Source organism: Neltuma alba, unplaced genomic scaffold (assembly GCF_004799145.2).
Source record: "Neltuma alba isolate B1F8T4 unplaced genomic scaffold, ASM479914v2 tig00012454_pilon, whole genome shotgun sequence".
NCBI classification, from domain to species: Eukaryota; Viridiplantae; Streptophyta; class Magnoliopsida; order Fabales; family Fabaceae; genus Neltuma; species Neltuma alba.
In genome coordinates this window covers 157,493-227,841 of record NW_021636933.1, presented here as the reverse complement: position 1 = coordinate 227,841, position 70,349 = coordinate 157,493, and the positions used below count along the sequence as shown (strand labels likewise).

The following is a 70,349-nucleotide window of genomic DNA, read 5'->3' as shown; positions in this document are numbered from 1 at the left end:
TGCAATAGGAAGTCTTCTCTCAGTCTTCTCCTAAACTTTATCCCTAACATTTGGCGGACCCACACGCTACTTTTGTCACTTTCAGACTCCATAGTTCACGCGCCATTCTTTATTATCTTCTCTTAGAAAAGCCAGACTGAATGGAGGGAATGGCAATGAAAAGGAATGGAGTCTTGACCTCAAGCTTTAATAGTCTTTGAAGCAAAAGTGACTTCAAGATAAAAAGATAATCAATCTTAATAATATTTATTATTTCAGAATTATTAAAAAATTATCTCATAAGAAAATCATTAGTAGGTAAAAGTATGTTGTTAATCCTTCAACTTTATATAAATTTAAGCATGATCTCTTAATTTTGAAAAGTGTGCTTTTAGTCTTTTAATTCTAAATTGTTAACATAAAATAATAACAATTAAAATAATCTTAAATATTGATAAAACATTCTCCAAGACATATTAAGTTTAATTTTTATAAGAGTTATGATTGTTAACAGAATGCATCATTTAAACCTAATAATTTTAAGATTAAAAGACTAAATATATATTTTTGTCAACCCATTTATATTACCACAAACTTGGGTTAGCATCTGTTAATATTATTAATTACGTGGTGGTGGGCCCAATAAATAAAAATCTACAACCAAATGAATTCATATATAATTACTTGGCAACGAGATGACAGTGAAAACAAGGGCCGTGATGATCATCCTGTTCCTTTTTTCAATCAATATTGTAATTTTGGCCCACTTCAATAAGTCTCTTCGGCGAAAATTCAAAGTTGGTCCCCCACACAGCTCATTGGATCAATAAGAATTTTATTATTATATTATGATTGACACGTGCCTCGTTGTGGTCCTTCATACTTAAAAATAGCTGCAATTCGCTCAGGAAGGTCTGAAGTTGCATGGAAACCGGACAACAAAGTAGTGCCTCAAGCTTATTCCTTTTCTTTTTTTTTTTTGAGTTATTTTTTTATTTTAACAGTTTTTTTTTTAATTTTACAAGTTTTCTGATTTTCTATCATTAAATTATGTTTCTGATCTCATAAAGGCATTTTTAGTTTTCTTTAATTTATAGGAACCTGGCCGTTGTATATAATTTTACAAACTAGACGTGCTTATATATCATTATGTTCGAAGTAAGTTAGTTGCTTTTCATTTTTCCCTTGATAAGTACATCAGGAGGTCACCATGGAGAATGGCAATAGTTTATAAAAAAAGTTAATGTTAAAATGGGATTTTTTTTTAAAAAACAAAAAGTACTAAATATGAGGAATTTAAACATGAGGAGTTTGAAAATTTCAGTGGCGATATTAACTTGTTGTAGAAGGTCATAAATTGTCATGCATTATCCCAATAATGGAAACCCCAAAGCATTGACCAAGTTGCATTGACTTGAATCCTATCTAAACTGGATCCTTTACAGCCACTCCTCCCAAATAAGGCTTCAGATATGCTTCTCCTCCTCCTCCTCCATAGTTTCACAGATCTCCTACTTTCTCCCTTCTGCTAATTTCTACTGCTTTCTCAGCTTCTTCTTTCACTTCGTCATCTCTGCAGTTTCCTTTGAGTTATATATTTCGACTTTCTGATTCCCTTTTTCCTTTGTCTTTTCTCGGAAAAAGAAAAAAAATCCTGAATTTACTGGTTTTTGCATTTTTTTTTTTGGCTGGCACTTTAATTCTCTGTTGTTGTGATCATTTTTAACTTTATTTTGCTGGTTTTGTGATCTTTCTTCAAGAAGAAAAAATCCCAAAAATAATTTTTTTAAAAAAAGTGCTCTTTCAATTTGTGATGGCTCATATCTAAAGGAAAAAAAAAAAAGACTTGTTATTCGCGGTGATTTTATTTTTGGTGAGTTCGACGCTTTTCTTGTATTTTTATTGCTTAGTTGATGATGTTGTTTTTCCTGTTTGATTTCACAAGTTCATCATCTTTCTTCGAAAACTTTCAGATTTTATAGTTGTCTTGGATTTTGTGAAGCATCAGTTTCTTAAAGTTGTCCAAAACACCATAAAAAGAAAAAAAAAAGAAAAAAAAGAGCTCTCTCATGCTTGATCTCCATATTGGAACACTGAGGGAAGCTAATTACTGTTGGGAGATCTAAGGATCATACAGCTTGAAATTGCAAAGTTTCACATCGCCCACTATTGTAAGCTTGAAAATATGGATTCATGCCAAACTCCGGCTCTGTTTAATTGATCTGTATTTACAAAGTTCAATTGTGTTGCAACTTTTGCAGCATATTCCTGTGTTTCTGAATACAGGGAGCGGCAGCAAGAAGAAGAAGGAACGTGTTACAGCCATAGTAAAGATACCTAAGGTGTGGCTCGCTCGTTTGAATATTTGAATTTTTTTTTCAAAGTTCTCATTTAAATATAGGTGTGGCTCCCTCAGGTTTACATGATGTCTGTTGGTTTTGAAGATACTCTCTCATATGTTTTTTTAAGTAAAATATAACGGGTTTTCTAACCAAAAAAATATATAAGGCTTTCCTTTTATATATATATATATATATATATTTGGTGATTTAACTTTATATAATGTTTTAGTTTGGTTCCTTAACTTTAAAAAGTATACTTTTAGCTCTTTAATCCTAAAATTGTTAGTTTTAAATGATGATTTTTTTTTAACAACCATTGTTTTGAAAATGAAACTTAATATATTAGCATTTAGTAATCTTTTATCAACATTAAAGAGTTCAATATCATCATTTTTTATTACCAATTTTAGTGTTAGAGACTATAAGTTCACTTTTTGAAGTTAAGAGACCAAAATGAAATATTGTGTAAAGTTAAAGGACTAAAAATATAATTTAGCATATAGATATAGACTAAATAATTATTTTTTTTGTAAAAAGTATCTTTTTACCTCTTGGTTCCATTTTTAACATCATTAAAAATATTTCCAGAAAAATTTGAAAGTTTTCATTAAAGAGAAATATTTTGGTCCAAAATGTGCAATTAATATTATGTTGAGCGAAAATATAATCTTAAAAATATAAAGACGGTTTGTTTTGTGCAAATTTCAATTTTATAAGTTTATACATTTTTTAAAATAAAAAGAATTCTTTCTAATTAAGTACAAAATAAATGGGACGTCATTACATTTTATATTTCCTTTAATACTTTCGTAAGTTTGTTTTGTATTCGCTTAATGAATTGGTCGTAAGAAAACAATGTTAGTTTCAAGTTATAAATACATCATCTCGTACGTAAATCAGGATTTTTTTTTTAACAGTTTCAACAAACTCCTCGAAATGTTATATATGAATTGAGAGCGTAAAATGGATTTCATGAAATTCTGATGAAACCTGTTGATGAAATTATGAAATACTATTTCTGGTCCTACTTATAAGATATAATTTGTATTATCTCAAATTCTAGTTATAAGATTTTATTTGTAATCTATAAATAGGATTTTATAAATAGGGTAAGAGATAGTAAATAAGGATTTTACTAACGATAGCTTATGTTTACAAAAGTATTTCATTGTCTCTTATTTTTGGTTTAAAATGTAAACCTTCTGCATTTTAATGTCCTTAGTAATGCTATTTTCTAACTCCAGTTAAAGCTTAAAATGCACTAATAGTATTTAAATGAGAGTAAATAAAATTGAAAATGAAGAGAGAGGGTGAGATTATGCAAAATTAAAATAGAGAGATAAAACTTAAAAGTCATAAACTTATTAAAGTGGAGGAAGTTTGATTATGAAGAGAGAGAAAATTAAATTACTCCCTCCGTTCCTTATTATAAGAGACATTTGATACTTATGACATGTTCCTATATATAAGAGACACTTAAAAGTTGTCTCTACTTTTTTGTGTTGATTTCCTATTTTACCCATATTTATTGTCTCCAACTCACACTCTCTCTCCCTCCCACTTCTCTTTTTTTCAATAATTTAATTGTTCCCTCTCATGCTCTTTCTCCTTATTAATGAGGGCATTTTTGAAAAAAAAATTATATTTTTTACACATTGATTGTTCTTAACTAATTTTAACTGTCTTTTTTATCAACGTAATTCGGTTATTCGTCTCTTATAATAAGGAACGGAGGGAGTAAAAAGAAAGAGGGTGCAAAAGTAAAGGGAATATTTAAATACCCGCAATAAATATGGGTCTCACCATGTAATTTGGAGGATATTTTCTTTTTAACTTTTTTTGGGCCAACAAAAAGCGGGGGTTTAATGCTTTTATAAGATTTTAATATTTTAAAAAATGTCATATACCTTTCTGCCTTTGTTTTTTTTTTTGGCCAATAATTTCATATGCTTCTAAAATTGCAATGATGTTTTCCAAAATATATAGTACGAGTATTAGCTAAAAAGAGCAGCTAGTGATATTTTTGGATTTCTCATTTTTCTTCCCCGACGCTTTGAGGTGAGAAAATAGATTGGTTCCTCCAACTTTTTAGCCCAATTTTGCCACCTAAAGTACCAAGTAAAAAGTAAGATCACTTAAACATAAGTTGCAATCAGCGTCTAGAGTCTATTGTATCTTAAAATAATTTTTTTATGCAATTATCATACGAGATATAAGCTATGTTGTAATTTTTTTCAATGTAAATAATTGAAATAAATTATATTTTAAGAAAGTTAGCATGCATTTCTTTACATGCAACCAACTCACTAATCTTTTTAATCCATGCGAATTTTCTTGAAAAGATCGTAGCAAAGCAACAACTTGTGATTTTATCCATTCTTTTCTACGTTTCTCTTTGTGGGGGGGAAAAAAAAAACCGAACTAAACAAGGGGAAAAACAACGAAAAACAATAAAATCCTGACCCCTAGTCTTTGAGGCAACCTCGTGGAAGTGGGTTACTGATATGCTTGTATTTAAATCCTCGAGTGGCTGGCCACTGTCTTGTGCTTCAAATCAATCTTTTTAAGAAAACTGTCTTTACTGAACTTATTACTCCTTTTATTGGCACTTTTTATCAATATCTGTTTTATTTTCATGGGAAAATCTCTTAAAATCTTTTTTGAATAACTCATTCTTATTTGAGTTACTGAATTTGTCAAAACACTAATTAGGTTATATGAGTCAAAAAGGAGTTTTAAAATTTCATATAATGACTTCAATACCCTTTTATTAGAAATCCAAAGAGATAAGGATTTTTTATATTATCGTATTGTGCAAGAGTTTCAAACAAGAAAAACTTGGTGTTTATCGTTACAAAGTCAGAAAATCAATTAAGGAGGTAACAGTGAGTTAGTTTTTATGTTAAATCTTCCTCCCTTCATCCTAATAATTTCATTTATATGGTGAATGATTTTAAAGTGTAGTATTTTGATTAATTCTCTCTCTCATATAGAATTGTGGTAATTCATTTTATTGTTCATAGCAATCCGGTAAACATGTCCCGTTTATTTTTCTTGTAGTCGCTCAGCGCTTCCACCATAAGGGGCACCCGAAGCGGAACCCACTTGCTCCAGGAGCGTATGCGATTTCCGTCAAAGCCCGTTTGTTATTTAAGTAGGTTTATCCTTAACACGACATTTAGTTAATTAATTTCAAGAGATTAAGAAAAATAAATAAATTATTTTAAAATATTATATTTATTTTTTTTACAAATTAATTTGTCTAGTTTATAAACTGATATATAATATAATAATACACATAATAATTTTTTTTCTTGGTGAATAATACCGAGGCCCATTTTATTGCTTACTCAGAACGGAATGTCAGTAATTAAATAATTTTTTAAATTTTTTTATTTTCTTAAATTAGCTAATTAAGTCAGTAGTTTAAAAAAGAGTTTCAACACTCTTTAAAAAAATGACACGCAAATAATTCTCCTAAACCGTACAACGTGTTTTTCCCTCCCAGTAGTAGTAGTAATAATAATAATAATACTAGGAACCTCACCGTGCCTGAACCAAACTGCATTGACTTGAATCCAATCTAAACCAGAGACTTTGTTCTCATGGTCTTCCTTCATAATTTCACCGCATTTCTTACTTCCAGTGTTTCTTGATTTCTCAACCTGTTATTAAACATCTTTCTGTAATTCCCTTTTTTAAAAAATATAAAATTTTCGTCTCTTGCATTTTTTTGCCGGCACTTCTCCCTTATTGTGATCATTTTCAGCTTTACTTTTGCTGGTTTTCGATATTTCTTCTAGGAAAAAATCCAAAAAGAAAAAAACTGCACTTTGAATTTGTCACTACCCGTGTCGTAAAAAAAGTGTGTTACTCCGTCTGCTCTATTTTCTCTGAGTTCATCTTCTTTTTTGTTTTCCTTATTTAGGTGATGTTGATTTCCTGTCTGTGTCTGTAAATCAGTCTTTCTGCGAAAACCTCTGATGGGTGTGAAGATCTGCTTCTTAAAGTTGTTCAAAATATCACAAAAAGACAGAGGAAAAAGGTGGTCATGTTGATTTGTGTTGGATCACTAAGGAAAACTGATTACTGCTGGTAGATCGGACTCAGATTGCGACGCTTCACATCGTTATTGTAAGTTTCTATTCAAATTTGACTTTCAACTTTTGCAGCAAAATATTCTCCTCCTTTAGAATATTTATGAGGAAAAATTAGAAGCAATGTTCTCTTTACATTTGGGTAATATGTCCAAAAGCATAAATTTATGCCCTTGTTTTTCAGCTATAAGCTTGCCTGTGCCCATACTCAACCTACATGCTGAAGTGTTCTAGAATTCCAAATGAAAGCCAAAAAAAAAAAAAAGACAAAAAAACCCTATTCTTCCAATGGAATATCTGTTTGCCAAAAAAAGAAAAAAAATATCTTGATCATATTTTGATGTAAAAAATATATATATATATTTTTTAATATTGTCATGGTAGGATCTCACTCTTGCTTTGATTTTCAGGGCCAAAAAAAGAGATCAAAAAACAAGAAGAAATCAAATTTTCGTCGTCATTAAGTCAAGAGGAGAAAAGGTGAGACTTTGTTTTCGACGTTGCCAACATTTCTGCATTAACGAGCCAAGGGTTAATTGAGTTTTGGCTATGTCTTTTTAACAGATCAGCTCTAAACAAATGGATCCTACTTGTGGTTTGGTTGAGAAGGTTCGGGACGTCGTGCTCGGCGTAATTTGTGAGCAGCTTCGTTATCTCATTCACTATCACAGAAACATTGAGGAGCTCAGTGAACAACTTATGGCTCTCGCGCTTAAAAGGAACTCCATACAGCATCAAGTAGATATGGCTAAAAATAATGTAGAAGAAATTGAAGAGGAAGTTCTTCGTTGGTCGCACAAAGTAAATGAGATATCAGAGCAAGTACAACGGCTACATAAAGAGAGTCAAGCAAAAAGAGAGTGCAGTATAACTTCATGTCCCAACCCATGGCTACGCTCCAAGTTGAGCGCAAGAGCAAAGGCAATGACCCAACAAGTTGTTGAAATTTGTGGAAACGGAAACTTCAACACAGTTTCATATCGTGTTCCTCCCCAGTCGATGCCACAATTAACCAACAGAGAAAGCAATGAAGGTATTGGTTCAAGAGTGCCGATTATGAATCAAATTATGGAGGCACTGCGGAATCCAAGTGTTAATATGATCGGATTGTGCGGGCTGGGCGGTGTTGGCAAGACCACTATAGCTAAAGAGGTAGCAAGGAATCAAAAGATGTTTGAAAAGGTGATCATGACAACTGTTTCTAAAGAACTGAATGTTGAGAAGATTCAAGGCAAGATTGCTGAAAAGTTGGGTCTGCAACTCAATGAAAAAGCTGAAGATGTAAGAACTGCTCGTCTATGTGCGAGGTTGAAGCAAGAGAAGAATATGCTCCTAATTTTGGATGATCTTTGGGAGGAACTTGATTTGGGCAAAGTTGGAATTCCCTTTGTTGAAGGTTGCAAAATTTTACTAACTTCAAGGAATGAAATATTGCTGTCAAAAGACATGAAATGTCAAGAAATTATCAAAGTGGGTGTTTTGTTAGAGGATGAACCATGGGAGTTGTTCAAGAGGATTGCTGAGCTTTCTGTTGACTCAAGTAGTCCTGAGTTGTTACCTACAGCCAATGCGATTGTCCGAAAGTGTGGTGGCCTACCGCTAGTGATTGCTACAGCTGCCAAGGCATTGAAGAATAAAGATCTAAATGATTGGAAAGATGCCCTTGCACGATTGAATAATCCTATGAGGAGAAACAACACATTAACTAAAGAGGGGGATACCATTTTGAAGTTGAGCTACAATCATCTAAGCTCATCAGAGTACAAACATATTTTCTTGCTCGCTGCCATGTTGTCCCATGATCCCTCAATCGAAGACCTCCTCATGTACTCTGTGGGGTTAGATGTTCTTAACCAAGTAGAAAACATGGAGGAAGCCCATGCTGGAATCTCTGCTATTGTAAGTAAGCTAAAATCATTGAGCTTATTTCTTGATAGCTTTTCTAGTCATTATTTTACAATGCATGACGTCATCCGAGATGTTGCATTATCTATTGCATCGTCCATGGAATTGTGTGCATTCATTGTGAAGCATGGAAATTTGAAAGAATGGCCGGATGAAAACATGCTAAAACGCTACAAGGGAATTTACTTACAAGAGAGTGACATTAGTGACTTTCCCAATGAGTTACATGGTCCACGATTGGAATTCTTTTTGCTAAATAGCAAAAAACTTGATTTGACCATACCGAGCATGTTTTTCAAATCTTCAAAGGAGCTGAAAGTATTGGCATTTACCAATGTGCATTTTTTGTTACTACCATCTCTCAGTTTCCTACAAAAGCTAAAAACGTTGTGTCTACACTCTTGTTTGCTGGAAGATATAACTGAGGTCAGAAGGTTGAAGAATTTAAAGGTCCTAAGTCTTGCTTACTCTGAAATTCAACAGCTACCAATTGAATTGGCAGAGTTGACTTCTTTACAAATGTTGAATTTGTCCCATTGCTCTAAACTCAAAGTGATTCCACAAAAACTCCTATCTAGCTTGAAAAATTTGGAGGTTTTGCACATGGGAAATAGCTTCAACCTGTGGAAAGTTGAAGGATCTGCTGAAGCTAATGATAATGCAAGTCTTGACGAGTTGAAGGATTTGCCAATCTCTTTTCTAGATATTCATATCCCCAATGCCTCTATGTTGCCAGAGAACTTGTTCTTAGATATGAATTTGAAGAGATACAAGATATTCATTGGTAAGCATTGGGAATGGCTAGGCAATTACGAAGCTTCGAAGATATTGAAACTTGAACTGGAGAGTAGTATCCATTTGAAGCGAGGGCTTCCAAAATTATTGGAAGGAGTTGAAGATATGTATTTATATGGATGTAACGGGCTTGCAAATGTTCTTTACGGTTATGATGGAAGAAGATTTCCGCATTTAAGGCATCTTCATATTCAATACGTTGTTTTCAACTCAGCACATCATGAGGCTGCAACAAATAACATATCCAATCAAATTTGCTCATCACTTTTCAACAAGAAGGTATGCCCAGATTATTTTATTCACATTTTCCCCTTACTTTTTTTTCTCGCATAACTCCAAAGCTATGTGCAAAAATCATTTTCAATAAAATTCGTTACTTTCTATTAGGCTATTATGGAAGTTTGCAGTTTTTTTAATTAATTAAAATGAGCTAATAAAAGAGAAAAGCTAACTTCAAGTATTAAAATAAATAACGAAGCCTCAAATTATTTGTGTTACAACCTGGAAACTTGTGAATTTGATGTTTTTGACTATTTTAATATATGAATTGCCATTCCCGTCATCAGAATATTTATGGGAATGTAGCCTACGGTTTTGATGTTTAATCAGTGTAACAAAATTTTCGAATCACTTTTCAATAATAAAGGTATGTTCATATTATTTTAATTATTCTTGTTTTGACTTCCTGCAAAACTTCAAACTTGACTATGAACTTTAAATTTGAAATTGAACTTTTAGTAATCTCCTGAAAAATATTGTGCAGTAGATGAGAACTTTATCTAGACATTTAAACAATCTTTCATGACAAAGATGCTCATGGACCAAAAGTGATTCTTGTTTAATCATATTTTTCTTTCAACAGGTGTTACTCCCAAAGTTAGAGATATTGGAATTATCCAATTTAAACCCTTTGATTCCAGGGATATGGGATGACCACCTTTCAGATAATTCATTTGGCAACTTGAAAACATTGATTGTGAAAAGTTGTGGCTTTGAGAAATTGGTGCCCCTTCATGTGCTGAAATCTTTAAACAGCTTGGAAGAATTGGAAGTCAAGGACTGTGACTTGTTGGAGATGGTGTTTGACTTTGAAGATTTAAATGATGATAATGAGATGGTGCCATCATCCATGTCTGTGCCATTGAAAAGGTTAATGCTACAAAAATTGCCAAGATTAAAGAATGTGTGGAGGAATCACCGCCAAGGAAATGCCTCCTTCCAAAGCCTTAGGAGCATACATGTTTCCTTTTGTGAAAGCCTCACAAGTGTGTTTCCTTCATCCATAGCCAAAGACATGCTTCGTGATCTTGAAGAGCTTCGAATAGCTAATTGTGGTATAGATGTGATTGTTGCAAAGGATCAAGTTTCAGAATCTGCTACTACTATATTTAAGTTTCCTAAGCTGATTTCCCTTGAGCTTTCTGGTCTTCCAAACTTGAGGAACTTCTATCCACATAGACACATGATAGAATGTTCACACCTTCAACGATTACTTTTCTGCAGTTGTGATAATCTAGAGATATTTGAAAAGCAAGGTTCAAGTTTATCAGAAATACATGAGGAAGGAAGCACACTGGACTCAAAATATCCTCTACTGTCCTATGACAAGGTAAACTTCTAAAGTAACTCTTAATTGGTTATTTATTATTAAAATAAGCTAAGAAAAGAGCAAAACGCATTAAAATAAATAGTGAAACATCAGATTATTTTGTTTTAAAACCTATGTCCTATAAAAAGCACTTGAGTTTGATATTTTTGAGTATTTAAATATGTGAACTTTTCCTATCACTCGAATATTTAGAAAAAGAGTAATTCATTTTAATTTACCATAATTAATATTTGAAGCTAATGGAATATGTACCTCAAAATTTAAATTTGAAGACACTCTCATTAAAAATATAACATATGCCTTTTGATTTATTAAATAGTTGTTACATTTAGTTATAATTTACGTATTGTACAGGTTGATAATTTGGAGGAGTTAAGATTGTGGGGCAAAGAAGCTGAGATGATTGGGAGTGGCCAATTTCCAATGTACCGCTTCCCCAGAGTAAAAATTCTTTATCTTAGGCTCGTGGAACCAACAATAATTTCGTACAAATCATTGTGGGAGAGCTTTCCAAAACTAGATGAGCTGGAGCTGTGGGGTGGCATTAGGAGGGACACTTATGGAGGAGACGATGTTGTTGCATTTGCTGCTCCTTTTTCAAAATTGACTATCGGCGATATTTTTCTGAAAAACTTGGGAGCATTCTTACTTTCTTCACCAAATCTCACACATCTCCACTTGAAATGCAATCAATGGCTGACCGCTTTGATAACATCATCAATAGCTCGAAGCTTGGTGCATCTCATGCATCTCTCAATTAGTCAGTGCAATAGAATAGAGGAAATTATCACGAAGCCAGAAGGAGAGAATGATGAGAACAGGGAAATTGTTTTTGGCAAATTGGAGTTTTTGAAACTTTATCGGCTTCCAAGACTGAAGAGATTTTGCAGCCACAGTTGTACTTTGAGGTTTCCATTATTGGATCAACTAATGATAACAAACTGTCCAAAATTCAAAATATTCTCTCCAGGACTAATCGATACACCATGTCTTAAAAGCGTTCAATTGTTACAAGATAGGGGGAAACGTCAGCAATTTTGGGACACCAATCTTAAGAAAACAATCTACCAACAGGTGCGTCCAGCTAGCATGCTCAGTCCTTTCTATTTCCAGCTTTCACAAAAATACTCATTATATAGCAAGTTCCATTATATTGTTTTGATATTTAATATAACTATCCCTATATATGTTACGGTTTAAATATTCTACTAAACTTTTAATTATAACTTTACAAAACACCACAAACACTTACTGCATAATTAATTAGTGGGATGCATGGCAAAATGTTTTAGTATTATCATTCTTTTAATATAAATGATGTTGTTATAATTCAATACTATCTTTGCCCATAATTGTTTTACAGCAATTTGTCGCATCAGGAGTGCTGGTGTTAGATGAGAGTGACCAATTTCCAGTGGACCAGTGTCCTAGAGTGGATATTCTTCGCATCGAAAGATCTGTCTATAAAATGATGACATTGCTTGAAAGATTTCCACAGCTGAAAGCACTTCATGTGCAACATAGTCCCTTTGAGGAGATATTTCCATCACAAGCACACATTGTTGATCATACGGGAAAATTTCCGCCATTGAAGGAAGTCTACCTTGCCAATATGGATGAGCTCAAGCACATATGGAGGAATGATTCTCAGCTGCCCACAATTCAAAATTTAGAAGTCCCTCATGTTGAAAACTGTTCTAGTTTGATTACATTGGCACCATCCTCTACTTCATTTGATAGTTTGACGGTCCTGGTGTCCAAATGCCATCAGCTTGTCTATTTAGTGACAAATCATATGGCCAAAAGTTTGGTGAATCTCGAAACATTGGAGATGAATGACTGTAAAAAGATAGAAGAAATTGTAACGAAGCAAAAAGGAGAGGATGATGAGGACAAGGAAATCCTTTTCTGCAAATTGAAGTTTTTGAAACTTGATCAGATTCCAGCATTGAAGAGATTTTGCGGCCACAATTATACTTTCAGGTTTCCCTCATTGGATCAAGTAATCATAATAAACTGTCCAACATTAAAAATATTCTCTCCAGGACTCATCGATACACCATCTCTCAAAAGCGTTCAACTATTACAAGATGGAGATAAACCTCAACAATTTTGGGGCGTCAGTCTTAACAAAACAATCTACCAACAGGTGCGTCGATCTATCATGCTCAATTCTTGCTATTTCCAGCTTCACAAAAATACTCATATAAAGAATCTACTAAAATTTTGATTATAATTTTCTTATTATATCACTTTAATTAACAAACACTGCAAACAATTAGATCAATATTAATTAATGGGATAAATGGCAGGGTGTTCTATATCATTGTTCTTTTTTGTTTTAGTTGATATTATTATAATAATTAATGAAATCAAAATGTTTGACACACTTCTTTGACAAGGAAGAAAATGGGCAACAAAATTATTCAAAGTTTTCTTTCTACTAGTGAGTGCATTTGACTTTAATTTGAGACACAGTGAAATAGGACATTATTATTAATAAACTTTTCTTAGTACAAAATATTAAATTATGTTTTGATGATTGAATAATATGTTTGCCCATAGCAATTGGCATCAAGAGAGGGGGTGTTAGACGAGAATGATGCTAGCATCATATGGAATGACCAATTTCCAGTGGACCATTATCCTCAAGTGGAAATTCTTCGCATAGAAAGATTTCTTGATGAATGGATAGCATTTCCGTATGCATTGCTTGAAAGATTTCCACAGATGAATGCGCTTCATGTGAAGGATAGTTCCTTTGAAGAGATATTCCCATCACATGCACACATTGTTCATCAAATTCCACCATTCGGGGAACTCCACCTTGCCAATTTGCATCAGCTCAAGAACATATGGAAGGATGATTCTCATCTGTCCCCAATTCAAAATCTACAAATCCTGAATGTTGAAAATTGTTCTCACTTGATTAAATTGGCACCATCCTCCACCTTATTTAATAATTTGACAGTGCTGAAGGTCTTGAGATGTCATCAGCTCATCTATTTAATGACAAGTTCAACTGCCAAAAGTTTGGTGAATCTTGAAACATTGGAGATATATGATTGCAGAAAGATGGAGAAACTTGTGATGAATGAGACTAATGAAGCTGTGGAAGGGAGAATCACATTCAATGCGTTGAGAATATTAGAACTCACCCTTCTACCAAGATTGAAAACAGAAGAGGATAAAACGGATTTCAACAGTGAAGGCCGAGTAACAAGTAGAAACATTTTCAGATCACTTTTCAGCCGTCATAAGGTATGTTCATATCAATTTATTATTGTTTTGGTGGACAAAAAAATTGATTTATTATTTTTTTTTTTTTCCTGCCACCCTATTCTTATCTTGTATTAACTTCTTAATTTCAAACTTATGTTGCGAAAATTAATTTCACTGGAAATATGTTCTTATTTTTTTCTCGTTTTAACGCATCTACAAAAATTAGTTTCACTTAAATTATTCAATTTGGTTAGGCTAGTTGCCATAGCATTTTAAAGTTCTTTCGCTTTTTTAATTACTTAATTAATTAATTAATTAATTAATTAATTAATTAATTAATTTTTGCGAACTTGAAGTTTCAAATTGAACTTTTAACAATCCCTTGAAGAATATTGTGGTACATGAAAGCTTTAGTTAGAACTTAAACAATCTTTTGTGAAACTTAAGCCTAAAGATCAAAAGTGATTTTTTTTAATTATATTTTTTTTTCCAACAGGTGTTACTTCCAAAGTTAGAGATATTAGAATTATCCAATTTAAACGGTTTGATTCCATTGATATGGGATAACCAACTTTTAGATAACTCATCCAGCAACTTGAAAACATTGATTGTGCAAAGCTGTGGCTTTGTGAAATTGATGCCCCTTCATGTGCTAAAATCTTTAAACAATTTGGAAGAACTGAGAGCCGGGAACTGTGGCATGTTGGAGATCGTGTTTAATTTTGAAGATCTGAATGATTATAAAGAGATGATGCCATCATCGGTTGTTGTGCCACTTGAAGGGCAGAATATTTTACTCATCAATTTATTACTGTTTTTTATGGACAAAAATTAATTTTCTTTTTATCTAGTATATTCTTTCCTTACCAAAATTTTCTTATTTGATTAACTTCTTAATTTCAAACTTACGCTGTGAAAATTAATTTCATTGGAATTATTTACTCTGTTCAATAAAAATATGTTCTTATTTTTTTCTTGCCTCAATATATCTAAAAAAATTATTTCACTTAAATTACTTACTTTGGTATTAGGCTCGCTATTGTAGCATTTTATGGTTCTCTTGTTTTTTAGTTAGTTATTTCTGTTTGGTGAACTTGAAATTTGAAGTTGAACTTTTATCAATCTCTTGAAGAATATTGTGGTACACGAGATCTGTACTTACACATTTAAACAATCTTTCATGAAACTAAGCCTCACAAATCAACAGTAACTTCGTTTTCATTTTTTGCCAAAAGATTTTCGTTTAATTATATTTTCTTTCAACAGGTGTCATTCCCAAAGTTAGAGATATTAGAATTATGCTTATTAAACAGTTTGATTCCACCGATATGGGATGACAAACTTTCACACAACTCATTTGGCAACTTGAAAACATTGACTGTGCGGAGGTGTCGCTTTGTGAAATTGTTACCCCTTCATGTGCTGAAATCTTTAAACAACTTGGAAGAATTGGAAGTCACATCGTGTGACATGCTAGAGACGGTGTTTGATTTTGAAGATTTAAATGATTATCAAGAGATGGTGTCATCATCAGTGATTGTGCCACTGAAAAAGTTAACGCTAGATGATTTGCCAAAATTGAGGAATGTGTTGGGCAATAATGACCGCCAAGGAGAAATAAACTTAGTTTCTTCACGAGATAGTTCATGCCATCAAATAGAAGAACTTATGACGAAACAGAAAAAAGAGGACAATGAGAACAAGAAAATCATTTTCAGCAAACTGGAGTATTTGGAACTTGATGAATTACCAAGGTTGAAGAGATTTTGCAGCCAAAATTATACTTTCAAGTTTCCATTATTACAATTTGCCATCGTAACAGAGTGCCCTCAACTCACAATATTCTGTTCTGGAGCCATCCATGCCCCGCTGCTTCAAAAGGTTCGAGTGATGACTCAATATGGACTTGATCACATAGATATTTGGATGACTGATCTTAATGCCACCATCCAACATGGGTTTACTATTCAAGAGGTTAGTCCAACATACTAATATTCTTGTTTTTCACTTTTTAAATAATTCCTCATCGTCTACAAAATTTAGGTTCAGATAAATATCTGACATAAATATTAAAGTTTGGACATTCCTTTGTCTACCCAAAAATTGTAAACTTTTCATCAAATTTTAAGACCCTAATTGCACACAAAAGCTGACAAGCAAATGGTAATTAATGGATGTGGCAGACTGCAAATAGTGTGATAATGTTTGTAGATCTCTGACTAGAAAGAAATGGGCCTATAAAGTGATTCAAAGAATTTTGTTTCTGTTTAAAGTGATTTTGAGGAGGGGAGGGGGGATTAATGATGAAAAATATAAGTATGAGAAAAAGATGACAGGTCAATTAAGAAAGATTTTATCTACAATTATATAAGAAATTATTATTTTAAAAAGTATTCTGACCTGATTTATTAAATTGCCTTCTTATAATAATAATTTTACCAATAATCGTTTTACAGGTTATTTTCATAGTAAAAAAAGCCTAGCCTTAAATGTGAATTCGAAGGGGATTATGGGGTTTTTTAAATTTAATTTAGAGAAAAGAAAGGGGGTTATGACGTTAATTTAAAGGATTTTTAAAATTTTAATGTGTGGATCTTATTTCATGGTGAAATGATGAAAATTTAGATATTGGCAAAAGATGAGTGATCCGTTTGAAAAGTTTTGATTCTTGAAAACAATATCATGATGTAATCTACTAAATCGCCTACTCATTATGGTAATTATGTTATTAATTATCATTTTATAGGTAATTTCCACAACCAGAAGCATGGCTTTAAATGCAGAGAATATCATGATGATAAGGAATGTTTTTCCTAAAGTGAGAACTCTTTATGTAGAAAGCTTCAAGGATGAAGGGGTAACCTTTCCCTATAGGTCCCTTGAAAGATTTCCCATGTTGGAAAAGCTTTATGTGGAGAATAGTTCCTTTGAGGAGGTATTTCCCCCACAAGATGAGATTATCGATTTTATGGGGAAAATCCCACCATTTGAGGAATTACACATTGCCTATTTGGATCAACTCAAGAGCATATGGAAGGATGACTCTCAGCTACCACCAATTCATCAAGACCTAATAAAATGCCTAGAAGTCGAAAGTTGTCATAGCTTGGTCAGGTTGGCACCATCCTTTGCTTCATTTCAAAATTTGTGGAAGCTGTCTATATCTGGGTGCCATCAACTCGTCTATTTGGTGACAAGTTCAACTGCCAAAAGCTTGGCGAGTCTTGAACGGTTGGGGATAAACGATTGTAAAAAAATGGAGGAAATTGTATTGAATGAGAACAATGAAGGTGTAGAAGGTGGAATCACTCTCAACCGATTACAGCGGATTGAACTTACTGATGTGCCAAGCTTGAAGATGTTCTCTTCACAAAGTCTGACATTTGAATTCCCTGAATTAAAAGTGATAGAAATAACTGGATGTCATGAAATGAAGATGTTTTGTCCAGGAGCGCTGAAAACACCAGAGTTGTCTAGAGTAAAAATAGAAGAGCATGAGATGAAATGGAAGGATAAAGAAGACCTTAACAAAACAGTAGAAATGCTATCCTCAGCAAAGGTATGACATACCCACACTAACAAATGTTGTTTCGGAAAATGTGTTGTTAATGACCAAGGAAATAGAAAATTGATTGTATCGTGCTCATGCCAATGACGTCTCTTTTCAAAATTACCTTCTATTTTAGGCAGCTAATATTTTGATTTGTTATTGCAGGATAGTGTTAATATATAGAAGGATAAGTCCATCATCCATGTTATCATTTTTTCCAGGTTCGTTACTTTTATGATTTTTCTGCTTGTCGGCTGTTTTTTTTTTTCCTAGTGGTTATTATGATATCAATAAAAGCCTCATATATGAGGGGACAAGCTTGAAAATAAAAAAACTTTCATCTCTTTTTTTCTCCCTATACGCCAAATTTTTTCTTTTTCTTAAATTATTTGTATGTTTTTGCTACATTTGTCTGTGCTTTACTATCACTAAAAGATATGAGTTGCTTGTTGAAGTTTATTTCAATTTCTTTTCCAATAGTAGTTACTATAATATCAACAACTCTACATATTAAAGGATGAAACAGGGGAGCCATCTTTTTGTGAGTGAGTGTGTGTGTGTGTGTGTGTTTTTTTTTTACTTTTTTATAAAAATTTTCTTTGTTTCTGTACATTCTCTTTGTATAGTATCGGTTGAGTTAGTGAATCACTTTTGCTTATTTTAAAGAGATCAACTGTGATTAAGAAGAAAAGAAACAGCCGGCGTATTTCAAAAAGGATGATTTTGATAATTTGTTTACCCCAACTATTTAACCCATGTTTTCAACTAAATATGATACTCCTCCGGTCCTTAATATAGGACCCAATTGGAGAGTTGGTTTTGGTCCTAAATATAAGACCCATTTATCATATTTATCAATTTTCTCTAAATTACCCTTATGGATACTCCTTCAACTATAACCAAGTAGAAGAGGAAGATGAGGTATTAAGAAAGATGATTATGGTATTTTAGGAAAAACGTGTCACATTTTTTATAATTAACTAACTTACGTAACTTCCTTAATCTAATCAAATTAGTTAAATGTGTCTTATATTAAGGACCGGAGGAGTATATATTTACAAAATAGAATGATAAAAACAGAGGGACTGTTTTTTTTTCCTTCTCAAAATTGTTTTTTAAAACAAGTTTTGAAAAAAAAAATCTGTTTGGTTAATTGCTTCAAAAAATTGCATTTGAACATAAACATAATGAGACTAGAAAGTGAAGTTTCAATGAGAACTCAAGTTTTTAAATGAGAAAAAAGCCATCAAGTGGAGAAAAAAAAGTTTTTCCAATTTTTGCAAACAGAAAAAGAGGAAATGTGAAAACAAAAACTAGAAAATAACTAAAAGTTGTTTTCGTTTTTGAGTTTTTAAAAATATTTTTGTTTTTTGGTTTTTAAAAACACTTAACAACAAATTATAAAACAAGCCTTTTAAAAACAAAAAACGTCTTTCAAAATAAGAAAACAAATAAGGCTTTTTTGACGCATTGAATACAAAATGAATTATAGTTGATAACATGAATATATGTAGAATACACTAAATAGCCTTCTTCGTTTCGTTGCTTGATTAATGCAGGCGGCTAATCCGAAGTGTGGACTACAAAATCATTGACTACAAGATGACGGATATGGACAGATATTTGTGCCGTGATGCTTTTGTTGAATTCTCAATTATTTGATAAATGAGACTTTGTTTTTATCATAAACAATTGGGTGATGCATGACAAAACTCTATCCAAAGCGTGGTTTGCTTCATTAATGTATGAAAGACTCAGAAATTGGTGTGTTGTGATTGTGAAGCTTTCATTCAACATTTGTGTGGTTTGCTTAATTGTGTTATAAAGATTATTAATTAGTTCAATGAGATTGGTCACAATTGACCATGGAGTTCTTGATAATTGTATGAAACAATATTCATTTTTATGATCCGTGAAGGCACAGAAGAACAATAAATGAAATTAGATATAAGATTTATGTTTGTGTAATTGACTAAGACTTAGCTGCAAGCAAGCTAGATAAGAGACAAGTTATTTTTTCACACCAATTTAAAGATTTAAATCATGCCAATCTATCTATTACGGTCCAAATTTCGAAAGATAATGGTAAGCAATGATGAAAATAACTCTATTAGGTTAATATTAAACTGTTAGCTAGAATGAATGAAATATCTAGCATTTAAATTCACCATATTTTACTTTCTTGATATTAGTTAACAAAATTACTCCCTGATGCCCTTTATTTTATCTTTCGCTTTACTTGCTTATGCCATTGGCACCATTCACACTGACAACTAAAAGCCCAAAACATCATTTTTAATGAAAAAAAGTCACTTATATACTCTCTCACATGTATTAAGAACTATCCAAAAAAATAAAAAAGAAAAGCTTATACATAGACCACTATAAAGCAAATCAGTGGTGCATTTTGTACTGTCGCAAGCAACTGGAATGACAATCCTGCTCGAAATCCTGATTCAGCGTGCTCGTAAAAAAAGTTAAACAAAATAAAACCAACCATTTAGCTTACTGAAATCCTGTAGTGCTAACCACAACACTATTCCTTTCCACCTTTCATGATATATAGAATGGTGACTTAGCAAAACTTACTGAATAGACAAACATTTTTGTCGACGGCAAACTAAAGGACTTCAAAATGGTTGGAGGCATTAGTTTGACAGACCAAAATGAGTGGAGCTCATGACCTTCTTTCCTTCCTTTCAGTTGACCTTCTCTCCTCTGCCTCTCGTCGTTTTTGCTGCATGTCCAACATTACAACAGTGGTCATAGTATCAAACACATCCCATTCTAGAATACATAAAGAAGCTCAAAGTCATTCATAATCTCACGCAAAATGCATGTACCCATCACCAGCATTAGCAGCAAAATTGTAGCGTAAGTAGGCACAGAATGCTGCCCCATTCTAATCCCCATCCACCTAAACAGGATTATTATTCACTGAAATATTGTGTAAAAATTTGAAGCAAGTTGCACGTGTTGGTGCATTTGTTTAAATGAATACCTCGTCCCATTTTTATTTTTTGTTTAGTCTACCATCACAATTGGTGTCCTCAGCAGTAGGAGGCATCAAAGGCAAACCACTTGAAGAGAGAAGAGAGAAAATCAGCATAAAATAGAAAATGAGTAGTGAGAATGACTTTTGCCATACCATAGGTAAGCTAGGTTGCTTTATAACCTGCAACGGGTACATTGATCCTTAGAACACTAGTTACAATTCCTGGTTTTGCTCCCCTAGAGAAAAATTCAACTTTCTGGGCTTTCTTCTCCTGCTCTTTCTTGTCACTTCCACGTCTCATATCTGCCTATGCGATAGTTAGGGGTGGTAAAGCAACATCAGTATCAAGTACTTAAAGGGAGCTTGACTGCAAGACCAATCCATCAAGTAGGGACGAAAGTTGGCCTTAATGATCTGATGGTGTTGAGGAAAATATGAACAAATAACAAAATATGGGATGATAAATAAGTTGGTTAAATTCACAATGAAAACTTAAATTAGGCTAGTATTTACCTTCCAAAATCATGACCAACATATTCATAAAAAATATAGAAAGAACCCCAAAGCAGATATAACTAGCCATACACAGCTATGTATATATGTTGGCTGTCCATTTCAGCGTAAATAATATTATCAAAAGGAATTTTGAAGAGAAAAAACACGATCCAATGGAAAAACATAATTTCAGCATCAGGTTAGAAGACAAACAAGTTCTTTAGTACCAGATATCAAGTCCGTTGTTAGTATAGTGAACAATAATAGCCTAAACAGCCCAGATACCAGCGACCAATATATCTAGAGTATGACAAACATGAAATATTAATGTTTGCGAGGACACACAAGAAGTATCATATAATTGACAAAATCAGGTAAAATATGAGCATAAAATAAACAAGCACAGGGAAGTACAAGAAAGTAGATGCAGAGAAGACACAGTTAAGCACCTGTTTGGTCGTAGTAGTCACTTGGGTCATATCTATGAGGGTCCAATACATCCTTATCAAAGCAAGATCCTCTTTGGTCAATATCCTGATACCTCACAGCAAGCAACAGGAAATCAGGGTTCCGATAGTCCTTCCTATTGCGAACTGCTGCATTAAAACTTTTTCCAGCCTTCTTACACTCAAGAGATTTATATATCTTTCTCTGCAATAATAATAAAAATCACAGCACATTGTCATGAAAGAACAACAAATATGCAAAAGCTAGAAATAGTTTTATACTCTTCCGGTCCTTAATATAGGACCCAATTTTTGAGTTAGTTTCGATCCTCAATATAAGACCCATTTCTTATATTTATCAATTTTTCCTAAATTGCCCCTATGTATACTCCCTCAACTATAATCAAGTAGAAAAGAAAGAGGGGGTATTAAGAAAGATGATTATGGTGTTTTAGGAAAAATGTGTCACCTTTCTTATAATTAACTAATTTACCTAACTTCCTTAATCTAATCAAATTAGTTAAATGGGTCTTATATTAAGGACCAGAGGAATACAATTTTCTACTTTATCAAAAATTGAGGGAAATTATTTTTTAATTTAAACTATTACTTAAAACTAATGTTTTAAAAGCCTGACTGGACATTGAACCGGAGAGACTAGCAGATAAAAGGTCAGTTGAATAATCATTCTTGATTAAATACATTTCATGCAGAAGTTAATTTTAACTGTTTTATATGTTTATTACCTTATCAATATAACAGTTCAGATTCATTAGCTCATATTCATAATTATCTTACCAGAACTGTCTATACAAGTTCCATAAAGAACAGACTTTTTGGCCAAATGAGAGAATAGATTACCGGTCAAAATTTTAAATTCTTCTGTTCCAAAAAGAAATCAATGAGATTGTGAAGCTCTTGAGATATTCTTCTTTACCGCCAACAGATTAATCAAGTAATATTCATTCTCTGAGAATAACCTGTAGTGGGATGAGGTGTCCAAAGAAAGGATACACTAAATTTAGTAGAACATACTTTAATCAAAAGGGGAAATACCATTTGTTTTTTGAAGTTCTTCCTCAAACATGAGTTGACCATTACCATCAAGCCCTCCATCCTGATATCAGAACCAAATATAAGTTATTAACTTATAACCTAAAATAAAGAAGGAGAAAATGGTTTCCTAGTAGAAGGTAACCTGCCTGGAAAATATGGCCAAGCCAGGATGGCCAAGGTAACGTCAGGGTCTTAAACATTTTGGGCAATTTTCAAGTTTAAGAGACAAGACTCCATCAATGGAAGAAAATAATGATGAAGGAACGTATAGAAGACAAATATACCAAAATTGCCATGTCCTCAGTCCTACTGAAATGCATTTCTTAAAAAAAAAAAAAATAGAGCGGTGGATTCAAGTAAGAGAGAGTAACTCTGGCTCAGGTGACATTGCTATCTCATCATGACCACAGTCTACAATGGTAATTGTCCCTCTCTTACTCCTCCTAGATTCAACAGACACTACTTGTTGATCCTGCTGTGAAACCAGCATATCAACCAAAGACTGTGGTGGCATTGAAGTCCCAAATTTACTCTTCTCTGGTGTTATCCCGTAATTTTCAGCCAGTAGAGTAGCCTCATTAGCAGAATCAGGGATCCTCATCATCTCAGCATCACTCTCTAGATTTTCCTCTGCAATCCTCGCATCCCCACCATCCTGTTCTTGTCGCTCTCCTCCCTCCATTCCTCCTTCAACATCCTCCATCTCGTCATCTTCCTCATCATTGTACATGGACAGCAAAGCAATACCCTAGTATTGCTTCTTCTTGGATGCCATGATGCTAGGGGCTCCAGTGACTAATCCAAAAGGTTGATCAAATAGAAAAGTATCGTAGATAGATTCCAGTAAAATACTAAGTGTTAATGCATTGAAGGTGGAAAAGAACAAAATCTTCAAGTTTAAATTTTAGTAAAGACAGAAGTTGCTTGGGTTCTCTCATTGCCAGCCCTCCTATTTGCAGCTCACATTCAGCCTAAAATAACGTCAACCATATAGAAAGAAGAATCTTGACACCAGTCAATGCAATAATGATTAATAAGCCTCTCTAGAAAATCTGATTTCCTATTTTGAAGAATTTGTTGAAGAAATTGAGTATTGTGCTGCAAAATGGAGAAGGGAGTTAGCTTTAATTTGCAAGTAAATTGATAAAGGAAAAGAAAAGGTAGAAAGAATATTCAAACAAAAGTTGAACTTTCAAATATGGGAATCTATATAGCATGACTGGCAACCTTAACTTGGTAGGCTCAAGACAATATAGACTCTAAACTAGAACCAACTGATATTCAAACAACTTACCCGGCTCTTCGCTCAATTGCATTGATTTTAAAGGTAATATCACAAACCTTGAGCCTTTAGATGTATGGCTGCGACCATGTTTAAGATGTGGATGAGAATTTCAAATACTACTGGTAAAGTTCCTTATTTAAGCTTGATAATATACATATGCTTAACTTTTATAGACTATAAGATCTCAACAAGCAAGAAAATCAACGTTCAAAGTGTTGCCAACACAATAACTTCCAAAATTACGGTTTAAAATTCAAATTCTTCCTACAATTATTGTTCCAATAAATGCAAAGAGAAAAATAAAAGGGAAAATTAGGGAGAAGGACCTAAAAAAATTAGTATTTATTAAGAGGGATCTTAAAATTTGTAATTAATTTGAAAGACCAAAAATTAAAATAAAATTTTACAATTACCAAATTATCCCTTATCAAATCCCTACATTATCTCCAACACCCTCCTATCTCAATTTGACGGTTAATTATCAATTGAACTTGATTTCTCTCTCTCTGTCTCTGTCTCTGTGTATCTCTTTTTGATGCACCCAAAGTTTTTACCAATAGCAATTATCTTCTTGTAAATCCAGAACAAAGAAGACAAATTAAAAGGAATCAAGTAGCAGACTATTTATTAGATGGTATGTATATTCTGAACATTATTTTCCCTCCTTTAGTTTATTTGTACTGAATGTTTTCTAATTTTCTCATGGCCTCTATATAAAGACTTTTTGGATGAATATAAAAGTATATATTTGTACCTTCATTCAATCCCAACTATACATACATATGAACATAATCACACTACCTATACAAAGCTTCTTAGATGAATATAAATATATTTCTTTGTGTTAATCAAAATATGAAAATCAAGTAAATAATACCTCTTCGTAACCTAAGTTTCACTAATAATTTTTCCAACCACATCGGAATGAGGGGCAAAATCATAGTTGGGCAAGCTGGAAATTTTTCCAGCCATATTGGAATGAAAGGCTAGTAGATCCAGATATGAATGACTGAAAAATAGGACTCTATTTTTTGTTAATTGCTGTATTTAGTTTTTAATTTTAATGGGGGCAATTTAGTAATTATAAATTTATATTTCAATTGATAACTGATAGTCAAATATTGAGATGGGTCTTGGAGATAATGTAGGGATTTGGCCAGGGATAATTTCATAATTGTAAATTCATATTTTAATTTTTGGTCCTTCAAATTAATTTCAATTTTTAAGATCCCTCTCCATAAATACTAATTTTTTTAGGTCCTTCTCCTCAATTTTCCCAAAAAATTTCCCCATTAAATGTTCAATTAAATTTTTCTATAGCTTCTCAATATGTGACTTCTAATTTTAAATAAGCATGAATGTCAAATTTTTACTCGTCAAACAAAATTAATAATTTACTACTCTTTTTTTAGGATACATTAGATCCTTTATTTTCATACAAGGTTTCAAATTAGTCCTTTAACTTTAAAAAATATATTTTTAATTCTTTAATCATAAAATCGTTAGTCTTAAATAATTATTTTTTTTATAACAACCATAGTTGTTTTGAAAATCAAACTTAATGTGTTAACATTTGAGAATGCCTTATTAACATTCAAGATCTTAATATCATCATTATTTTGTTTAGTAGTTTTAAGATTAAAGGACTAAAAACATAGTTTTTAAAGTTAAGGGATTAAATTAAAACCTCTTGTAAAATTAAAAGATTAAAAGTATATTCTAACCTTTTTTTAAATTTCGGTGGGATGTTAAAACCGTTTTATTGTGATGATGGGATAGAATATTTTATTTTAATTTTCCCTAATCACCGGATAGGACAAATTTAAATCGACGCATATATTATTCGTTTTTGCATGTCTCAGTTATGTCAATCCAAAATCTGCTAGCTAATCATATTCCAATTATTACAATGCATTTCTAAATTTTCGAAGCGAATCAACGATCAATGTAAATTAAAAGAAAGAAAGAAAGGATAATATCTTTGAGGTACCTTTGAAGACATAATTGCTTGAAAGGATACATATAATCTGAAGTTGCGTTACCTCTACTTGCTTGAGCTAACACGAGCGAAAATTATACTCCTCTGGTCCTAAATATAAGATTCATTTTATAGTATAAATTACACTACAAAATAAATTTTATATTTAGAATCGGAATAGTATCTTCCCCTCCTTGGATATGTAGAGAAAAGCAAGAAGGAGAGAAAATTGGAGAGAAAATAATATGTGCGACTCATATTTTCCTCTTCCTTGAATATTTTATTTTAATTTTCCCTAATCACCGGATAGGACAAATTTAAATCGACGCATATATTATTCGTTTTTGCATGTCTCAGTTATGTCAATCCAAAATCTGCTAGCTAATCATATTCCAATTATTACAATGCATTTCTAAATTTTCGAAGCGAATCAACGATCAATGTAAATTAAAAGAAAGAAAGAAAGGATAATATCTTTGAGGTACCTTTGAAGACATAATTGCTTGAAAGGATACATATAATCTGAAGTTGCGTTACCTCTACTTGCTTGAGCTAACACGAGCGAAAATTATACTCCTCTGGTCCTAAATATAAGATTCATTTTATAGTATAAATTACACTACAAAATAAATTTTATATTTAGAATCGGAATAGTATCTTCCCCTCCTTGGATATGTAGAGAAAAGCAAGAAGGAGAGAAAATTGGAGAGAAAATAATATGTGCGACTCATATTTTCCTCTTCAACTGTTTCTCTTGTAAAATATGGAGATTTTAAAGGAAAAAACTTTCCTTTCAAAAAATTCTCATTACTTTTTTATTCTCCTTCTCCCATCAATTTTGGAAACCACGTGTATATCATGTTATACATTTTCAATTTTTGAATTATTTTAGATTTTTTAAAATCAATGCATAAAAAATAATTTTTAAAACAAATAAAAAATTGGATAATTATAAATTAAGCTTAAGATTAGAATATGAACCAAAAAAAATTATCTCTCTGCCTTGTATGTAAGAATGCATAGTTTGTTATTAATCACTCAAAGGTATCCATCCCTTGCTATAAGTAGCATAGGACTCCATTATGTAGATCAAAAAGTTAGTTAAAGATACTAAATACGTAAAAATTAGAAGTTTTTCCTCTAAAATAACCTTATTTATGAGGGAGAGAGAGTATAAGAAAGAGAATAAAAAAAATTATTATAATAAAGAGAATTATAAAAGAGAGAATGTGTGATGGAGAGAGATGATAATTTGGTAAATGAGACAATAAATATATTAAATATTAAAATAAGTAAGTAATAGGGACAAAATAGAAAATTTGCTACAAAAATTTAAGACAACTTGTTACTTATATTTACAAAAAAAGAGAGAGATGATAGTTGTTGTTTAAAAAAAGAGACAAAGGGAGACAGGGAGTAGCAAATATGCCGGTTGAGTTACAATTATTGTACGCAAAAGATGCCCCACTTCTGGTTTTTTTTTTTTGGGAAAAAAAAACAAAATGCTTAACTGCTTTATTTGATCATGACCGTCACAATGTGAGGCTCAAAGGTAATTCATGAATATTAATTAATTTTTTTTAATAATGTTAGGAATGGAGAGCGAAGCCTAAAGTTTATAAAATCATTATTCTACTTTATTATATATACATTACATAGTAAGCCCAATTTTGCCTGTTCGGCTAAAATCTAGCTCTAATAACACTTATTAGTGATGGATGGAAATATAATGGAAAGCATATATAAGAGAACACATGGGGTAATGAGAAGTGAATGAAAATATCCTTTAACTTGAAATCTTAAGGTTTAAATTTATGGGTGCTTCCATATTAACTCAAGTCCACTTAAACATATTAACAGCAAATGATAAAAACAAAATATAGCTAGAAGTGAAAAGACACGCCACCCAAAAAGGAGAGACAGATCTCATGGTTATAGCTGGGAGAAGTGAAAAGACTAAACATATATACAGAAAAAAAATACTCTGATAATATATTATTCCATTTTACATTTCATTTCCCACTCAAAGGGCATCGCATTCTTCCACATCTCATAGTTACGTCAATTCCAAATAAAAAGACATACCAGTTTGGCTAAGCCATTTCTACAAGGGGATCCCATATATATGTGCAATATAATAATATAATAATATGTTACATCATATATCTTGTTATATAAATTACCATGGCATGAAAAGCAGTTTTGGTTTTAGTTTTTAATTTTTTTTTAAAAAATTGAAGGTAGGAGGACAGGGAGGAAGATTCATGAGAGGGAGTTTAGTATTTTCAAATTCATATTTTAGTATTTAGTTTTTTAAAATAATTATAATTTTTATTATCCTTTTCAATAAATATGATTTTCTCTAAAGTCTTTTCTCATAATTTTCTCTTTAATAATTATATAAGTTTGTAAAGGTTTGAACAAATTGACAACCATTTTATTATGAGCACAAACCTTTAAAAAAAAAAAAATTCATCCCAAAAGATTAGTTTGTGGGAGATCGGAATGGGGGTGGCAACTTTCTTGGTGGCTCCGCCGCATGGTGCTTTGATCTCCTATCGGTCAGATCTTTTATGGGTAGCCTTTGTCAAAATCATTAGGTGTCATCATCCAAAATCTAGCCTATTAGGTAGAAGGGCTCCTTAAACATATAAATCTTACTTTATTGGTGAGGGTCCCCAACATAAAACTCAGCAAATTTAAGCAACGTAACTCTACCAAGTTTCTAGAACACATGACATTGAGAAATGAAACATCAGATATAATTATTTATGTAGATATGATTATTTATGTACAGTACTATTTTTCCGTCGTAAGCATAAATTACCAATACCCAATGACATTGAGATCAACAATCATGATTCAAAACAAAAAAACAAATCATTTGTTAATTAACAGGGCACCAATTGCAATATTGAGATCTAATAGTAAAGAAATAACAATAGGGCCCATTGGACAAGACATCTTGTCCCACGAAACTTGGTATCGTTTTCTTCTCCTACAATACATGGAAGGGAAACAATATTAATAATAAGCACAAAATTGAAATGACAATTAGTAGAAGAAATACAAGATCACTTTAATTTGACCCTTTGTTATTGAGTTTTCTTTTATTAGCAGCCTTGAAATGTCTCAAGAGCTTCTTGGCTGATTCATTATGAGGAGAAGCTATGGCTTTTCGTTTCAGTGAAGTCCTTGAAGCATGCATGAAAACCGTAGGAGCCATGAAGCGAATATTCTCCATGCTTATTTGCTGCTTATCAACATAAACTCCACACTTAATTATGGAAATATCTGAGCTACGCATGACTTGTATGTCAACATCATTCCAATCCAATTCTAGAAACTTATTAAGCCCCTTCATTTCTTCTTCAAGAAAATTCTGAAGTACATCGAATAAGAACACATGACCTTGCTTACCAAAAAAGAGAAACACACGACCTTCTTTACTTGCATCAGGCTCATAAGGAACATCACTTTCTATCCATGACATTTTATGACCATTGATTCTCATAAAGACATGGAAGGGAAGACTCTTTCTTGTCTTTGTTTTCCCTGATTCAATTGCAACGACAAGACGAGGGAAAGTTTTCCCATGAACACGAAGAGACAATGTGCCTCCTTTACAGCAATAATCGAACCAATCAGGAAAACTTGTTGCCGGCATGCCAATTCCTTTACAGAAGAAGATTTTTGCCTGATTTATCAAAACAGTAGAGACCGAAGGTGTTTTCAGATTTGAGAACTACACATAAAAGAATACTTCCAATTTACTCATCTGGTCCTTAATTTTAGAACTGCTTAGTTAACCGAGAAGATTAAGAAAGCTCAATAAATTACTTAATTCTAACAAAATTGACATGATATCTATTACTATATAACATTAGATTGTATATCGGTTTATAAGTTAGACAAATAAGTTTTAGAAAAATTGATAATATGAGAGATAAAATAGATTAAGTCTTACATTTAGGGCTAGATCTAAATCCCTAACTAGTTCCTACATTCAAGATTGGAAGAGAGTAGTACGTTTTTTATAATTATAGATATCAAATAACTTAATCTCCTATCTTTCTAAATGTCTTTAGATGGAAAAAAATTATTAAACATCACAAAATGCTGAAACGTTCTAATTATGACATGATTTCTAGAAGTTTATCCCTGTCATAGCTATAAAGCCCAACAAGACAAATGAAAATTATCAAAGACATGAGAAAAACCTGAAACCATGTTATGAGTTCCAAATTTGGGAATCTGACAAGTGTTGTAGGGTTTATAAGTTCAAGAAGATCTCCCTCCCAATAGGCTAGCCTTTTGGGATTGGGCTCTCCCCTTGGACTTATGCTCATCACATTGGTACTTCTGTTGAGAGTTGGCCAAACAAAAAGGGCTACCTGCAGAGGGTTCTGACTAGTAAGAAGACCAAGTGAAGTGCCGTAGAGTGGAGCCACCGGGAATGTTGGCTCTCGAAAGGGGCACTCTATTATGAGTCCCACATGAGGGAATCCCATAAATGTTGTGGGGTTTATAAGTTCAATGGACTCTTCCTCCTAATAGGCTAGTCTTTTGGGATTGAGCTCTCTCTTTAGGCTTATGCTCATCACATTTCTGTTATGAGTCCCGCATTGGAGAATCTCACAAGTGTTATGGGTTTATAAGTTCAAGAGGCTCTCCCTCCCAATAGACTAGTCTTTTGGGATTAGGCTCTCCCCTTAAGTTTATACTCATCACATTGGTGCTTTCATTGAGAGTTGGCCAATAGGAAAGGGCTACCTACCAGGGGGTTCTGACCGGTAAGAAGACCAAGTGAAGTGTCATAGAGTGAAGCCGCCGGGGACGTTGGCTCTTGAGAGGGGTGCTCTATTATGACTCCCACATTAGGGAATCTTACAGGTGTTGTGGAGTTTATAAGTTCAAGGAGTTCTCCCTTTTAATGGGCTAGTCTTTTGGGATTAGACTCTCCCTTTGGGCTTATGCTAATCACATTGGTGCTTTCATTGAGAATTGGCCAATCGAAAAAGGCTACTTGTAGAGGGTTCTGACCGGTAAGAAGACCGAGTGAAGTGCTATAGAGTGGAGCCGCCGGGGACGTCGACTCTTAAGAGTGGTGCTCTATTATGAGTCCCACGTTGGAGAATCTCACAAGTGTTGTGGGGTTTATAAGTTCAAAAGGTTCTCTCTCCCAATAGGCTAGTCTTTTGGGATCCGGCTCTCCCTTTGGGCTTATACTCATCACATTTAGCCTTTTGGGACTAGGCTCTCCCCTTGGGCTTATGCTCATTACATTGGTGTTTTCATTGAGAGTTGGCCAACCAGAAAGGGCTACCTACGGAGGGTTCTGACTAGTAAGAAGACCGAGTGAAGTGCCGTAAAGTGGAGCTGCTGGGGACGTCGGTTGGCTCTCTTGCATTAATTTCTTCTACCACAAGGTTGAATGCCTCCCAACGCAAGTGTGCTAAGATTTTGCAACATCAATAAACTGTTTGGAAGCTCCCTAAGACTTTTGCAGGAGCTTAAAAACAAAGTTCCAAGCCGTGAAAGATTTCCAATGGAAGGTGGGAGCTCTTTGATAGCAGTCCCATCTGCAAAAATACTGTTAAGTGCATCCATCTTTCTAACTATATGTGGGAAGTAGTTAAGACTCTTGCAGTCAGAAAGAATGAGATCTTCAAGAGATGGCATGTTGATTTCACATGGAAAGCTTTTAAGTTTGGTGCATTCACCAACATCTAATAATATTAGCTTACGAAGAGATCCCACGGAATCATGGACTTTGATCAGATTGCTACATTCACGAAAGCTTAATGTTTTTAAATTTTGAACATGAGACATATCCGGTACTTCTCTTAAGAGTTCGAGAAATTCATACATGCGACGCATTCAAACTTCTGCCAAAAAATAGAAGATTATTTAATTAATAGCGACTATCAATAAAATATTATATTTTGAACAGAATATTTTAGCCTCCCTTTGGTTTATCTAATCTTGCATTGAATCTCTGAAAAATCCGAAATAGGTGAGAAAGCATACAGATAATTAAAAAAAAAATACAAGGTGAGTTAAAGTTATTTATTCTTTATTCTGAGGAGAACATTATGGCTCAAGCAATTAGATCAAAGAAAAAAGATAGAAAGAAGTAAACAAAATGAGTGAAAAAAGTACCTGGAATGGCTCTTCCATCTTGAAAAGACTTCCATATACCTTGAAGCAAACTAGTTTTGGAGGAGAAAAATCCAATGGTAACGTCATAGAAGGATAGCCCCTCCAATCAAGTAATCTCAAACTACTGGGAAGATATTTAGGACTTGTTAAAAATTGGGTATTTCTAACAACAAGAATTCGAAGATTATTCATCTTCTCAAAGGCCAAACCATTCCACATCACTTCTTCTTGTTTAGGTGGATCAAGTATTATTCCTTCAATATCATTTCCTCCCTATAATACAAGTTCAAAAAAGCGACATTGTTAGATAATTTGTCAAATTTGTACAATTTAATGTATGTAAGGAACTAGATAACTTTTTTTCTCTAACTAAATTATTTTGCAGCACATTAAGCACATCTTTGTAATACCATAACCTGCTACGCTTACTAAGATTGGAGGGTGCCTCTTGCTCAACAATCTCTCTAGCCATTTGTTGTATTAGATCATGCATGTGCAAGCAACCATTATCAGCAACGGTTATTAGGGATTTATCAACAAGAACTTCAATATAAAACCTTGTCCCATAATAACAAGCTCCTAGTATGTCTTCAACATATTCCAAATTCTTCTCTTTAAAGAAACAAGCAATGTCCCAAAAAATACGCTTAGCACCATCTTGTAAGCAATCATGGCTTATTTTCAGTATCTCATGTATTGTTCTTCCAGTGATTTGATTATACTGTTGTAGCGTATATCTCCGTTCCGCTAAGTTTCCATTTCTCAGAGTGGAGCCTATCAATTTTACAGCCAAAGGAAGGCCACGTAGATAACTCGTAACACCAATGGACATACTTCTGTAGCTTTCTGGAGGGTGGCTCATTGGAAAGGCATGCCAACAAAACAGTCCAAGAGAATATTGCTCGTTCAGCTCTTTCATTTCATTTTTTTAAAATATTGTGTGCAACTAGCAATTGCTTGTTTCTTGTTGTTATAATGATCTTGCTTCCACAACCCGCAAGTTGTTCTAACTTTTAACTGTTCAACTTCTTCAACGTCATCAAGAATCAACAAAATCTTTTTGCAAGAGAGTCTATGCTTTATTTTTGATATTCCTTCATCAACACTACCAAACTTCATCTTCTTTTCCTCAAGAACTTCTGGTAGAAGTGTTTGTTGAAGGCGGACAACACCCTGATATTTCTTTGACGCTTCTCTGACATCAAATAAAAAACAAGCACCTTCAAAATAGCAGAAGATTGAGTTATAGATGGCTTTTGGTTGGAAGGAGGGGATGGGAGGGGAGACAAATTTTTGTCCTTTTCCATCCCTTCCCCAGTCCCCTCCAAAAGTGGGGTTTTTTTGGAGGGGGAGAAATAATTCAACACGTCCCAACTAATGTGTCCTTACCTTTTTTTTTTTTTTAATATGTATCAGTTCTTTCTTTCCTATCCCTTCCCGAACTGTTAGCAAATTATGAAAAAAAAAATTATCTTATGCATTCACCAGATCATGAAGTTTTTTCAGATTGCCATAGTCATAAAAGCACAATGCCTCTAAATTCTAGCTGCCATAATAATAAATAGGGTTAATATCATTTGTTAGTCTTTATAGTCTGATGGAATTTTGGTTTTGGTTCCTGTAGACTCAAATCATTGATTGTATAGGGACTAAAACTAATGATTTGAAACTATAGGGACCAAAACTAAAATTTGATCAAAACATAAGGACCAACAATGGTATTAGTTCTAATATATCTTCCTTTCTCTATTCTTTTTTAATAAGAGACAAATGTGGAAAAGAGCATGTTTGTTTTTATAAAAGACATTTAGATGTTGTCTCAAATTTTATTTTTTGATTTCTCATTTTACGCCATTTAAATTACTCATATTACTAATTATTGTATTTAATTCGTACACATTCTCTCTCTTCCGCATAAACGAGGGTATCTTTTGAGAAAAAAGTTAAATTTTTTACATAGGTATTATATTTAACTAATTTTAACCAACATTTGGAACAACTTGATTAGATTTATTTTCTTTTATGGAAAAAAAGAAGGAACAGAGAGTACCAAATGGGATATATGCAGTTGAACAGAAGAAAGCTAGGCACTAGTTTAATTTTAGTTTGCGCGTTGCGTGCATATCTTTTGGATCCAATACTTTCAATCATTGAAAGTATCAAAGTTAGGATGCACTATGCGTAAAATATGCTTCACTCCCGTTTTAAAAAAGCATAAACGAATGCCTAGCTGCTTTATTTGATACCGAAATGATTGACACAATTAGAGGCCCAAAAATTATTAATGACTATTAATTAATTTTCTTTGAAGAGTGTTGGGAAAAGAGAGTGAAGTCTAAAAATGGAGGGAAATAACAGATGGACAAGGAAGGATGTATAACACTATATTTAAACTCAAAACCTTATTATCACTTAAATTTATGGGTCTTTCTATTTTATTATATATATTACTAGGCCTAATTTTATCCAAAATGTAAAATTTTCCACATCAACTCAATTGTACTCACATTAACAAATGATACAAACAAGTTATAGCTAGAAGTGAAAAGACATGTCACTCAAAAAGGAGAGACATAGCTCATAGTTACAGCTAGGAGAAATGTAAGGACTAAACATATACAATGCAGGAAAAAATACTCTAATAATATATTATTCCCTTTTGCATTTCATTTCCCACCCAAAAGGCATCGCATTCTTCCACATAGCTCATAGGCATGTCCATTTCAAATAAAAAGATATACCCTTTATGATCACTTCAAAATAAAAAGGAGAAAAACCAGCTGGTGTGCCATTTTTATAAGGGGAATCCCATGATGTGTTTGGATTAGATTAGAGAATAGATTTTGAATAAAATTGTTTAATAATTATAATTTTGAGAATATATTTGGTTGTAATAGATTTATAAAATTGATTTGCAAGATTTTGAGTATAATTTTTTAAAAAAAATAGAATTTGAAAGGTCAAAACTATGGTTTTTTAAGAAAAATATCCAAACACTCCTTGATTATGTGTGGTTGGTGGATGGTCTCATAATTGATTTTTAAAATCATGGTTTAGGCCTAAAATTGATTTTCTACTTAGAATCCCATTTGTTTGGTTCTTATCGACATAAGCTCCACCCTTAATTATGGAAATATCTAGTAACTTTTACACATAACTTATATTTCCACATTATTCCAATTCAAATCCAAAAGGGAAAATCTCATTAAAAAAAACTTGGGACATACAAAATCCCAAATGAGGAAGTCCTAAAAAAATGTGTTCTTATTTCTTTGTCAAGTATGGTCAAAACCTATTAAAGTATATGAAACAAGACCGATTCGAGATTTAATATTTTTATGGTTCTTTTTGTGAGATTTCTCCGCTCCAAAACCTTATCAAGTCCCTCCAACTAGTCCTATGAAAAATCACTTAGTAGATTACCGAGAAACAATGCGTGACCTTGTATACTAGAAGCGCCCCCCCCCCCCCAAAAAAAAAAAAAAAAGAGAACATCATTTTGCACTCGTGGCATTTTATTACCAAGCATGGATGCTTATGAAAGCTTTGAACCATTCAGAGGGCCAGCCTAATTTATTAACAGCAGCAACCAAATTAACGCGTGTTAAGTATCGAAAATAATAACAGAATAGGTAAAGAGAAAATCCATATCCATGTTTAGATTATTCTGTCAAAACTGTATTTTGAGAAAATTATTGTTCATCATAATTGCTGTGTTTTACTTGTACATTTGACTATACTGATGATTTATGTTGTGTAAATTGAATCACAAAAAATTCTAACGAGCGCTTGCTTTCTTTTTTCATTCACTTTCTTTAATATATGCGTTCAGTTAGTTAATAGTAGACTCATCTCACTCATTTATTTTCTATTGCTTTATAAGGATCACATTTGACATGACTTATTTGAATTACTATCCTAGCAATATTCTATAAGCAATATTGCAAACATTTGGCAAATGTATCTAACTTTTTCTTTTTTAACATATATATGAGATTTAGTTTAATATTTCGATCTGGTCAATATTAATTCCTTCTTGTAACAATTCTTGCTATACTTTTAATTTATAAAATAGATAAAGACCATACATACTATAAAAAAAAAAGAAGTTAAGATGCGTCTAGCATCCAGAAATTTTTTTTTTTTGGATATTAGTGTTTTTAGCATCCTAAAGTATTTTTCAAATGTATCCAATACCCTGACATATACTTTTTGTCTTGGTGTTTGATACACCAAAAAATATTTTAAAATGTTAGATGCACCTAAAAAAATATTTAAAATTGCTAAATACTCCAAAAAATACTTTACAATAATAGACGCATTTGAAAAAAATACTTTAGAGTGTTAAATGCATCACATAATATTTTAAGGTGTCAGATACATATTAACCCTATACTAAAACGGTCATTAAAACTTAAGAACTTTTCAAGGATATTTCAAATTCTTTTCAATTCTTCCTCATCCAAAATTTTAAAATTTTTGAATTCAAATAAAAAAAAATGGTTTTGTATTGTTCTAGTCAATTCTCAGAAAAAAAGAAATTGATATGAAATGTATAAAAAATATTTAATATAAAAATGTACGATATTATCACTAATATTTTCATTAAAATGTTCCTTTACATTTAACACGTTTTTTTTTAAAATGAAAGGCGCTATGTTCATTTCAATAGCAATTTTTCCTTGTAAAAAAAGTAGATGCAAAGCAAAACCATTTTCTCAGTAAATCTTCGAATACTACCTTCAGTCCTAAATATAAGAGTTAGATAAAAGATTTACATTGATCCTAAATATAATATTTTAATTCATTTTGTCCTCATAAATTTATAATTTTTTTACCCAAAACATACCTATTGATTGTACATATTAAGTGAACTCCCAATTAAGAAGTAATTCTAATGCATATCATTAAATAAAATAGTTTAGAAAAATCAAGATACATTTATTACAAATAACTAATTTAACTAATTTACTCAATATCTATAAATTAGTTATCTAAATTAGGAGGTAGCGAGTAGTAAGGCTTTTCAAATGATTCATAATATCTACATGCATATCATTAGATCGTAAGATTTTACTAAAAAAAATTTACAACAAACAATATATCGTACCACATATTCATTTTTGATAAATACTCAATGACACAAATACATAATAGGGATATTAGATAACTTTTTGGGGGCCTGAGGCCGGTGCCTCACTGGCCCACGGCCCCAAAATCCCATCCCATAAACTCACGGACCCACGCAAATCTGAAGTTTGAAATAAAATTTGAATTTTTCTGGCGAAAAAGGAAATAAAACTGGAATTTTTCATGGTGGGATATGAAAAGTCCCATGAGGCTCTGTTTTTCTATTTACCAAAACAGGGGGATTGAAGAAATAATGCATAACTTTTCTTATATTTGTAACAAGAATATTGAGTAAATGCATCCTTGGTTAGAAAACAAAAATTATCATTACCACACATGGGAAATGTTTATCACTCGGAATCTAACAGCATCTGCTTATGTGCAGGACACAAGGATTAGTTTCAAAAATTGTTCAAACTATAGTAGAATTCAAGAATGTAGAGGTTGACCTGTCCCGTTCGTCATAAAAATACATAACCAATTTAGAACGATAATCTAATTAACTAAAAACAAAAACCCACAGGGGGGGGGAGAGAGAGAGAGAGAGAGACTACTCAGCTCATTGAAATTAATAATCATGTTCGGGGAAAAAAAATGTCCTTTTCTTTAATATTTGATAGCCAGTAATACAAGACTCCAGACACGCTTACCCGTAGGAAACACTCTTGTAACACGAATGAAAAATTCGGCGTCGTCTAATTCTCCTACAGTACAAGTAAGGCAAAAAACTTAATGACAAACAAAAACCTTGAAAATTGAAATAACAACTAGTAGAAAGTAGAGGCTGACCTTGTCCCTTTCTGAGTCATTTTGAGTTTTCTTTTATCAGCAACCTTGAACTTTCTCAGGAACTTTGTTGGGTGGTTCATTAGGAGGGGGAGAAGTCGCTCTTCGTTTCAGTGAAGATGTTGGAGCCTTCATGGAAAGCCGAGAAGACTTGAACTGCAAATTGTCCGTGTTTGTGTGTTGTTTATACACATAAATTCCACAGCTAACCACAGGCATATTTGGTGTTAAACATTTCACTTGCATTTCCACATCATTCCAATCCAATATCAGATACCTATCAAGCCTCTTCCACTCCGGTAGGTCAAAAGCCCATCTTAAATCAAAGAAGTACACATGACCTTGTGTACTCCCATAGTTTACATCTTCTTTCCTTAGTATTTCATGACCATTGATGGTCACAGAAACATGGAAGAAGTGTCTCCCACTCGCGTTTGCTTTCCCCAACTCACATGCAAGGGCTGCACGAGGGAAATTCCCACGAGCACGAAAAGACAATGCTCCTCCTTTACAACAATCGTCAAGCCAATCAGGAAATGTTGTTGCTGGCATACATATTCTGAAGAGATTGGTTTCGTTCTTGACCTGATTTACCAAAAGAACAGATACCAAAGGGGATTTCAGATTTGAAAAGAAAACAACAAATGAAAGAATGGAGGTAAAATTCTTATTTTCATTCTTGACAGAAGAGCACTTTCAAGTTAGGCATTCAAAAATTAACTAGTGACAAGTAAGCAAAAAAGTTCAACACAGTCGTGATGTTAACTAAACTAGTGACATGAATGCAATAAGAAACACACAGCAATCAGTTAACCTGAACATTAAATTAGGAAAATTGATAGCAGAGAAGCTAGAACAACAATTTAAAAGAATTTTAAGGAAAGGATCTAAATATAATAGTAATAATGATAATAATAAAAGCTGCTGCAGCAACAGAGGGGCTGTGATGAGCATGGACTAATAAATCTGACTAGATAAAAGAATGGCTCTAAAGGGAAAAAGTGATCAGAGGTCCAGAAATAAATTGATGATTGTACTGGGAAAACAGAGGGTGAAAAATGTATCTATATCCTAAATGAAAATTACCAATAGCTATCTTACTAGCCGCAAATGTATTTAATTTGATTCGTCTATCACATAACAAAGAAAGGGGGAACAGAAATGACATGAAACAAACCTGAGACCATAAATGACCAACTGATTTGGCAGTTAATGATGTGCAAAACTCTGCCTTTATGTCTCTTAGCTTTGATGGCAACTTCGGTATGTCTCTTAGCTTCTTGCAGTTATCCATTTCCAGTTTCAATAATTCAACACACTCATTGATGCACTCAGGAAGGGACACAAAATCATTGCCTGATAGAGTTAACTCTCGCAAATCCCGAAAAAAATTCAGAACTAAGGTAAGATCTTCATCCAATAGACAACAGTTTTCAAGATTCAAGAACTTTATGTTTGCACAGCTAATAATTAGGAGGCTCTCTTGCGTTAATTTCATCAAAGATTTTCTGCTAGGCGTGTGACTGTCTCTCAACTCAAGCCACTTGAGATTTTGCAATGTGAATAAGCTGTTTGGAAGCTCCCTGAGACTTTTGCAAGAGCTTAAATTTAAACATTCGAGCTCAGTAAGATTTCCAATGGAATGTGGGAGCTCCTTAATAGAAGTGTCTTCAGCCCAAATATCGGTCAAGGCATCCCTCTTTCCCACTATATGCGGGAAATAGTCAAGACTCTTACAACGGCTAAGATTAATATCTTCAAGAGATGGCAGGTTGATTTCATGTGGAAAGCTTGTAAGTTTGGTGCAGTCACTAACATCCAAGTGGACCAGCTTAGAGAGAGATCCCACTGAATGGTGTATCTTGATCAAGTTGCAACACTCTCTAAACAACAAGCTTTTTAAATTTGGGAATTGAGACATATCAGGTACCTCAGTTATGAATTCGCAATGTGAAACGTTCATGTGCGTCACGAATTCAAACCTCTGCCAAAAAAAAAAAAAGAAGATAATTTAATCAACAGTAACTATTAACATATGAACAAGTTATAAATCAAAATGAACTGTCCAATTTTGTAACCATATTAGATTCTCATAAATTAGAATAACACGTCACTTGATATTTCCCCAAAAAAAAAAAATTAATAACAGCTAAAGAAATTTGACAAGAAAACAATTATAAAATCTTTTTTAAACAAGGTACCTTGAATGGCTCTTCCAGTCTGAATATGCTATTGCATAACCTCAAGGAAGTTAGTTTCTTGGGAGAAAAATCTGATGGTAAATTTGCAGAAGGATATCCCTCCCAATCAAGCAATCTTAAACTATTTGGTAAATATTTAGGGTTTGTTGAAAATTGTGTATTCCGAATCACAAGAATTCTAAGATCATTCATCTTCTCGAAGGCTGTACCACTCCAAGTCACTTCTTCTTGTTGAGGGGGGTCAAGCATTATTCCTTCAATATTACTGTTTCCCTATAATGCAGATCCACATAAGTAATATTATAGTGTTAGACGTGGCCAAATAGCTTAATAAATTAAATCACATGACTGGCAGTAGACAAGATTTAGATGCTTACTAAATTGTCACGAAGCAATTTAAGAACATCTTTATAGTACCATATTCTACTGCGTTTATCAGGATTTGATGGTGCCTCTTGCCTAACAATCTCTCTACCCATTTGTTGTATTAGATCATGCATGCCCAACTTACCATTATCAGAAATAGTTATAAGAGATTTTTCAACAAGCACCTCAAAATAAAACCTTCCAAAATCACAAGCTTCTACCATGTCTTCAATGTATACAAATGTCTCTGCCTTGAAGAAACAAGCAATATCTAGGAAAATACGCTTAGCATTATCCGGTAAGCAATCATAGCTCATCTTTAGGATCTCATGAGTTGTCCTTTCTGGGATCTTCTCATATTGTTCCAATGTAGACTTCCATTCTTCTAAGTTTCTATGTGCCAAATTGGAGCCTATTAATTTTAAAGCCAGAGGAAGGCCTTGTGCATATCTGCTCGCACAATTTGACATATCTTGATATCCTTTTGGAGGTTGGCTCAACTTGAAGGCATGCCAACAAAAGAGTTCAAGCGAGTCATGATCATTTAGCCCCATCATTTCATATGTCTTTTCAACATTACGTGCAATTAGCAATTGCTTATTTCTTGTTGTTATGATCACCTTGCTTCCACAACCAAACCAATCACACCCTCCTGCAAGTTGCTCTAGCCGATCAGGTTGATCGACATCATCAAGAACCAACAAAACTTTTTTGTGTGAGAGTCTGTGTCTTAGTATAGATATTCCTTCATCAACACTGCTAAACTTTATCCTCTTTTCCCCAAGAATCTCTGATAAAAGCGTGTGTTGAAGACGAACAATGCCCTCATTGCCATGATGTTTCATTGATGCTTCTCTAACATCAAACAAAAAACATGCACCTTCAAATTGGTAGAAGATTGTATTATACAAAGCTTTGGCAAGGGTTGTTTTGCCAATCCCACCGGTTCCATGAATCCCCAACATACAAACGCTACGAGCACTTTCATCCAGAAGTGACATCACTTCTTCTAAACGAGGCTCAAGTCCAACCATGTAATCAATGTTATGGAATCGTTTAGGAGGCAGCCTAGAATATGCATCTTCAACAATCCTTTCAATAAACCCAAATTCATATCTACACAAAGGAAATTTTCTACTTTTAAAATGACGATATTCATGCAAATTGGCTTCATTTTTTAAAAGAAAATTATATTGTAATGCTTTTAAGATGACATCAATATGCATCAATTTGCTCTCTTATTATCTTCATCCCTTGATAGCATGAAAGTATTTTAAAACATATACAATTTATGTTGTAATGCTTTTAAGATGACATCAATATGCATCAAGTTGCTCTCTTATTATCTTCATCCTTTGATAGCATGAAAGTATTTTAAAAAACATACAATTTATATTTAATATTTAATTTAAAAATATGTGCTGCTCGGCCAAATAGAAATAGACAAAAAAAAAATGTAAATCCAGAGGAACTAAAGTATGCTTTTCAAATATTAAACCAATAACATATCATCATTAACGTCAATTATAAAATCTTACCAATCCCCACAAATACTGAAGCTTATCCATCATTCCTGTGATACAAAAGCTAATTATTCTATAGTCATGTATGAATGCCCACAATAATATTGTATTTCAAATTAAGCAGAATTATTATAAATATGAACTGGATTCAGACACCCTCACCCCAAAAAAAAAAAGGTACACCTCTCAATGACAAGAGGTACTCTGTTTACTAACATATCTTCTACTCGATTTCTTAAAACCCCAAGTTTACAAGGATTCATTCACCTTTTCAAGTGCAACAGTAGAAGTTACCGGTCAAAATTTCAAATATATTAAAGAGAGTACGTGTTGCATCGTCAGCAACCACTACTTAAGGATTGGAAAATTCTATCAGCATAACACTATAAAGAAAATAATAGAAAGAAACCTACCCATCTTTGAAAAGCCAAGCCGATGACAAACTAGCCGCTTCAGACAAAGCACACCTCCATCTTCGCACTTTCTCCAAGTCATTTCTGAACCTATCTTCATGATCAACCATGGCTTCCTCAAAACTATTCCTCTGATATCGGACATCCATCGGATCCACCTTGTAAAATATTGGCATAACCATCTGGTTCTTCTCCTTCTTACACCGAACGATGTGAGCAAGTTCCTCCAGACACCATGTGGAAGTAGCGTAGTTCATAGAAAACACAATAATCGAAATCCTAGATTTCTCTATGGCTTTAAGAAGCGTCGGTGAGATCCGTTCCCCTTTGCCAAGATTCTTGTCATCAATGAAGGCGTTGATCCCCTTACGGTGCAGAGCATTGTAGAGAATGACAGTGAATGAATGGCGAGTATCTTCGCCTCTAAAACTCAGAAAAACATCATATCTATACTTTGGTTCCCGGGCGACGCCATGGGATGATGGTGCTGAAACTTGAATCGCCATGGCTGCGATAACCCCCACAGATTGCTAGATATTGATATTTGATTCTGTAAGTAAAGTGGAATTTACAGGCAAAAGTTTAACTCCTGTTGGCTGTCTTTTGGAATCCAATACTTTCAGCTTTCCCCTGTCGCCATGCCCATCAGGACGCCTGACTGCTTTTCACAAAAAAGGAAAAGGGGGACGCCTCATGGCTGGCTGGGTCCTTGACTTGAGAAGAAGACCCGTCACTGTCAACAAGAGTACGGATTCGGTATATTAGTAATTTACCCTATACGTTTGGCGCGGGGAAATGAAGGGGAAGGTGGTGTTTTAAAATTTTGATAAAGAAAAAATATAAGATAAAAAAAACTTAATATAATTTTTAGTTTTTTAAGTTTGTACTCATTTTAAATTAAATCTGTCAAGTTTTAAATTATAAGATTTAGTCCTTCAAGAGAAAAAATAGTCTAATTTTTACTAAATTATAGTGACTAATGTTTTAAATAAAAAGAAATTTGAGGGATCAAAATCTATAATTTAAAACTTGAAGGACTAAAACCAAAATAAAAACCAATTTTAAAAACAAGAAATTATATTAATCTAATAAAAATAATAAAAATTAATTAAAAATTTTTAACCCCTGCCAAAATCACTGTTGTATATCATCAATACTATGGAACCATTTAGGCAGTAGCGCAGTATATGCATGTTCCGCAACCCTTTCAATAAATCCAGATTGATATATGCAAAAGAGAAAATTTTCTTTTCACTATGAAGATTATTATGTAAAATGTTTTCTTTTGTATTTATCTATCTAAAATTTTTCAAGTTCCAATTGTTAAACTATGAAATATTTTTTGCTCAAATGAGGGTCTAGTAAATCCGAAAAACTCAGGCTGAAAAATGCAAATTCAAAAGAATATGTAAAAGCAATAAAAAATTATTATCAATGTTGAATCCAAAACGTAAACCAGCTTGTACTATAATTATTATCTATAAAATGTGAATAATATAATTGATTGCATTTTTTGGCAAAAAAAAAAGTAATTGATTTTGTAGTCAATACGAATATCCGAAGCAGTATTGCATTCTAAAGTAGTAGAATTAGAATTAAGACGTTGGCAAACCAAAAAAAAAAAAAGAATTAGAATTAAGAGCCGGATTCAGAAATTTGGAAATTAAACAAGTTGTAACTACTCATAATAAATTTGGCCAAAAAAAAAGTGCTCATTATAAAATTACTCTTAAGGCCCGTAGTATGCAGAGATTGACTAATATAATCACCATTAATTAATTTTTATGAATAATATAAGTTACAGGTAATTTTGCTTTTCATATAATTGAAGAAATTTCGTGAGTTTTAATTTAAATGTAATCTAAATTGATAATTGCTCTCATTTTTTAAGTAAAGCTTATCGAAGACCCAATTATTATATATTAGGTTGACATTTTGATCACCTAATAGTTGTCACTAGTTCTAATTAATTTTAGATTGTGCTTTTAATTCCAGTTATGTGTCTTTTTGGATCCAATACTTTCAATTATTGAACATATCAAAGTGAAATGCTCACATTAAAAAAAAAAAAAAAGTCAGTACCTTAAAAATGCTTCCCCGCTGGTTTTGCTCCCAAAAAATTTCTGACTGACACGATGGTCAGAGGCCCCAAGATAATAAGGATTAATTCAAATGGACCTGGATCCTCTCAGTATTTTTTCTTTCTTTTTTTCTTCTTGGAATCTCATTCTTACTGTTAGATTAAATAATAGATTGTTCAGATTTAATATTTTAAAATACAGATTTTCACCTTCTCTCTCCTATTTATACAATATTATAATAATAGTTTCATAAAATATGAAATCCGAACTATTATTATTTAATTAAAAGGTGGAGATAAGTTTACGAGAAAAAGATGAAAAAGAGGGATTATGATTTATGAGAATATCCCCTCCCAATTAAACTTATTACCAATAATAAAAGTAAGATCTCACCTGTGCCTTTAACTTTTTAAGAGCCAGATTTTTTTACTGGGTGGTTAATTAGGAGGGACGTTCAATATGAAGCATCTTTTTTTACAAACATTATTAGAGTTAGAAAACTGCAAAAATATTTTATAAAATTAAGGAACAAAATTAAAATCTGCTATAAAGTTGAAAAACTAAACGTGCAATTTTGCCTTCAATTTTTTTATCGCTCTTAAGGACGTGATTATTGATTTTAAACATTTTTTACCATAATTATTGATTTTTAACATGGGCAAATTAAGAATGAATTTTTAGATAAAAGTTAATGATTTAACCACGCTTTAATTCTGAAAAGTTAATTAAAATGTCTTATAATAAAGATCAGATGAATAGGTGTATTAAAAAAAAAAAAGGATTCCCTGGCAATAAAAAAAGATTGGAGCATACACTTTAAATCTTCCCACCAAGTCAATGCCGATGGTGCAAATTTAAATGGATTCACATATTATTCCTTTTTGGATTTAATTTTCCACTCAAAAGGCATCACATTCTTCCAAATCCAAGCCCAGCATCCCAGATACGTGATGAAGAGCCATCTTCATACGGATCGTCTGCTAATAATTGTATTCCAATATACGTTGTTACAATATCATCGAAGACATATAACTGTATTCCTTTGAACTTGTTCGGATTCACGACTAATAAGTATGTTCACATAAATTGAGACAGAATTCTCCCTACTTGTTTATCTCGTATTTTGTAAATTATAATTAAAAAACTACTACCTCCAGTCCTTATTATAAGACCCTGTTTGACTTTTTATTTGGTCCTAATTATAAGACTCCAATCCATTTTGTCTCTCATATTTATGCATTTTTTCCAAGATAATCCTTCTAATAACAATAGTTCTAGCCAATATACTTAATTAGCAAGGATATTTTAGGAATGACAATACTTATTTATTACAAATAACTAACTTAACTTACTTCCTTAATCTCCTCAAATAAGTCAACTGGGTCTTATAATTAGGACCGGAGGTAGTACTTATAAACTACCAATAAGCTAAGCTATTTTTAGATAAGCCTCTGCATTAACATAATCCAGAAGACCTTGATTATGAGCCTTACATTCAGATCCTATTTCGAGAGTTTATCCACCAAAAAAACAAAAAGATCTTATGTCAAGAGTTATGATTGTAATTGTAACAAAAGGGGGGAAAAAATTCATAGCATGATTATTGTACATATACAGCTTTTAATCTCTCGCCAATTTTTTTTTCCCCCAGCAAACAACCTCTTGCAGATTAAACAATCAAGTTTGCATCCGGATCCGTAACAACTTGGAGGCGTCATCTCATCTTTTGAGGGGCCTCTAGCAACTGTATTGTTTAATAGTTCAGAAATCTCCAAACATGCTTACCCATTGGAAAAACCATCCTTCTTCTCTTGCAAAGCGCATGAAAAAAATGGCGTCGTTTATTTCTCCTACAACAAATGAACATGGAAAAATTAATAACCACCAAAATCTTGAAACGACAATCGGTAATTCAGTATCAAGTAGAGGCACACCTTGAAGCTTTCTTTGTTTTATCAAGTTTTCCTTTATCAGCAACCTTTAACTTCCTCAGGAACTTCTTATAGGGTTCATTAGGAGGAGAAGTTATGGCTCTTCTTTTCAGTGAAGTTGATGGAGCATTTATGGAAGCCAAAGGAGACTTGAATTGGATATTCTCCATGTTTGTTTCATGTGGGTACACATAAACTCCACACTTAACCACAGGTATCTCTGAAACTGAACAAATGACTTGTATCTCCACATCATTCCAATCCAATTTCATGACCTTTGAAGTCGCCTCCAGTCTTCTCGCGAAAAAGCCACTCCTAGATTAAATAAAGATATATGACCTGGTGCAACTGAGATACCATCATATCTCCTTTCGATTACACGACCATTGATGGTCAGAGAAAAATGGAAGAAGCATTGTCTCGTACTCTTATTGGCTTTCCCCAACTCAAAGGCAAAGGCAAGAGGAGGGAAATTCCTACGAGTAAGAAAAGACATTTTCCCTCCTTCACACCAATTGTGGAACCAGTTAGGAAATGATGTTGCTGGGAAAATGGCGCTCATGTCCATTAACTCCTTTTCTACCTGATTTGACAAAGCAAGAGTGGCAAAAGATTTTTCAGAGATTTGAAAACAACTTATGAAGAAAAAAAAAACAGAGAAATTTTAATGACTACGACTTAATTACTGACATATAAGCAGCTAAGCTCTACTCAAAAATCTACAGGAAAAGAGAAAATATAATATCTGATTTCGAAACAAAAAAGATAAGACATATAGCTTTTTTTTCCATTTCAAAGCAATCACAGTCGTAATTAATTTGAATAATCATCAAAATAGCAAAAGAAAATAGAAAATAGAAAAACTACCAGAAAAGCCAGAGACCATAAATGGCCTAATGACTCCGTAGTTAATGAAATGCAATCCTCTGCCCCCATTTTCAGCAAGTTTGGTGGTAACTCTGGTATGTCTCTCAGCCTCTTGCAGCTATTCACATCTAATCTCCACAACTGATCACACTCTTTAAGGCACTCAGGAAGGGACACAAAATCATTCCCGGATAGATTTAACTCGATCAAATTCTGGAAAAGATTGAAAGTTAGGTGAATGTCTTCATCCAATAGACAACAATTTCTGAGCGTCAAGAACTTCACGTTTGTACAGCTAATAATAGGTTGGCTCTCTTGCATTAATTTCTTTGAAGACTTTCTGCTATTAAGTTGAATGCCTTCCAAATCAAGCCAGCTAAGATTTTGCAATGTGAATATGCTGTTTGGAAGCTCCCCAAGTCTTTTGCAATAGCTTAAATTTAAACATTCAAGCCCCACAAGATTCCCAATGGAAGGCGGGAGCTCCTTAATAGAAGTGTCTTTAGCCCAAATATCCGTTAATGCATCCATCTTTCCAACTATATGTGGGAAGTAGTCAAGACACTTGCAGTGATTGAGACTAAGCTCTTCAAGAGATGGCATATTGATTTCATGTGGAAAGCTTGTAAGGTTGACACATCCACCAACATCTAATTTAACCAGTTTAGAGAGAGATCCCACTGAATCATGAACTTTGATCAAATTGTAACAATCTTTAAACAACAACCTCCTCAAACTTTGAAATTGAGACATATCAGGTACTTCGGTTATGAATTCGGAATTTGAGAAATTCATACATGTCAAATATTCAAATCTCTGCCAAATCAAAAAGCAGATTGCTTAATTAACATCAACTACAAGAGATGTTATGAACAAATCCCTACTATTTAACCGAAATAAAACAAGGAAATTTGAGCAGATTTGATGAAAGAGGTTTTTGCATAACTTCAGAGAAATGGAAGGATAATTGAACTAATTTACTCCTGATTCTTTGAAGAAAATAAAAGCCAAATAAATTTGAAAAATGGTAAATATAAAAGGTTAAACAAAGTACCTTGAATGGCTCTTCCAGCCTGAAATGACTGTGACATAACTTGAAGAAAACTAATTTGTTTGGAGAAAAATTTGGTGGTAAATTTGTAGAAGGATATCCATCCCATTCAAGCCATCTCAAACTATTGGGAAGATATTTAGGGCCACTGGAAAATTGAGCCTTTCGAATAATGAGAATTCTAAGATTAATCATCTTCTCAAAGGCTATACCACTGGACTCCACTTCTTCTGGTTGTGGTGGATCAAACATTATTCCTTCAATATTATTACTTCCCTATATTGCAAACCCAAATAAGTAGCATTTGTTAGATATTGCCCAGTAGCACGATAAATTTAATGTAAATGAGGAAACATAAGATGGTGAGGTTCTTACTGAATTTTCATATAATACTTTAAGAACATCTTTATAACTCCATAATCTACTACGGTTGCCAGGATTTGATGGTGCTTCCTTCCTAACAATCTCTCTACCCATTTGTCTTATCAGACCATGCATGTACAAGTGGCCATTTTCAGTAATAGCTAAAAGAGATTTATCAAGAAGCACTTCAATATAAAACCTTGCACCATAATCACAAGCTTCTACTATTTCATCAATAGAATCCAACATCTCCTCTCCAAAGAAACAAGCAATATCTAAGAAAATAATCTTCGCACCATCTTGCAAGTAGTCGTAGCTTATCTTCAGTACTTCATGTATTGTTCTTTCTGGGATACGATCATATTGTTCCAATATAGACCTCCATTCTTTTAAATTTTTATTTTTTAAATTGGCACCAATTAATTTTAAAGCTAGAGGAAGGCCATCTGCATAACTTATCACATGACTAGACATATGTTGATAGCCTTTTGGAGGTAGGCTCATATGAAAGGCATGCCAACAAAAGAGTTCAAGAGAGTCATGATCATTTAGCTGCATCAATTCATATGTCCTTTCAACATTATGGGCAATTAGCAATTGCTTATCTCTTGTTGTTATAATGACCTTGCTTCCACAACCAAACCAATCACACCCTCCTGCAAGTCGTTCTAACTGTTCAATCCCATCAACATCATCAAGAACCAACAAAACTCTTCTATGAGACAGTCTGTGTTTTATTTTAGATATTCCTTCATCAGCACTGCCAAAATCCCTGATCCTTTCCTCAAGAATATCAGACAAAAGTTTTCGTTGAAGATGAACAATACCACGGAACTTCTTTGATGCTTCTCCGACATCAAACAAGAAACATGCACCTTCAAATTGGTAGAAGATTGAATTATACACAGCTTTTGCAAGGGTTGTTTTGCCAATTCCACCAGTTCCATGAATTCCCAACATGCAAACGCCAGATTCATTAAGAAGCGAGATCACTTCTTCTACCCGAGATTCAAGTCCAACCATGTGCTCTGTGTTGTGGTATGGTTTAGGAGGAAGCATAGCATACGCGGCTTCAACAATCCTTTCAATAAACCCAAATTCGTTTCTACACAAAAAAAAGAAGAAGAACAAATTCTTTTTTTGTTGTGAAGAAAATTGATGTAAAATGTCTTCTTCTTCTACTTGTCTATTATTATGATAATTCCTTCAAGTAAAATCTGATTGAATCCTTCAAAGATTACATCCTCAATATCAATTAGATTTAAGTTTTTTTCCTTTTATCAATTCACTATGTAAAGGGTTTTTTCCCCTAAAAAAACTCAAAAGTATAAATATTTACTGGACGAATAGAACCATTAAGTAAATCCAAAAAACAAAAAAAAAAAAACCAGAACACGTCATAAAAAATGTAACTCATTTTTCAAACTCCATTTAATACACAAGATATTGCGTATAGCTTATTCAAAAAGCGAATGGATCCGTTGCTCATATATGAACGTCCAAGATAAATTTGTATTCACAGATCCAATGATGATAATAGATATATAAATTAGCAATTACTAACTAAAACATTATTTTCTGATTTCAGTGGTAAAAAATAATAAAGATTTACAGTTAAAAATTAAATTAAAATATTTATGGTAAAAACCTTCTAGTTTATAATTACTTTTTTAAAATAGTTCAAGATTATAAATACTCAGATAACTCACGAGTAATAACCAAATTTATAGAGATTCACCATGAAGCGTGTAAAACCATCAGCAACAACTAATTATTTGAAAATTTCATCAGCAGAAGGCAGATAAGAAAGCAAAATACTAAAAGGACAACATACCCATCTTCGAAAAGCCATGCTGGTGACAAGCTAGCAGCTTCAAATAACGCAGACCTCCATTTTCGCACTTTCTGCAGGTCATTTATGAACCCAGCTTCATGAGCAGCCATGGCTTCCTCAAAGCTATTTCTCTGATATTGGACATCCATTGGATCCACCTTGTAAAATATTGGCATAACCACCTGGTTCTTCTTCTTCTTGTTACACCGAATGATGTGAGCCAGTTCATCAAGGCACCATGTGGAAGTAGCGTAGTTTGCAGAGAACACAATAATAGAAATCCTGGATTTGTCTATGGCTTTAAGAAGCGAAGGTTTGATTCGTTCCCCTTTACCGAGCTTCCTGTCATCAATGAAGGCGTTGATTCCCTTCTTGCGCAAAGCTTCGTAGAGAATGACAGTGAAGGATTTGCGAGTGTCTTCGCCTCTGAAACTCAAGAAAACATCATATCTGTACTTGGTAAAGCTAAGGGATGATGATGCTGCCCCTTGAGTCGCCATGGCTGTGATAAGGACAATAGTGAATCAGGAAATTGAGATTTGAATACTCAAACGAGAGAAATTTCCACGACGTTTCATCCTCCAACGAAGAGAAGGGTGGAAAATGGTGGGGAATTTGTGAGCAGGTGGTCCATCAATCTTGTTTGGCTGAAAAAGAAAAAGAAGTCTGTGGTGTCTTGCTTAAAGCCTCGTCCGGTTGAGGAAGAAACAGAGAAAGAAGAAGAAGAAGAAGAAAGAAAGAAAGAAACAGAAGGGATCTAATCAGCCGTCAATGGCGGAGCTGGAAGCTGGTACGCTGGAAAGTAGGATTGAGAGAGAATACAAAAACACCGGGAGTTACGCTGGAAGTCACATAAGCACATTATCATTATTAATTATTATTACTACTACTCCCACTGCATAAGATAAGATAACGACAAAATTATAAATAATAAAATTAGATATTATATTTCAAATTAAGTTAAAAGTAGGTTGTATGATTTTCCCATTAATTTACCCAAGAGCAGTGGATTGGCGACAAGCCGGGAAAGTTTCAGAAATCAGAACAATTTGACGCGGATTTAGAGAGGCCGAGAGCATTGAGCTTTTTTTTTTTTCTTTTTTGTTTTTTGCCCTTTTAAAAAGGCGTCTGCGTTTTAGGTGAGCAGAATAAAAGCACAGTAATTAAATAGAGGTGCAAATGACATTGATGTCCTTATCTTTATTTTCCTTTTTCATATATTATTTGGAAAAAGACACAAATATTTCTTTTCCCAATATGATTCTCCCTCCAATTTCAAATACATAGAATGTCTCAAAAGAAAGTTTATTTTTTGTGTATAATATGAGCCAAGTGGGTCAATTACAGGCTTTTTCTTAAAAATATTATTCCTATTACAATTAATAGAACAAGATTTGAAATCTTATGTAGTGTAAAACAAAAAAAGAAGTTTCATTTTCAGACAAAATTAACAAGTTAATGCCCTCTCTGCTTTTTCCAGTATGGTAATTAAAAATGGATCCGTGGGAGTACATAGGACTATAGGAGTAATAGTTTTTAAAAATTACACCTATTTCTATAACATGTTTACTTTTTAAAAATATTAATATAATATCTTAGAAAACTATATATATAAATTTAACAATAAATTTATATTAAAGTTTATAAATAATTTGATTTATTATAAGTTTATTTATAAATATTGTCTTCATACATAGTAATGGAATGAGACATTTGCAATAAATAAAATACTTTCATAGTTTGATGTGTGTCTTTATATATATATTTTTATTTTGCATCATTTAATAAGTATTTTCGAATTATAAATTTATTTATTATTATTAACTAAAACATTTTTATTATTATGATTCGGAATATTTTAAAAATAAAAAGTAAAATTGAAATTTTCAGTATTTTGCATTGTATACATTATAGAAAAAATAAATATAATAAAATATAAACTTTATTAAAAAATGATAAATCTTAGGTTAAGTTCTCCAAGCACACTATTATATATTCTATTTTTTTCATACGACCATTAATCCTAAACTCACATTAAAAAAAAAAAGACATATAGTTATATGTGATTAGACAATTTGATATATAAGGATTATATCTTTTAACCATGTACGATGCATGGTCATAAAAAATACAAGAAAGAAAAAGATCGACTTGGCCATCTGTGCGAGCATGCTAATTCATAGCACCCATGTACTTTCAAATTTGGTGACACCTTTACTTTTTGCATGGAATTTTACACCCCCAGCTCAAAAGTGGGAAGCTTTGAATGTTTACTTTAAAAGGGAGAGACATGAGTTATTTTATTTTATTTTATTTTTAAGTGGAGGAAGCATCCTATGGACATGTGGCCATGCATCCTTGTTGGAATTGTCACTTGGCTGTCTATGATATTTGTATGAGATCTAAAAAATAAGCTATTTGAAAAGGAAATCAATGTTTTGGTTCCTATAGTTTTAACTTAATTGTAATGCCATTGCTAAACTTTTACTTGTTACAATTTAATTTCAATTTCTATAGTTTTGACTTAATTCAATTAGTTCGGATGTACACATTTACACAATTTAAAACCATAGATAGCATGTACATTTGCATAATGCAAGTTGCTCTGGTAGCATTATATACTATTTGATCCTCCTCACCTTGTCCCTTGTCCCTTGTCCCTTTCTCTCTGTGATTGAGTTTTCGTTCGTCAGTTGCCTTCAATCTTCTCAGCAACTTCTTGGACGGCTGAATAGGAGATGTAACCGTTTTACGTTTCAGTGAAGATCTTGAATATTCACGGAAAGCAGATCAGAAGATTTGAACAGGACATCTTCCATGTATGTTTGCTGTTTGTACACATAAACTCCACAGCTCTTCTACTTCTCCCCCAGGAGACTTTATTATATTAAATAAACATACATGACCTTGTGATATCACAGCACCTTCGTAACTCCGTAGTATTTGACAACCATTGATACTGATACAAATCTCAAAGGAGTATCTCTCACTCATGTTGGCTTCCCCAACTCAAATGCCAAGGCCACATGAATTTCCCTCCTTCACACCAATTGTCACGGAAGGGAAAAGAATTCTCATAGCATGATTATTGCACATATGTAGTTTTCAATCCCTAGCAAATTAAAATATTAAGTTTGCAGCCGGGATCATGCCAGTTGCCCGGACACACCGTAACAGCTCAGAGGTGTCATCTCATCATCTAACAATGGGCTATCAACCGTAATATTCAATTGCTAACAGTTCAAAAATCTCCAAACATGCTTACCCATTGGAAAAACCATCCTTCTCTTGCGGCGGGAATGAAACAATTGGTGTCGTTGATTTCTCCTACAATACACGGATATGGAAAAATTAATAATAAGCAGAAATCTTGAAACCACAATCAGTATCAAGAAGAGGCACACCTTGAACCTTTCTTTATGTTGTTGATCTTTCCTTTATCAGTAGTCTTGAGCTTTCTGAGGGCCTTCTTGGATGGTGCATTTGGAGGAGAAGCTATGGCTTTTCGTTTCAATGAAGTTGCTGGAGTATTTATGGAAACCAATGGAGACTTGAATTGGATATTCTCCATGTTTGTTAGCCGTTGGTACACATAAACTCCACACTTAACCACAGGTATCTCTGGCGTTAAACAAATGACTTGTATCTCCACATCATTCCAATCCAATTCCATGAATCTTTGAAGCCACCTCCAGTCTTCTCCCTCAAAAGCCACTCCCAGATTAAATAAAGCCACGTGATCTGGTGCAATTGTGATACGATCATTTCTCTCTTGTAATATGCGACCATTGATGCTCAGAGAAAAATGTAATGATTTTCTCCTACTCGTGTTGGCTTTCCCCAACTCAAATGCAAATGCCACATGAGGGAAATTCCTACGAGCAAGAAAAGACACTTTCCCTCCTTCACACCAACTGTGGAACCAATCAGGAGATGACTTTGCTGGGAAAATGGTCCTCATGCCATAGAACTCCCTTTTGGCCTGATTTACCAAAACAACAGAGGCAAAAGACATTTTTCAGATTTGAAAACAATATATGAAGAGAATAAAGGGAAATTTTATGGACTGCGTTAGCTTGCACAGGCAGACTGTTTTAAAAAAATTCAAATCAACCGAAATTGTATTTAATTTGAATAATCATCAAAGGAACTAAAGAAAAAGAAAATAGAAAAAAGTAGGCAAGAAACCTGAGACCATAAATGGCCCAATGACTTTGGAGTTAATGAAATGCAATTCTCTGCCCCCATTATCTGCAAATTTGATGGTAACCCTGGTGTATCTCTTAGCCACTTGCAGTTATTCACATTCAATTTCAACAACTTACCACACTCTTTAAGGCACTCAGGAAGGGACACAAAATCATTCCCTGATAGATTTAAATCTATCAAATTTCGGAAAAGATCCAGAGTTAGTTGAACATCTTCATCCAAGAGACAACAATTTTGGAGCATCAAGAACTGTACGTTTGTGCAGCTACTAGCTGGTTGGCTCTCTTGCAATAATTTCCTTAAAGACTTTCTGCCATCAGGATGAATGCCTTCCAAACCAAGCCAGTCAAGATTTTGAAACGTGAATAAGCTGTTTGGAAGCTCCCTAAGACTTTTGCAAGAGCTTAAGTTCAAAGATTCAAGCCGGGCAAGATTTCCAATGGAAGGTGGGAGCTCCTTAATAGATGTTTCTTCAATCCAAACATGCGTTAATGCATCCATGTTTCCAACTATATGTGGGAAGTAGTCAAGACTCTCGCAAAAACTCAAATCAATCGCTTGAAGAGATGGCATCTCGATTTCATGCGGAAAGCTTGTAAGTTTAACGCATCCACTAACATTTAATTCAACCAGCTTCGAGAGAGATCCCACTGAATCATGAATTTTGATCAAATTGTAACAATCTTCAAACAGCAATCTCCTTAAACTTTGACATTGAGACATATCGGGTACTTCAGTTATGAATTCACAATTTGAGCAATTCATGCATGTCAAATATTCAAATCTCTGCCAAAACAAAAAACGGCAAATTGGTTAATTAACTTTGACTATAAGAGATGTTATGGGGAAAAAACAAGGAGATTTGAGCATATTTGATGAAAGAGGTCTATATAAGTTTAGAAAAGTAGGGTAATTGAAGCAATTTATTCGTGATTCTTTGAAGAAAATAAAAGCCAAAGAAATTTGAACAAAAATGGTAAACATAAAAGGTTAAAAAAAAAGAGGTACCATGAATGGCTCTTCCAACTTGAAAGGAGAGCAGAATAACTTGAAGACAGCTAGTTTGCTTGGGGAAAATTTTGGCGGCAATTTTGTAGAAGGATATCCCTCCCATTCAAGCCATCTCAAACTATTGGGAAGATATTTAGGACCAGTTGAAAATTGGGCCTTTCGGACAATAAGGATTCTAAGATTATTCATTTTCTCAAATGCTATACCACTCCACTCCACTTCTTGTTGTTGAGGCCGATCAAACATTATTCCTTCGATATTACTAGTTCCCTATAATGCAAACCCAAAGAAGCAACATTTGTTAGATATTGCCCAATAGCACAATAAATGTAACATACAAGAGGAAACAAAAAATAATTCGGTTCTTACTGAATTTTCATGCAATACTTTAAGAACATCTTTATAATTCCATAATCGACTACGTTTGCCTGGATTTGATGGTGCCTCCTTCCTAACAATCTCTCTACCCATTTGTTTTATCAGATCGTGCATGTGTAAACTACCAGTATCAGTAACAGCTATAAGAGATCTATCAATAAGCACTTCAATATAAAACCTTACACCATAATCAGAAGAGTCTACTATTTCATCAAGAGAACCTAATATCTCCTCTCTAATGAAACAAGCAATATCCAAGAATACAGTCTTAGCTCCATCTTGTAAGCAGTCATAGCTTATCTTTAGTACTTCATGTATTGTTCTTTCTGGGATACGATCATATTTTTCCAATGTAGACCTCCATTCCTCTAAGTTTTTATCTGCTAAATTGGCACCAATTAATTTTAAAGCCAGAGGAAGGCCCTTTGCATAACTTATCACATGACTAGACATCTGTTGGTAGCCTTTTGGAGGTAGGCTCATGTGAAAGGCATGCCAACAAAAGAGTTCAAGAGAGTCATGATCATTTAGCTGCATCAATTCATATGTTCTTTTAACATTATGAGCAATGAGCAATTGCTTATTTCTTGTTGTTATAATGACCTTGCTTCCACAACCAAACCAATCACACCCCCCTGCAAGTCGTTCTAACTGTTCAATCTCATCCACATCATCAAGAACCAACAAAACTCTTTTATGAGAGAGTCTGTGTTTTATTTTAGATATTCCTTCATCAGCACTACAAAATCTCAGGATCTTTTCCTCAAGAATATCAGACATAAGCTTTTGTTGAAGATGAACAATGCCCTGGAATTTTTTTGATGCCTCATTGACATCAAACAAGAAACATACACCTTCAAATTGGTAGAATATTGAATTGTAGACAGCTTTTGCAAGGGTTGTTTTGCCAATTCCACCAGTTCCATGAATTCCCAACATGCAGACACCATTGTCAGATTTATTTAAAAGTGAGATCACTTCATCTATCCGAGGCTCAAGTCCAACCATGTGTTCTACATTATGGTGTGGTTTAGGAGGAAGCCTAGCATACACATCTCCAACAATCCTTTCAATAAACCCAAATTCATACCTGCAAACAAGCAAATTCTCTTTCTGCTATAGAATTCTAAACATTTGCTGCACAGATGGAACCATTTAGATAAATCCAAAAGAGCCGGACCAAAAGAAAATTAAAACCAAAATAGTAATACTAGAACAAGTCATAAAAAGTGGAACTCATTGATCAAACTCCATTTAATACATGTGATATTGTGTATAGTTTATTCAGAAAGCTAACGGATCCTATACTCATATATGAGTGTGCAAAATAGTTTTGTATTCAAGAGTAGAATATAACTCTCACTAACTATAGATAACCTGCTTAATCTCTTCGAGTTAATGTACAATTTGCTCAGGAAATTTTCATACAGGAGTGATTATGGGCACCTGAAAGTCTTTTAGAATATAAATTTATCTTGAAAGTTTAAAATCGTAACAATATTAACCATTAACAATTTTAATGACAAGGGGTAAAATTGCTAGGATTGAAAACTTCCAGAGTAATTTGCACAAAAAAAAATTTAGTGCTAGCTCTCATGAGTGAAAAGTTTCAGGGCAAATTTAAACCTTTACCCAATATCTTCTGAATGGTTTATGAAGAGCAATGTCACATTGGATGTGCGGAAGTATTATTTGTTAGTCTCCAACATTTCACAGATCCAATGATGATATAGATATAACAGCAATTACTAAATAAACTAAAATTTTCTGATTCCCATGATAAAAAATAACATTTGTAGTTAAAAATTAAATCAAAATATTTATATTTAACAACTTTCTAGTTTATAATTAGTTTAAAAACTGCAAGACAATATACACGCAGATAAAATCATACGAGTAAGGCGCAGATTTATAGGGATTCACCATGAACTGCTAAGCAACCATTAATTATTTGAAAATTTCATCAGCAGAAGGCAGATAAGAAAGCAAAATACTAAAAGGACAACATACCCATCTTCGAAAAGCCATGCTGGTGACAAGCTAGCAGCTTCAAATAACGCAGACCTCCATTTTCGCACTTTCTGCAGGTCATTTATGAACCCAGCTTCATGAGCAGCCATGGCTTCCTCAAAGCTATTTCTCTGATATTGGACATCCATTGGATATAAAAGTTAGTTAGAAAGCTAGATTTAATTTTAAATATAAGTTCTCAATTTACTTTGTTTTTCATTTTTTTTACTAAGGAATAATTCAAATCAGCTATTCCACATGATTAAAAAAAGTTAATTTAAGAAGACCAATACATATTTGTGATAAAAAAAAACCAATTTAATTAATTTTCTTAATATCTCCAAATTAGTTATCTAATTCTAAAGTTGTACTTATTTTTTTAACATCTTTACTTTATCAAAGTATTAATATGTTAAAAACTAAAAATAAATATACATAAATTTAATTTAATAAGAAATTACATTTTAAAACTCATAAATTATTTGATTTATTGTAAATTTATATAAAGATATTGTCTTTATATTTGATGGAATGAGAATGATATGCAATAGATAAAATCCTTTTTGATGTATGTCTTTATATTTTCTTTTATTTTGGATCATTTAAAAAGCATTTTGCAATTACAAATTTATTTATTTCAATTAAATAAAATATTTTTGTTATTATAATTTGAAAGATCTTTAAAACTTAAAAACCAAAGTTGCAAATTTTTGTATTTTGTGTTGTATACATCATGGAAAATATATATCTAATAAAATATAAACTTTATAGAAAAGAAAATAAAGCTCAGGTCAGGTTTTGTACTTTTGTATACTCCTTATGTCAAATTTTTTTATCAGACTTTATTGTGTATTCTATTTTTTTCATGTAATTATTTAATCCTAAATTTATATAAATAAATAGAAGATATAATTACGTATGTTTGGAGAATTTAACATAATGATTATTTTTTTTAAATAAAAGAAAAAGCTTCCCCAAAAAAATTAAAGGGCGACTTAGCCACCTGTGCGCGCGTGTTAATCCGCATTGCACCGGTTTTGCATTCAAATTTGGTGGCACCTTTACCTTTTGCATGGAATTTTATACTCAAAAGTGGGAAGCTTTCTGTTTTTTGGGAAAAAGTGGGAAGCTTTGAGTGTTTGCTTTTGAAGAGAGAGAGCATGAGTGATCTATTTTATTTTATTTTTAAGTGGAGGAAGCATCCTATGTAATTTGGCTGTCTATGGTATTTGTATGAAATCTAAAATTTAAGTTGTTTTAAAAAGAAAATTAATGTTTTAGTCTTTATAATTTTAATTTGATTGTAATTCTGTCTTTAAAGTTGTCAAAAATAAGATTGGGCAGGAGTGATTGATGTACAGGTATCCTCCCCTATGGAAAAAGAGGGCGTTAACTTGCCTGAACAGGACAAAAACTGAGGACAAATTTAAACTCTGGTTAGGTTCTTTACACTCATTATGCCAAATCTTCTAATCACACTTTGTTGTGCATTCTATTTCTTAAATAATCATTTAATTTTTAAATTTATACAACTACATATGTTTGAAGAATTTAACATAATGATTATATTTTTCAAAAATAAAAGAAAAAGCTTCACCATGTGCAATGCATGGTCATAGAAAACATAGAAAGAAAAGAACATTCAGATAGCCAGAAAAGTGATGAAGATAAGAAGAAATTTCGTTATGTTTACAATGGGTCAATGCGAAGGGGGTTGGCTGGAATCTCGTGTGAAATTAAAATACAAACTGTATGACTGCGAACAGGTACAAATGAAAATAATTGGGTCATAAATAGAGATTGGATCTAGCAAAAAAGACCAGTCCTTCACAATGTGGTGAACTAGATTTGAATCCTCGCTGGGAAATGTGTTCATATTTAATGCCTGACAGTGTCTCGAATAAAATTGCCTCCAATAAGAGAATACCTATGCTCTAACAAAAAGAAAATAATTGGGCCCATAACTTTGTAACATAATAATAATATGAAAACTCTTTTATAAGTGGTACATGCCACTTTAAATAAAAGAAAGCAAAGAATTGAAAGAAGATAAAGAAAAAAAATAACATGATAACAAATAAAAGGCTATATGCGAGTACTTTTCCCGATTTCTAGATGTGGAAATGACATTATAAAAACAACCATCACATCTTGTACTTGGATAATTTTTCCCCAGAATATTTGTTTTTGAATTTATGCATGTTTGAATGTTTTTTTGGATCATTTTTTGAGTTGGCTTACGTGAATTGATTAGCAATCATTCATTTATATATTGAAAAAAAAAAAAGTTTTGCCAGGCTCTCTGCATTTATTGGTATCAATAATTTAGTTTACACATTTTAGCTTAACTCTGACATTGTAAAAAGAGATCCACAATTTATAAAAAAAAAAAAAAAAACTTCGATCTATATATGCAGAACTTGTAATAATTTTAAAATAAAATTAATGCGACATCTTAAACTTTTCGTATGTTTGGACCCATGCATTTAAACAAAAATTTAAACCTATAGATTAGCATGAACAAGACTTGCTCTAATATCATTATTTTAGCTGTCTTCTGTACCTAATATAAGAGTTTGTAAGAAGCTAAATTTGATTTTAAATATGAGACCCCAATTCATTTTGCCTCCTTTATTTATCTCACTTGAGCTCTTCTTCCTCAGAAGACTTTACTGAATAAACACACATGACCTTGTGCTATCACAGCACCCTCGTAACTCCATAGTACTGATACAAATTTCAAAGGAGTATCTATCACTCATGTTGGCTTTTCCCAACTCAAATGCCAAGGCCACAAGAATTTCCCTCCTTCACACCAATTGTAACAAACGGGAAAAAAATTCTCATAGCACGATTATTGTACATATGTAGTTTTCAATCTCTTGCAAATTAAGCCATTAAGTTTGCAGCTGGGATCATGCCAGTTTCCCAGACAATCCGTAACAGGCCAGAGGTGTCATCTCATCTAAAAATGGACTATCAACTGTAGCATTCAATTGCTAGTAGCTCAAAAATCTCCAAACATGCTTAGCCATATTGGAAAAACCATCCTTCTCTTGCAGCGGGAATGAAACATTTGGTGTCGTTTATTTCTCCTACAACACAAGAACATGGAAAAATTAATAATAAGCAAAAATCTTGAAACCGCAATTAGTATCAAGTAGAGGCACACCTTGAACCTTTCTTTATGTTATTGATCTTTCATTTATCAGTAGTCTTGAGCTTTCTCAGGACTTTCTTGGGTGGTTCATTAGGAGAAGCTATGGCTCTTCGTTTCAGTGCAGTTGTTGAAGCATTCATGAAAAGCATAGGAGACTTGAATTGGATATTCTCCATGTTTGTTTGCTGTTTGCACACATAAACTCCACACTTAACCACAGGTATATCTGGCGTTAAACCAATGACTTTTATCTCCACATCATTCCAATCCAATTCCATGAATCTTTGAAGCCACCTCCAGTCTTCTCCCTCAAAAGCCACTCCGAGATTAAATAAAGACACATGACCTTGTGGAATTGTGATATCATCGTATCTCCTTTGTATTAAACGACCATTGATGCTCAGAGAAAAATGGAAGGCTTGTCTCTTTCTAGTGGTGGCTTTCCCCAACTCAAACGCAAAGACCACGTGAGGGAAACTCCTACGAGCAAGGAAAGACATTTTCCCTCCTTCAGACCCATTGTGGAACCAGTCAGGAAATGTTGTTGCTGGCAAAATGATACTCATGCCAAAGAACTCCCTTTTTGCCTGGTTTACCAAAACAGCAGAGGCAAAAGACATTTTTCAGATTTGAAAAAGACATGTGAAGAGAATAAAGAGAAATTTTGTGGATTGCGTTAACTTGCACAGGAAAACAGTTCAATATGACTATGACTTAATTAGTGACATGTGAGCAGAATAATTCAACTAGAAAGATCTACAAGCATAAGAAAAATGTCTGATTTAGAAACGAAAAGACAAGCGATGATTTTTTCCAATTTCAACCCATTGTATTTAATTTGAATAATCATCAACATAGAAGAAGAAAAAGAAAGCAGAAAAAAGTACGAGAAAAACCTGAGACCATAAATGGCCTAATGACTCTGTAGTTAATGAAATGCAATTCTCTGCCTTTATTTTCCGCAAATTTGAGGGTAATTCTGGTATATCTCTTAGCCTCTTGCAGTTATTCACATCCAGTTCCAATAACCTACCACAATCTTTAAGGCACTCAGGAAGGGACACAAATCATTCCCTGATAGATTTAACTCTATCAAATTCTGGAAAAGCTTCAGAGTTAGGTGAACATCTTCATCCAACAGACAACAATTTTTGAGAATCAAGAACTCTACGTTTGCGCAGCTAATCACTGGTTGGCTCTCTAGCATTAATTTCTTGAAAGATTTTCTGCTATCAGGTTGAATGCCATCCAAACTAAGCCAGTTAAGATTTTGCAACGTGAATAAGCTGTTAGGCAGCTCTTTAAGATTTCTGCAAGAGCTTAAATTTAAAGATTCAAGCCCGGCAAGATTTCCAATGGAAGGTGGGAGCTCCTTGATAGAAGTGTCTTCAACCCAAACATCGGTTAGTGCATCCATTTTTCCCACATGTGAGAAGTAGTCAAGACTCTTGCAGTGACTCATATCAATACTCTGAAGAGATGGCATATTGATTTCATGTGGAAAGCTTGTAAGTTTGACGCACCCCCCAACATCTAATTCCACCAGCTTGGAGAGAGATCCCACTGAATCATGAACTTTGATCAAGTTGTAACAGTCTCTAAACAACAGTTTCCTTAAACTTTGGAATTGAGACATGTTAGGTACTTCAGTTATGAATTCACAATGTGAGAAATTCATACATGTCAAATATTCAAATCTCTGCCAACACAAAAACAGATTGTTAACATTAATTACAAGAGATTTATGACCAAACACTATCATTTGTATAAGTTTAGAAAAATAGAAGGACAATTGGAGTAACTTATTCATTCTTTGAAGAAAACAAAAGCCAAGGAAATTTGAACAAAATATATATATATATATATATATATATAAAAGGTTAAAAAAAGTACCTTGAATGGCTCTTCCAACCTGAAAGGACTGAAACATAACTTGAAGACAACTAGCTTGTTTGGAGAAAAATTTGGCGGTAATTCTGTAAAAGGATATCCCTGCCATTCAAGCCATCTCAAACTATTGGGAAGATATCTAGGGCCAATTGAAAATTGGGCCTTTCGGACAATGAGAATTCTAAGATTATTCATCTTCTCAAAGGCTATACCACTCCACTCCACTTCCTCATGTTGAGGAGGATCAAACATTATTCCTTCAATTTTAGTACTTCCCTATAATGCAAAGCCAAAGAATTAAACTTTGTTGGATATTGCCCAATAGCAAAATAAATTTAATGTATATGTGGAAACAAAAAATAGTCAAGTTCTTACAGAATTTTCATGTAGTACTTTAAGAACATCTTTATAATTCCACAATCTACTACGTTCGCCAGGATTCAATGGTGCCTCCTTTCTAACAATCTCTCTACCCATTTGTTTTATCAGATCATGCATGTACAAATGATCATCATCATTAATAGCTAAAAGAGATCTATCAATAAGCACTTCAATATAAAACCTTGCACCATAATCGCAAGCTTCTACTATCTCATCAATAGAACCCAATATCTCCTCTTCAAAGAAACAAGCAATGTCCAAGAAAATAATCTTAGCACCATCTTGTAAGCAGTCATAACTTATCTTTAGTACTTCATGTAATGTTGTTTCTGGAACCCGATCATATTGTTCCAATGTAGACCTCCATTCCTCTAAGTTTTTATTTGCTAAATTGGCGCCAACTAATTTTAAAGCAAGAGGAATGCCCTTTGCATAACTGATCACATGACTAGACATCTTTTCATAGCCTTTAGGGGGTAGGCTCATACGAAAGGCATGCCAACAAAAGAGTTCAAGAGAATCATGATCATCTAGCTCCGTCAATTCATATGTTCTTTTAACATTATGAACAATGAGCAATTGCTTATGTCTTGTTGTTATAATGACCTTGCTTCCACAACCAAACCAATCACACCCCCCTGCAAGTCGTTCTAACTGTTCAGTCTCATCCACATCATCAAGAACCAACAAAACTCTTTTACGGGAGAGTCTGTGTTTTATTTTAGATATTCCTTCGTCAGCGCTACCAAACCTCGTAATCTTTTCCTCTAGAATATCAGATAGAAGTTTTTGTTGAAGATGAACAATGCCCTGGAATTTTTTTGATGCCTCATTGACATCAAACAAGAAACACGCACCTTCAAATTTGTAGAGGATCGAATTATAGATAGCTTTTGCAAGGGTTGTTTTGCCAATTCCGCCAATTCCATGAATGCCCAACATGCAATCACCTTTGTCAGATTTATTTAGAAGCGAGATCACTTTTTCTACCCGAGGCTGAAGTCCAACCATGTGTTCTATGTTATGGTATGGTTTAGGCGGAAGCATAGCATACACATATTCAACAATCCTTTCAATAAACCCAATTTCGTATCTGCCAAAAGGCAGATTCTCATTTCGTTATGAAGAAAATTGATGCAAAACGTCTTCTTCTTCTTCTTTTATTGTTTGTTATTATGATAATTCTTTTAAGTAAAATCTCAACTAATGCTTCAAAGGTTACAACCTGAATATCAATTAGCTCTAAGTTTTGTTCTTTTATCCCTTCGCTATGCACAGGGTCCTTTTAAAAAAATATAAACTCACAAATATTAGCTACACAAATGGAACCATTTGAGTAAATTCAAAAGAAGCAGATCCAAATTAATAAAACTAGAACAAGTCATAAAAAACGTAACTCATTTTTCAAACTCCATTTAATGCACAAGATATTGTTTATAGCTTATTCAAAAGGCTAATTATTTTTTTTTAAAAAAAAAAAAGAAGCTAATGGATTCAATACTCATATATGTCCAAAATAGTTTTGTATGCAAAAGTAGACTATACCCCGCAGTAACAATAGATACTCTGTTTAACATCTTCTAACGAATTCTGAAGAGCAATGTCAAGTTGGATCCGGATAGATAAGATCCAATGACGATAACAATATAGATAAATTAGTAATCACTAAGTAAAATATTATTTTCTGATTCAATAGTAAAAAATAATAAAAATTTAAATTAAATTGAAATATTTATGATAAAAACTATCTATTTTATAATTTTATTTTTCCAACAATACTCCAAGACTATATATCCTCAAAAAATCATAGGGTCCAGATCCTCTCAGCGGCCTCCCTCTTAGCGTCCCTCAGCGTCTCAATATGATGCGTCCAGATTGATCTAAGAGCTCATAATATACTACATCATCATGCTATTAAAAATTAAAAATAAATTTGACTAATTCTTTGGGAGTGGAATACCTTTATTTTTGGACCTACTCCTCTCGTTCTATTTACAAGACAGAGAGAGATTTTTTTTATTTCTATTTATAAGTCAATTCATTAAATTTTTATCATGAACGTACCATATTATCCTTAATTTATTATAGTGTATATAGTTTTTTTAAAAGGTGTATATATTAAATAAAGATAAAGTGAAAAAATTGTTATATTTTAATAAAGAATTAATACAGTTTAAGGTTTTTCTTGATTTGTGTAAAATATGTTAAAAGTACTTTATAAATAGAACCAGAAGTACTTATTTTAACTGTAAAATTTATTGGGGTCTCTCATAAATTCTCTAGTTGAAATAAACTAGGTACAAAAATTGGATATTCCATAATAAAAAATCTTTAAAAAAAATCAAAGCTGGTAAAAAAATTTTACAACATAAATAAAACTTATTTTTAATTTTTAATAGCACAATAATATGTCACATCATGTACTCTCAGATGAATCTCAACGGCCATAATTTGGACGCTGAGGGACGCTGAGAGAGAGGGCCGCTGAGAGTATCCTCCTCCAAAATGATACGAGTAAGACTCAAATTTATAGAGATTCAGCATGAACAGCGAGTTGAATCATCAGCAACCACTAATTAATTGAAAACGTCATCACTAGAAGATAATAACAAAAACTATTATAAGGAAGCATACCCATCTTGGAAAAGCCATGCTGATGACAACTAGCAGCTTCAAACAAGGCAGACCTCCATTTCCACACTTTCTCTAAATCATCTCTGAACCTATCTTCAAGGGTGGCCATGGCTTCCTCAAAGTTATTTCTCTGATACTGAACATCCAACGGATCGACCTTGTAAAAGATGGGCATGACCACCTGATTCTTCTGCTTCTTACACCAAATGATGTGGGCGAGTTCCTCTAGGCAACAAGTGGAAGTAGCATAGTTTCTAGAGAGCACAATAATGGAAATCCTTGATCTCTCAATGGCTTTAAGAAGCGTAGGCGAGATCTCTTCCCCTTTCCCAAGCTTTCTGTCATCAATGAAGGCGTTGATTCCCTTCCTAAGCAAGGCATCGTAGAGAATGACAGTGAAAGAGTGGCGAGTGTCTTCGCCTCTGAAACTCAAGAAAACGTCGTATCTGTACTTGGTAAAGGTATGGGATGATGATGCTGCCGGTTGAATCGCCATGGCTGAGATAATCGCAATAACGAATCAAGAAATTGACATTTGGATACTAAAACGAGAGAGAAATTTCCACCCCGTCTGATCCTCCGACGAAGAGAAGGAAGGAGAATAGCAGGCAATTTGTGAGAAACTGGTCCGCCAATTTCGTTTTCGAACAATGTTACCCCTCAGTATTACCTTCCTCCTGCTGCTTTGGGTAGCACGCCCCAAGCCCCTCACCCTCAGAGACGATTCCCTCCCCCCCCGGGTCGTCTCTTTCCCTCATCTTTCCGGAAGAGGATACTCCCAGCGTCCCTCAGCGTCCAAATTATGGCCGTTGAGATTCATCTAAGAGTGCATGATGTGACATATTATTGTGCTATTAAAAATTAAAAATAAGTTTTATTTATGTTGTAAAATTTTTTACCAGCTTTGATTTTTTTTAAAAGATTTTTTTATTATGGAATATCCAATTTTTGCACCTAGTTTATTTCAACTAGAGAATTTATGAGAGACCCCAATAAATTTTACAGTTAAAATAAGTATTTCTGGTTCTATTTATAAAGTACTTTTAACATATTTTACACAAACCAAGAAAAACCTTAAACTGGATTAACTCTTTGTTAAAATATAGCAACTTTTTTACTTTATTTCTATTTAATATATACACCTTTTAAAAAAAACTATATATACTATAATAAATTAAGGATAATATGGTACGTTCATGATAAAAATTTAATGAATTAACTTATAAATAAAAATAAAAAAAATCTTCTCTCCCTATCTTATAAATAGAATGAGAGGAGGAGGTCCAAAAATTTAAGTGTTCCACTCCCAAAGAATTAGTCAAATTTATTTTTAATTTTTAATAGCATGATGATGTGATATATTATGAGCTCTTAGATCAATCTGGATGCATCACATTGAGACGCTGAGGGACGCGGAGGCCGCTAAGAGGATCCAGACCCCATCTTTCCTTTTCAACCATCCCATCTTTTTTTATTTTTTTCCGCCTGAACCATCCGATCACATTTTAATGGTTAAAATTTAATCGTTTATAAAATATTATCATTTTACTTTTGCAGTTTTAAATTATTCATACTAAATTTTAGTTGTTTGAATTTGATTATTTATTTTTATACTCACTCTAATATTGAATATATAAAAAACAATTAATGAAGCTCCTCTTTAATCATTTACAATAAATGAGAAGAATTTGAGAAAAAATTATGAGGTTAAAATATATATTTGGTTTTTTTATATTTGTATCAAGTTTTATTTTAGCTTTTTAAGTTTATAAAATATATTTTGAGTCCTTTAATTTTAAAACGGTTAGTTTTATCTAACGAAAAATGCTGACTCATCGAATGGTAATAATGATTGTACAACTGACAAAACATGTTTCCATTTTAATTATTTAAAAAATAATTAAAAAATTCCTAGGTTTTGTAATTCGCTGCCTCTTTCATGTTCTCTCTTCACGGACGAGCTCCTTTCCTCCCATCATCTTCATTTCAGCAATTCCAGCCCCTTCCCTCTGTTATTCACCAAACCCCCTTCATTCAAAATTTCAAGCTTAATTTCTCCTGTTGAATGTTCATTAGTGCCACCTTCTTAAGGTAGAAGAAGCCGCCACAAAAGCAGTGAGCTCCAGATGTCGGCATAAGATGACTTGCACGCAAGGCATCGTTATCTTTTATTAAACTTTAGATGAAGTAGTTTAATTGTTTTTTTGGGGCCAACATAGAGGAAGTAGTTTAATTTTAAAAAAAAAAAATTCCAGCATCAGAAAATGAATATCTTAATTGATGAAATATTGTTCTAATCATTAGAAAAGAAATATGATAAAGTCGGAAAAAAATGATGAGGAAGGAAGAGCAGACCTTGTAAGTTGTGACAGTTTCTTTTCCCCTCAGCCTTAGGTATTCTTCTATTAGAAGTAATTATATTCAAGATACTGTTAGGCACTAAATATGGATACGTTAGTATCATTATCATTATCTTCGAGCAGGAATTCAAACCTTAATTTACCATGTTATAAGAAACTAGTCTATTTTGTTAGAGCCAACTCACTTTAGTTAGTTGTGTCAGTTGTATAACATTAGTTACTTGTAATCTACACAAAGCCCACAAAACAGGAAAGCTCTCATAATTTTTATAGGCAAACATATATATATTTAGTCCTTTATGCTCCTCATATTTTTAATATAAGATTTAATTAATTAATTTGGGTATATTAAAGATGTTAGTTAAATTAGCTAATATGATATATTTTTTCTAAAACATTCTAAACATTTTTCTTAATTCTTTCTTCTCTCTCCTACTTGATTATTGTTGGGGGGACATCAATAGGGTTAGTTTGGAAAAAAATTGATAAACAAATTGATAAACAAATGAAATAGGTCTTACATATAGAACTAATATCAACTCTCTAATTAGTTCCTATATTAAGGATCCGAGGAGAACTAGATTTCAATTTGATTTATTAATTTTAAAAAGTGCTTTTTTAATTTTTAAACCCTAAAATTATTAGGTTCAAATGTTTTTTTTTGGTAACAATAATTATTGTTTTGAAAATTAAATTTAATATGTTAGTATTTGATAATATTTTATTTTTGTTAATGATTTTCACGTTAAATAACTATAAATATACTTTTTAAGATTAAAGAATTAAATTAAAATATTATATACAATTAAGAGATTAAAAATATAAACTTTTTCCCCCAACCATTCAATCAACACCACATATTGATATTTTCAGTTTTTCTCCCTCTTGGCTGCACCATAGGATTCAATTGAGAACCCCAAGTAATCAATTGTTTTTCCACCTAATAAGGCTGTTTTTTTTTTTTTTGGCTTTATCAACATTTTTTACTAAATGAAGCCATTCTATGTAATTAATTACTATTATAAAAAAAGGGAACAAAATAGTAAGGAGCTTTACAAAAGCGTGGCTACCACTTGCTTCTTTTTTTTTTTTTGTTAGGCACATGTATCCTCTTATTAAAGGTAGAGTAAAATACTATAACCTCTCTTGCATTTTGTCTTAATTACACAGACCTCTCTTTCATTTTGAAAATATATACTTAAATCCAAACTGTTAACTCCGTTAACCATATTTCAAAAAGATTTTTTAATACAAATTTATATTGAAATACTTTCTATTTACTAAATTACCTTTCATAATACTAAATCTCAAAATCTTGGTTAAAATTATATTGAAGAATTTAAGATTTTCTCCTTTACCTTAATTTTTTTTATTTTAAAAAATTGTTGTTTGTTTAATGTTTTTATCGTATTGGGCCAAAAAATTAAGTAATTTAGTTAATGCAAATATAAATTTAAATGATTTATATAAGTTTCCAAACTCGCATAATTTATATTATTTGATAAGAAAATAAGCATTCAAAATATTTTCTGGCCATTTTTTTAAAAAAAATCTTAAGTTTCAATATTTCATGAGAAACTAAAATTGTATAATTCTATAATATAATTGAAATTAAAAATTTTATAACATTAAAAATTTTGAAAATACATGTATTATAATTATTTTTTGTTGTATCACAAATTATTTTTTTATAGATATAACTGTTTAAATAACATTTATGTTAAAGATGGATAATTTGATCAAAATAAAAATTTAAAAGTCAAACTTAACGATCAACTAATGGTTGAATAAATGGAAATTAAATCTTAACAACATAAGGGAGGTTTCTGTAACATATATTTTAATTTGAAGAGA

The 70,349-nt window shown here is 32.9% G+C and overlaps 8 protein-coding genes and 1 long non-coding RNA gene across 11 annotated transcripts in view; 2 read left to right on the top strand and 7 right to left on the bottom strand.

The window, feature by feature from the left end:
* Positions 1 to 17,407, top strand: part of LOC114727230 (uncharacterized) — a 23,227-nt gene extending 5,820 nt beyond the window's left edge. Inside the window, exons 2-10 of the mRNA XM_028913931.1 lie at positions 2,241 to 2,321; positions 6,983 to 9,397; positions 9,981 to 10,727; positions 11,082 to 11,801; positions 12,091 to 12,876; positions 13,293 to 13,988; positions 15,216 to 15,923; positions 16,696 to 17,309; positions 17,386 to 17,407. Coding sequence (XP_028769764.1) covers positions 2,241 to 2,321; positions 6,983 to 9,397; positions 9,981 to 10,727; positions 11,082 to 11,801; positions 12,091 to 12,876; positions 13,293 to 13,988; positions 15,216 to 15,923; positions 16,696 to 17,309; positions 17,386 to 17,407 — 6,789 coding nt within the window. The remainder of the gene's footprint in view (positions 1 to 2,240; positions 2,322 to 6,982; positions 9,398 to 9,980; positions 10,728 to 11,081; positions 11,802 to 12,090; positions 12,877 to 13,292; positions 13,989 to 15,215; positions 15,924 to 16,695; positions 17,310 to 17,385) is intronic.
* Positions 17,408 to 17,413: 6 nt separating this feature from the next.
* Positions 17,414 to 19,410, top strand: LOC114727257 (uncharacterized). The gene is made up of 3 exons (XR_003738568.1): positions 17,414 to 17,508; positions 17,665 to 17,720; positions 19,059 to 19,410. It is a non-coding gene; the product is annotated as an uncharacterized LOC114727257 (long non-coding RNA).
* Positions 19,411 to 21,430: 2,020 nt separating this feature from the next.
* On the bottom strand, positions 21,431 to 23,221 carry LOC114727229 (uncharacterized). The gene is made up of 3 exons (XM_028913930.1): positions 22,863 to 23,221; positions 22,492 to 22,552; positions 21,431 to 21,640 (listed from the first exon to the last, which is right to left on the bottom strand). The coding sequence occupies exons 1-3, from the start codon at positions 23,219 to 23,221 to the stop codon at positions 21,431 to 21,433; spliced, it is 630 nt and encodes a 209-aa protein (XP_028769763.1).
* Positions 23,222 to 37,636: 14,415 nt separating this feature from the next.
* LOC114727251 (TMV resistance protein N-like) lies at positions 37,637 to 51,329 on the bottom strand. Of its 3 annotated transcripts, none has more exons than XM_028913950.1 (5): positions 50,463 to 51,329; positions 40,411 to 41,515; positions 40,034 to 40,306; positions 39,010 to 39,816; positions 37,637 to 38,417 (listed from the first exon to the last, which is right to left on the bottom strand). In XM_028913950.1, exons 1-5 carry the CDS (start codon positions 50,960 to 50,962, stop codon positions 37,872 to 37,874), a joined length of 3,231 nt encoding a protein of 1,076 aa, XP_028769783.1. In that variant the 5' UTR covers positions 50,963 to 51,329; the 3' UTR covers positions 37,637 to 37,871. The 3 variants fall into 3 exon arrangements, with proteins under 3 accessions (XP_028769783.1, XP_028769782.1, XP_028769784.1); XM_028913949.1 differs by lacking the exon at positions 50,463 to 51,329 and adding an exon at positions 42,336 to 42,938; XM_028913951.1 differs by lacking the exon at positions 50,463 to 51,329 and adding an exon at positions 41,938 to 41,956.
* LOC114727253 (TMV resistance protein N-like) lies at positions 45,873 to 66,216 on the bottom strand. Its single transcript, XM_028913954.1, has 6 exons — positions 66,136 to 66,216; positions 48,641 to 49,733; positions 48,269 to 48,541; positions 47,215 to 47,864; positions 46,351 to 46,930; positions 45,873 to 46,266 (listed from the first exon to the last, which is right to left on the bottom strand). The coding sequence occupies exons 2-4, from the start codon at positions 49,685 to 49,687 to the stop codon at positions 47,754 to 47,756; spliced, it is 1,431 nt and encodes a 476-aa protein (XP_028769787.1). The 5' UTR covers positions 49,688 to 49,733; positions 66,136 to 66,216; the 3' UTR covers positions 45,873 to 46,266; positions 46,351 to 46,930; positions 47,215 to 47,753.
* Positions 52,914 to 55,919, bottom strand: LOC114727254 (uncharacterized). Its single transcript, XM_028913955.1, has 5 exons — positions 55,680 to 55,919; positions 54,788 to 55,457; positions 54,651 to 54,713; positions 53,867 to 54,444; positions 52,914 to 53,789 (listed from the first exon to the last, which is right to left on the bottom strand). The coding sequence occupies exons 2-5, from the start codon at positions 54,824 to 54,826 to the stop codon at positions 53,696 to 53,698; spliced, it is 774 nt and encodes a 257-aa protein (XP_028769788.1). The 5' UTR covers positions 54,827 to 55,457; positions 55,680 to 55,919; the 3' UTR covers positions 52,914 to 53,695.
* Positions 54,839 to 58,219, bottom strand: LOC114727228 (TMV resistance protein N-like). The gene is made up of 5 exons (XM_028913929.1): positions 58,071 to 58,219; positions 56,052 to 57,150; positions 55,680 to 55,952; positions 54,927 to 55,457; positions 54,839 to 54,844 (listed from the first exon to the last, which is right to left on the bottom strand). The coding sequence occupies exons 1-5, from the start codon at positions 58,217 to 58,219 to the stop codon at positions 54,839 to 54,841; spliced, it is 2,058 nt and encodes a 685-aa protein (XP_028769762.1).
* Positions 61,105 to 62,291, bottom strand: LOC114727255 (uncharacterized). Its single transcript, XM_028913956.1, has 3 exons — positions 62,127 to 62,291; positions 61,243 to 61,817; positions 61,105 to 61,165 (listed from the first exon to the last, which is right to left on the bottom strand). Exon 2 carries the CDS (start codon positions 61,794 to 61,796, stop codon positions 61,272 to 61,274), a length of 525 nt encoding a protein of 174 aa, XP_028769789.1. The 5' UTR covers positions 61,797 to 61,817; positions 62,127 to 62,291; the 3' UTR covers positions 61,105 to 61,165; positions 61,243 to 61,271.
* Positions 62,298 to 66,631, bottom strand: LOC114727227 (TMV resistance protein N-like). Its single transcript, XM_028913928.1, has 5 exons — positions 66,189 to 66,631; positions 63,496 to 64,594; positions 63,124 to 63,396; positions 62,508 to 62,929; positions 62,298 to 62,358 (listed from the first exon to the last, which is right to left on the bottom strand). The coding sequence occupies exons 1-5, from the start codon at positions 66,629 to 66,631 to the stop codon at positions 62,298 to 62,300; spliced, it is 2,298 nt and encodes a 765-aa protein (XP_028769761.1).
* Positions 66,632 to 70,349: the final 3,718 nt, after the last annotated feature.

Excerpts from the sequence above, each read along its gene's own strand:
- LOC114727255 (XM_028913956.1), bottom strand. The coding sequence starts at position 61,796 with ATGAGTATCATTTTGCCAGCAACAACATTTCCTGACTGGTTCCACAAT.
- LOC114727251 (XM_028913949.1), bottom strand. The coding sequence starts at position 42,841 with ATGGCGATTCAAGTTTCAGCACCATCATCCCATGGCGTCGCCCGGGAA. Across the intron at positions 40,307-40,410 it reads AATTGCTTCGTGACAATTTA|GGAAACAGTAATATTGAAGG; the intron begins GTAAGCATCTAA and ends TCTGCATTATAG. Across the intron at positions 39,817-40,033 it reads GACTGGAAGAGCCATTCAAG|AGGTTTGAATTCGTGACGCA; the intron begins GTACCTTGTTTA and ends TTTTTTTGGCAG.
- LOC114727227 (XM_028913928.1), bottom strand. The coding sequence starts at position 66,631 with ATGGCGATTCAACCGGCAGCATCATCATCCCATACCTTTACCAAGTAC. Across the intron at positions 64,595-66,188 it reads GAGAAAGTGTGGAAATGGAG|ATACGAAATTGGGTTTATTG; the intron begins GTCTGCCTTGTT and ends GCCTTTTGGCAG. Across the intron at positions 63,397-63,495 it reads AAGTACTACATGAAAATTCT|GGAAGTACTAAAATTGAAGG; the intron begins GTAAGAACTTGA and ends TTTGCATTATAG.
- LOC114727228 (XM_028913929.1), bottom strand. The coding sequence starts at position 58,219 with ATGGATGTCCAATATCAGAGAAATAGCTTTGAGGAAGCCATGGCTGCT. Across the intron at positions 57,151-58,070 it reads GCATGGCTTTTCGAAGATGG|GTATGAATTTGGGTTTATTG; the intron begins GTATGTTGTCCT and ends GCTTGTTTGCAG. Across the intron at positions 55,458-55,679 it reads AGTTGGAAGAGCCATTCATG|AGATTTGAATATTTGACATG; the intron begins GTACCTCTTTTT and ends TTGTTTTGGCAG.
- LOC114727253 (XM_028913954.1), bottom strand. The coding sequence starts at position 49,687 with ATGCTTCCTCCTAAACCATACCACAACACAGAGCACATGGTTGGACTT. Across the intron at positions 48,542-48,640 it reads AAGTATTATATGAAAATTCA|GGAAGTAATAATATTGAAGG; the intron begins GTAAGAACCTCA and ends TTTGCAATATAG. Across the intron at positions 47,865-48,268 it reads GGCTGGAAGAGCCATTCAAG|ATGTTGGTGGATGTGTCAAC; the intron begins GTACTTTGTTTA and ends TGGTTAAATTAG.
- LOC114727254 (XM_028913955.1), bottom strand. The coding sequence starts at position 54,826 with ATGATTTTGTGTCCCTTCCTGAGTGCCTTAAAGAGTGTG. Across the intron at positions 54,714-54,787 it reads TGAGTGCCTTAAAGAGTGTG|ATAATGGGGGCAGAGAATTG; the intron begins GTAAGTTGTTGA and ends TCAAATTTGCAG. Across the intron at positions 54,445-54,650 it reads TGGGCCATTTATGGTCTCAG|GCCAAAAGGGAGTTCTATGG; the intron begins GTTTCTTGCCTA and ends TTGGTAAATCAG.
- LOC114727229 (XM_028913930.1), bottom strand. The coding sequence starts at position 23,221 with ATGTACAATGATGAGGAAGATGACGAGATGGAGGATGTTGAAGGAGGA. Across the intron at positions 22,553-22,862 it reads GCAATGTCACCTGAGCCAGA|GATGGAGGGCTTGATGGTAA; the intron begins GTTACTCTCTCT and ends TTCTGATATCAG. Across the intron at positions 21,641-22,491 it reads AGAACTTCAAAAAACAAATG|AGAAAGATATATAAATCTCT; the intron begins GTATTTCCCCTT and ends TTATTATTGCAG.